Source organism: Salvelinus namaycush, unplaced genomic scaffold (genome assembly GCF_016432855.1).
Source record: "Salvelinus namaycush isolate Seneca unplaced genomic scaffold, SaNama_1.0 Scaffold39, whole genome shotgun sequence".
In the NCBI taxonomy this organism is placed as follows: domain Eukaryota; kingdom Metazoa; phylum Chordata; class Actinopteri; order Salmoniformes; family Salmonidae; genus Salvelinus; species Salvelinus namaycush.
In genome coordinates, this window is record NW_024060896.1 from 474 (window position 1) to 72,070 (window position 71,597).

Sequence of the window (71,597 nt, forward strand, 5' to 3'; positions counted from 1 at the left end):
ATATGGACTCATACTAAACAGGGGATAGATATGGACTCATACTAAACAGGTAAACATGGGATAGATATGGACTCATACTAAACAGGGGATAGATATGGACTCATACTAAACAGGGGATAGATATAGACTCATACTAAACAGGGGATAGATATGGACTCATACTAAACAGGGGATAGATATGGACTCATACTAAACAGGGGATAGATATAGACTCATACTAAACAGGGGATAGATATGGACTCATACTAAACATGTAAACAGGGGATAGATATGGACTCATACTAAACATGTAAACAGGGGATAGATATAGACTCATACTAAACAGGGGATAGATATGGACTCATACTAAACAGGGGATAGATATGGACTCATACTAAACAGGGGATAGATATGGACTCATACTAAACAGGGGATAGATATGGACTCATACTAAACAGGGGATAGATATGGACTCATACTAAACATGTAAACAGGGGATAGATATGGACTCATACTAAACAGGGGATAGATATGGACTCATACTAAACAGAGGATAGATATGGACTCATACTAAACAGGGGATAGATATGGACTCATACTAAACAGAGGATAGATATGGACTCATACTAAACAGGGGATAGATATGGACTCATACTAAACAGGGGATAGATATGGACTCATACTAAACAGGGGATAGATATGGACTCATACTAAACATGGGATAGATATGGACTCATACTAAACAGGGGATAGATATGGACTCATACTAAACAGGGGATAGATATGGACTCATACTAAACAGGGGATAGATATGGACTCATACTAAACAGGGGATAGATATGGACTCATACTAAACAGGGGATAGATATGGACTCATACTAAACAGGGGATAGATATGGACTCATACTAAACATGTAAACAGGGGATAGATATGGACTCATACTAAACATGTAAACAGGGGATAGATATGGACTCATACTAAACAGGGGATAGATATGGACTCATACTAAACAGGGGATAGATATGGACTCATACTAAACAGGGGATAGATATGGACTCATACTAAACAGGGGATAGATATGGACTCATACTAAACATGTAAACAGGGGATAGATATGGACTCATACTAAACAGGGGATAGATATGGACTCATACTAAACAGGGATAGATATGGACTCATACTAAACATGGGATAGATATGGACTCATACTAAACAGGGGATAGATATGGACTCATACTAAACAGGGGATAGATATGGACTCATACTAAACAGGGGATAGATATGGACTCATACTAAACATGGGATAGATATGGACTCATACTAAACATGGGATAGATATGGACTCATACTAAACAGGGGATAGATATGGACTCATACTAAACAGGGGATAGATATGGACTCATACTAAACAGGGGATAGATATGGACTCATACTAAACATGGGATAGATATGGACTCATACTAAACAGGGGATAGATATGGACTCATACTAAACAGGGGATAGATATGGACTCATACTAAACATGTAAACAGGGGATAGATATAGACTCATACTAAACAGGGGATAGATATGGACTCATACTAAACAGGGGATGGATATGGACTCATACTAAACAGGGGATAGATATGGACTCATACTAAACAGGGGATAGATATGGACTCATACTAAACAGGGGATAGATATGGACTCATACTAAACAGGGGATAGATATGGACTCATACTAAACAGGGGATAGATATGGACTCATACTAAACAGGGGATAGATATGGACTCATACTAAACAGGGGATAGATATGGACTCATACTAAACAGGGGATAGATATGGACTCATACTAAACAGGGGATAGATATGGACTCATACTAAACATGTAAACAGGGGATAGATATGGACTCATACTAAACATGTAAACAGGGGATAGATATGGACTCATACTAAACAGGGGATAGATATGGACTCATACTAAACAGAGGATAGATATGGACTCATACTAAACAGGGGATAGATATGGACTCATACTAAACAGGGGATAGATATGGACTCATACTAAACAGGGGATAGATATGGACTCATACTAAACAGGGGATAGATATGGACTCATACTAAACAGGGGATAGATATGGACTCATACTAAACAGGGGATAGATATGGACTCATACTAAACAGGGGATAGATATGGACTCATACTAAACAGGGGATAGATATGGACTCATACTAAACATGGGATAGATATGGACTCATACTAAACATGGGATAGATATGGACTCATACTAAACATGGGATAGATATGGACTCATACTAAACAGGGGATAGATATAGACTCATACTAAACAGAGGATAGATATGGACTCATACTAAACAGGGGATAGATATGGACTCATACTAAACAGGGGATAGATATGGACTCATACTAAACAGGGGATAGATATGGACTCATACTAAACATGGGATAGATATGGACTCATACTAAACAGGGGATAGATATGGACTCATACTAAACATGGGATAGATATGGACTCATACTAAACAGGGGATAGATATGGACTCATACTAAACAGGGGATAGATATGGACTCATACTAAACAGGGGATAGATATGGACTCATACTAAACAGGGGATAGATATGGACTCATACTAAACAGGGGATAGATATGGACTCATACTAAACAGGGGATAGATATGGACTCATACTAAACATGTAAACAGGGGATAGATATGGACTCATACTAAACAGGGGATAGATATGGACTCATACTAAACATGGGATAGATATGGACTCATACTAAACAGGGGATAGATATGGACTCATACTAAACAGGGGATAGATATGGACTCATACTAAACAGGGGATAGATATGGACTCATACTAAACAGGGGATAGATATGGACTCATACTAAACATGGGATAGATATGGACTCATACTAAACAGGGGATAGATATGGACTCATACTAAACAGGGGATAGATATGGACTCATACTAAACAGGGGATAGATATGGACTCATACTAAACATGTAAACAGGGGATAGATATAGACTCATACTAAACAGAGGATAGATATGGACTCATACTAAACAGGGGATAGATATGGACTCATACTAAACAGGGGATAGATATAGACTCATACTAAACAGGGGATAGATATGGACTCATACTAAACAGGGGATAGATATGGACTCATACTAAACAGGGGATAGATATGGACTCATACTAAACATGTAAACAGGGGATAGATATGGACTCATACTAAACAGGGGATAGATATGGACTCATACTAAACAGGGGATAGATATGGACTCATACTAAACAGGTAAACAGGGGATAGATATGGACTCATACTAAACATGTAAACAGGGGATAGATATGGACTCATACTAAACATGTAAACAGGGGATAGATATAGACTCATACTAAACATGGGATAGATATGGACTCATACTAAACATGTAAACAGGGGATAGATATGGACTCATACTGAACATGTAAACAGGGGATAGATATGGACTCATACTAAACATGTAAACAGGGGATAGATATAGACTCATACTAAACAGACCTTTCATTTAACAGAGTAACACAACATCTCCTTACATAGGTCTGGAATTAAAGCATGACTGAAGCATAGAAACTGACTGTGTGTGTGTACATGCAGAGGGTGGGTGTGTGTGTGTGTGTGATAGTGATTGTGGGTGAAGCATGTACTGTACACCCCTGTGCTGTTTGACCAAGTCATCTGTCAGGATTCCATGTTGGTCCAGTACTACGAATATAAACAGTACAGTCTGTTCAATAACTATTAATGAAGAAGAACTATGTCCAATGTTAAAACTATTCCATGATCACAACACTCCCAGCTTCTAGAATTCACTTGTTGTTCTGATGGTTCTGTGTGAGTCCACAGTGTTCTATATTAATGATTGTCAGACCACATCAGCTTCTAGAATTCACTTGTTGTCCTGATGGTTCTGTGTGAGTCCACAGTGTTCTATATTAATGATTGTCAGACCACATCAGCTTCTAGAATTCACTTGTTGTTCTGATGGTTCTGTGTGAGTCCACAGTGTTCTATATTAACGATTGTTCTGATGGTTCTGTGTGAGTCGTCTACAGTGTTCTATATGAATGATTGGAATGTTGGTCTGGCATAGCCTGGTGATGTGCAGGGAGGGGTTAGCTCCATAGCCTGGTGATGTGCAGGGAGGGGTTAGCTCCATAGCCTGGTGATGTGCAGGGAGGGGTTAGCTCCATAGCCTGGTGATGTGCAGGGAGGGGTTAGCTCCATAGCCTGGTGATGTGCAGGGAGGGGTTAGCTCCATAGCCTGGTGATGTGCAGGGAGGGGTTAGCTCCATAGCCTGGTGATGTGCAGGGAGGGGTTAGCTCCATAGCCTGGTGATGTGCAGGGAGGGGTTAGCTCCATAGCCTGGTGATGTGCAGGGAGGGGTTAGCTCCATAGCCTGGTGATGTGCAGGGAGGGGTTAGCTCCATAGCCTGGTGATGTGCAGGGAGGGGTTAGCTCCATAGCCTGGTGATGTGCAGGGAGGGGTTAGCTCCATAGCCTGGTGATGTGCAGGGAGGGGTTAGCTCCATAGCCTGGTGATGTGCAGGGAGGGGTTAGCTCCATAGCCTGGTGATGTGCAGGGAGGGGTTAGCTCCATAGCCTGGATGTGCAGGGAGGGGTTAGCTCCATAGCCTGGTGATGTGCAGGGAGGGGTTAGCTCCATAGCCTGGTGATGTGCAGGGAGGGGTTAGCTCCATAGCCTGGTGATGTGCAGGGAGGGGTTAGCTCCATAGCCTGGTGATGTGCAGGGAGGGGTTAGCTCCATAGCCTGGTGATGTGCAGGGAGGGGTTAGCTCCATAGCCTGGTGATGTGCAGGGAGGGGTTAGCTCCATAGCCTGGTGATGTGCAGGGAGGGGTTAGCTCCATAGCCTGGTGATGTGCAGGGAGGGGTTAGCTCCATAGCCTGGTGATGTGCAGGGAGGGGTTAGCTCCATTGTAAAAGCTGTTTTCTCCTCTCAGCCACATCCTGCTGCTGCAGTTTATTTTATACACAGCCTGTGGTTGTCTCAAAGGGCTCCCTATTTCCTATGGGTCCTGGTCAAAAGTAGTGCACTACTGTATGTAGGGAATAGGGTGCCAAGCATGCTGTGTCTTCGAGCTACCAGGGCTTACCACCAAGCATGCTGTGTCTTCGTCTTCGAGCTACCAGGGCTTACCACCAGTATGCTGTGTCTTTGAGCTACCAGGGCTTACCACCAAGCATGCTGTGTCTTTGAGCTACCAGGGCTTACCACCAAGCATGCTGTGTCTTCCAGCTACCAGGGCTTACCACCAAGCATGCTGTGTCTTTGAGCTACCAGGGCTTACCACCAAACATGCTGTGTCTTCCAGCTACCAGGGCTTACCACCAAACATGCTGTGTCTTCGAGCTACCAGGGCTTACCACCAAGCATGCTGTGTCTTCCAGCTACCAGGGTTTACCACCAAGCATGCTGTGTCTTTGAGCTACCAGGGCTTACCACCAAGCATGCTGTGTCTTCGGGTTACCAGGGCTTACCACCAAGCATGCTGTGTCTTCGGGTTACCAGGGCTTACCACCAAGCATGCTGGGTCTTCCAGCTACCAGGGCTTACCACCAAGCATGCTGGGTCTTCCAGCTACCAGGGCTTACCACCAAGCATGCTGTGTCTTCCAGCTACCAGAGCTTACCACCAAGCATGCTGTGTCTTCCGGCTACCAGGGCTTACCACCAAGCATCCTGTGTCTTCCAGCTACCAGGGCTTACCACCAAGCATGCTGTGTCTTCGAGCTACCAGGGCTTACCACCAAGCATGCTGTGTCTTCAAGCTACCAGGGCTTACCACCAAGCATGCTGTGTCTTCAAGCTACCAGGGCTTACCACCAAGCATGCTGTGTCTTCCAGCTACCAGGGCTTACCACCAAGCATGCTGTGTCTTCGAGCTACCAGGGCTTACCACCAAGCATTCTGTGTCTTCGAGCTACCAGGGTTTACCACCAAGCATGCTGTGTCTTCGAGCTACCAGGGCTTACCACCAAGCATGCTGTGTCTTTGAGCTACCAGGGCTTACCACCAAGCATGCTGTGTCTTCCAGCTACCAGGGCTTACCACCAAGCATGCTGTGTCTTCGAGCTACCAGGGCTTACCACCAAGCATGCTGTGTCTTCCAGCTACCAGGGCTTACCACCAAGCATGCTGTGTCTTCCAGCTACCAGGGCTTACCACCAAGCATGCTGTGTCTTCCAGCTACCAGGGCTTACCACCAAGCATGCTGTGTCTTCGAGCTACCAGGGCTTACCACCAAGCATGCTGTGTCTTCCAGCTACCAGGGCTTACCACCAAGCATGCTGTGTCTTCGAGCTACCAGGGCTTACCACCAAGCATGCTGTGTCTTCGAGCTACCAGGGCTTACCACCAAGCATGCTGTGTCTTCCAGCTACCAGGGTTTACCACCAAGCATGCTGTGTCTTCAAGCTACCAGGGCTTACCACCAAGCATGCTGTGTCTTCCAGCTACCAGGGCTTACCACCAAGCATGCTGTGTCTTCCAGCTACCAGGGCTTACCACCAAGCATGCTGTGTCTTCCAGCTACCAGGGCTTACCACCAAGCATGCTGTGTCTTCGGGTTACCAGGGTTTACCACCAAGCATGCTGTGTCTTCCAGCTACCAGGGCTTACCACCAAGCATGCTGTGTCTTCGAGCTACCAGGGCTTACCACCAAGCATGCTGTGTCTTCGAGCTACCAGGGCTTACCACCAAGCATGCTGTGTCTTCGAGCTACCAGGGCTTACCACCAAGCATGCTGTGTCTTCGAGCTACCAGGGCTTACCACCAAGCATGCTGTGTCTTCGAGCTACCAGGGCTTACCACCAAGCATGCTGTGTCTTCGAGCTACCAGGGTTTACCACCAAGCATGCGGTGTCTTCGAGCTACCAGGGCTTACCACCAAGCATGCTGTGTCTTCTAGCTACCAGGGCTTACCACCAAGCATGCTGTGTCTTCCAGCTACCAGGGCTTACCACCAAGCATGCTGTGTCTTCCAGCTACCAGGGCTTACCACCAAGCATGCTGTGTCTTCGAGCTACCAGGGCTTACCACCAAGCATGCTGTGTCTTCGAGCTACCAGGGTTTACCACCAAGCATGCTGTGTCTTCCAGCTACCAGGGCTTACCACCAAGCATGCTGTGTCTTCCAGCTACCAGGGCTTACCACCAAGCATGCTGTGTCTTCCAGCTACCAGGGCTTACCACCAAGTATGCTGTGTCTTCCAGCTACCAGGGCTTACCACCAAGCATGCTGTGTCTTCCAGCTACCAGGGCTTACCACCAAGCATGTTGTGTCTTCAAGCTACCAGGGCTTACCACCAAGCATGCTGTGTCTTCCAGCTACCAGGGCTTACCACCAAGCATGCTGTGTCTTCCAGCTACCAGGGTTTACCACCAAGCATGCTGGGGCCGACCTGGATATTTGCAGGCATATTTCTCCACATTCTTTAGCTGCTTGTCAAGCAGAAACATCTCATTCGTCCTTCCAGCACCACCGCTCCCTGAGGAACGTATTTGACATTGTAACTCTGTACAGCATTGGCTGGTTGGTTGAGTCTCCTATTAATAGAGAGAGAGACCACGATGACACGGTCACATTTACACAAACACACACACACACACACACATTGTCCAGTCCTACATTAGCAGGAGATGGCTGCTACTGTGTGTTTATTCTATGTCTGCCAGCCTGTCTCCTCTGTGTTTTACTGTCTGTCTGCCAGCCTGCCAGCCAGCCTGTCTCCTCTGTGTTTTAGTGTCTGTCTGCCAGCCTGTCTCCTCTGTGATTTACTGTCTGTCTGTCTGCCAGCCTGTCTGCTCTGTGATTTACTGTCTGTCTGTCTGCCAGCCTGTCTCCTCTGTGTTTTACTGTCTGTCTGCCAGCCTGCCAGCCTGTCTCCACTGTGTTTTACTGTCTGTCTGCCAGCCTGCCAGCCTGTCTCCACTGTGTTTTACTGTCTGCCTGCCAGCCTGTCTCCACTGTGTTTTACTGTCTGTCTGTCTGCCAGCCTGTCTCCTCTGTGTTTTACTGTCTGCCTGCCAGCCTGTCTCCACTGTGTTTTACTGTCTGTGTGCCAGCCTGTCTCCTCTGTGATTTACTGTCTGTCTGCCAGCCTGTCTCCTCTGTGTTTTACTGTCTGTCTGCCAGCCTGTCTCCTCTGTGTTTTACTGTCTGCCTGCCAGCCTGTCTCCACTGTGTTTTACTGTCTGTGTGCCAGCCTGTCTCCTCTGTGATTTACTGTCTGTCTGCCAGCCTGTCTCCTCTGTGTTTTACTGTCTGTCTGCCAGCCTGCCAGCCTGTCTCCACTGTGTTTTACTGTCTGTCTGCCAGCCTGTCTCCTCTGTGTTTTACTGTCTGTCTGCCAGCCTGCCTCCTCTGTGTTTTACTGTCTGTCTGTCTGCCTGTCTGGAGAACTGTAAGACTCTAGTCAACTATTGTTGTTACAGGTCCTCCTGGAATATACATACCTCACTTATACAGGTCCTCCTGGAATATACATACCTCACTGATACAGGTCCTCCTGGAATATACATACCTCACTGATACAGGTCCTCCTGGAATATACATACCTCACTTATACAGGTCCTCCTGGAATATACATACCCCACTGATACAGGTCCTCCTGGAATATACATACCTCACTGATACAGGTCCTCCTGGAATATACATACCTCACTGATACAGGTCCTCCTGGAATATACATACCTCACTGATACAGGTCCTCCTGGAATATACATACCTCGCTGATACAGGTCCTCCTGGAATATACATACCTCACTGATACAGGTCCTCCTGGAATATACATACCTCACTGATACAGGTCCTCCTGGAATACACATACCTCACTGATACAGGTCCTCCTGGAATGCACATACCTCACTGATACAGGTCCTCCTGGAATATACATACCTCACTGATACAGGTCCTCCTGGAATATACATACCTCACTGATACAGGTCTTCCTGGAATATACATACCTCACTGATACAGGTCCTCCTGGAATATACATACCTCACTGATACAGGTCCTCCTGGAATATACATACCTCACTGATACAGGTCCTCCTGGAATATACATACCTCACTGATACAGGTCCTCCTGGAATATACATACCTCACTGCCAAGAAGAGCATCACCCTCCGTCTCAGTTTAACCTGTGAGTTACAGCAGTAGCCGTCTCTGTGTGTGTTCCTGTTCATGTTTGGTATGGAATAAACCGGACGGCTCCGGTCCATCCTGCCACTGCAATTACACAGAGCGTTCAAAGACCGCAGACAGACAGAGGATGCTTCCCAAATGGGACACTAGTCCCTATATGGTGCACTATGGGCCCTGGTCAAAAGTAGTGCACTATATCGGGAATAGGATGCTATTTAGCACACGGCCAGAGGGACCAGAGAGACAGGGAGAAACAGTGTTCTCTTCGTACTCCATAACATCGTGACCCTTAGTTACGGGACCACCAGTACTCTATTTAGGACACGGCCAGAGGGACCAGAGAGACAGGGAGAAACAGTGTTCCCTTCGTACTCCATAACATCGTGACCCTTAGTTACGGGACCACCAGTACTCTATAGGACACGGCCAGAGGGACCAGAGAGACAGGGAGAAACAGTGTTCTCTTCGTACTCCATAACATCGTGACCCTTAGTTACGGGACCACCAGTACTCTATAACTTCACGGCCCTTAGTTACGGGACCACCAGTACTCTGTAACTTCATGGCCCTTAGTTACGGCTCTACTAGTTACGGTTCTACTCCGCTAGCCAGCACCTCACCTAAATAGGTGTGCGTTTCTTTTTCTTCTAGATTCCTTAGTTACGGCCCACCAGTTCTTCATGGCCCTTAGCTACGGGACCACCAGTTCTTCATGGCCCTTAGTTACGGCCCACCAGTTCTTCATGGCCCTTAGTTACGGCCCACCAGTTCTTCATGGCCCTTAGTTACGGCCCACCAGTTCTTCATGGCCCTTAGTTACGGCCCACCAGTACTTCATGGCCCTTAGCTACGGGACCACCAGTTCTTCATGGCCCTTAGTTACGGCCCACCAGTTCTTCATGGCCCTTAGTTACGGCCCACCAGTTCTTCATGGCCCTTAGTTACGGCCCACCAGTTCTTCATGGCCCTTAGTTACGGCCCACCAGTTCTTCATGGCCCTTAGTTACGGCCCACCAGTTCTTCATGGCCCTTAGTTACGGCCCACCAGTTCTTCATGGCCCTTAGTTACGGCCCACCAGTTCTTCATGGCCCTTAGTTACGGCCCACCAGTTCTTCATGGCCCTTAGTTACGGCCCACCAGTTCTTCATGGCCCTTAGTTACGGCCCAACAGTTCTTCATGGCCCAATGTGGCCCTGGTCAAAAGTAGTTAACTTTATAGGTAATAGGATGCCATTTTGGATGCAAGTCTGTGTCTACTTACTACAGAGAGAAGCATTGTCCTGGTCTCATTGCAGCTCCACAGCCAGAATAGTTTCTCTAAGGGCTATATTGACCACACAGAGAAAGAGAGGACTGATTCCCTTAACGCTGCCCTTCTTAACCCAAACCACTCACAGCCAACAGAACTAAAGATCACTTCATGTGTTAGTATCCAAATACAAGATTTCCTGAATTGGCCTAAACAGCAGATGTTTGTGTCTGATTTATGGACACTAGGCAGGGTAGCCTAGTGGTTAGAGCGTTGGACTAGTAACCGAAAGGTTGGTAGATCATATCCCCGAACTGACAAGATAAAAATCTGTCGTTCTACTCCTGAACAAGGCAGTTAACCCACTGTTCCCCGGTAGGCCGTCATTATAAATAATAATTTGTTCTTAACTGACTTTCCTAGTTAAATAAAGTTAAAAAAAAAATGTATTCCCCTTTTCAACAACTACTCTGTAGATACGTCCAGAGACAGGGAGATAGCTGTAGATAGGTCCAGAGACAGGGAGATAGCTGCAGATAGGTCCAGAGACAGGGAGATAGCTGTACTGTGATAGGTCCAGAGACAGGGAGATAGCTGTACTGTGATAGGTCCAGAGACAGACAGTGAGTTAGCTGTACTGTAGATAGGTCCAGAGACAGGGAGATAGCTGCAGATGGGTCCAGAGACAGGGAGATAGCTGTACTGTGATAGGTCCAGAGACAGGGAGATAGCTGCAGATGGGTCCAGAGACAGGGAGATAGCTGTACTGTGATAGGTCCAGAGACAGGGAGATAGCTGCAGATAGGTCCAGAGACAGACAGGGAGATAGCTGTACTGTAGATGGGTCCAGAGACAGGGAGATAGCTGCACTGTAGATAGGTCCAGAGACAGACAGGGAGATAGCTGTAGAGGGAGATAGCTGTAGATAGGTCCAGAGACAGACAGGGAGATAGCTGCAGATGGGTCCAGAGAGAGACAGGGAGACAGGACCACGTACAGGAAAGGAACTATGTAGAGGCAGCTGTGATATCCTGTCAGATGATCAGAGGGAGGAGAGGGAGGAGAGGTTGACCATAAACTCCTTTGAGTTATGATCTTTTAATCCCTTCCATCCGTTCTCTGAATTCTCCCTTTCCTCTCCTCCCTCTGGTCCTTCTCTCCCTCCACCCCTCTTCCTGACACTCCCTGACATTCTCTCCCACCTAATTCTCTTGCCTGCCGTCTCTCCCTGCTTGCCTCTCTCTCTACTCCCCTTTCTCCATCTCCCTCTCTCCCTGCCTGCCTCTCGCTCTACTCCTCCTTCTCCATCTCTCTCTCTCCCTGCTTGCCTCTCGCTCTACTCCTCCTTCTCCATCTCCCTCTCTCCCTGCCTCTCTCTCTACTCCCCCTTCTCCATCTCTCTCTCCCTGCCTGCCTCTCGCTCTACTCCCCCTTCTCCATCTCCCTCTCTCCCTGCCTGCCTCTCTCTCTACTCCCCTTTCTCCATCTCCCTCTCTCCCTGCCTGCCTCTCGCTCTACTCCCCCTTCTCCATCTCCCTCTCTCTCTCCCTGCCTCTCTCTCTCTACTCCCCCTGCCTGCCTCTCGCTCTACTCCTCCTTCTCCATCTCCCTCTCTCTCTCCCTGCCTCTCTCTACTCCCCCTTCTCCATCTCTCTCTCTCCCTGCCTGCCTCTCTCTCTCTCTACTCCCCCTTCTCCATCTCCCTCTCTCCCTGCCTGCCTCTCTCTCTACTCCCCCTTCTCCATCTCTCTCTCTCCCTGTCTGCCTCTCTCTCTCTACTCCCCCTTCTCCATCTCTCTCTCTCCCTGCCTGCCTGCCTCTCTCTCTCTACTCCCCCTTCTCCATCTCTCTCTCTCCCTCCCTGACTCTCTCTCTACTCCCCCTTCTCCATCTCTCTCTCTCCCTGCCTGCCTGCCTCTCTCTCTCTACTCCCCCTTCTCCATCTCCCCCTCTATCTCGCTCTTCCTGTCCAGTTGGAGGCTAGAGGAGGTCCTGTCGTTGAGGTGGGGCTGAAAACTCAGAGTCCAGAGCCCAGGGAGAGTACTCTACAGCAGGGGGACAGAGAGCAGCAGAGGAGGCTGCTGGTTGACACCCACACGGCCGCCATGGACATGCGCTGCCGGCTGGAGCTCAGCGAGAAGGGCTGGGTCCGAGAGAAGTCTGAACTGCTGGAGAGATTCAACTCTGAGAGGAAGGAGTGGGAGAGCCAGCTGGGAGACATGCAGAGGAAGATAGAGGAGGTGAGATGGGTGGGAGGAGGTGAGAGGGGAGAGGAGGTGAGATGGAGGGGAGGTGAGAGGAAGATAGAGGAGGGGAGAGGAGGAGGTGAGCGGAGGTGAGAGGAGGGGGAGGTAGTGGGAAGCTAGTGAATGGAGGAGCCCCAGGGGACATCCAAAACAAAAGGCTCTAATCTGACACACTCAGGCTAGGAGAGGCTAGGAGATTAGCTTCCTAATGAGAAGAACAATAGGCTCTAATCTGACACACTCAGGCTAGGAGAGGCTAGGAGATTAGCTTCCTAATGAGAAGAACAAAAGGCTCTAATCTGACACACTCAGGCTAGGAGAGGCTAGGAGATTAGCTTCCTAATGAGAAGAACAAAAGGCTCTAATCTGACACACTCAGGCTAGGAGAGGCTAGGAGATTAGCTTCCTAATGAGAAGAACAAAAGGAACGATCTGCTTTGAACCAACATGTGGCTCTCATTTGGCCTCCCGAGAAACACAGAGGAAAAACAGAGAGACAGAGAGACATGTTTACCAAAGCATAGTCCTAACCTTACTACAGAGAGACAGAGAGACATGTTTACCAAAGCATAGTCCTAACCTTACTACAGAGAGACAGAGAGACATGTTTACCAAAGCATAGTCCTAACCTTACTACAGAGAGACAGAGAGACATGTTTACCAAAGCATAGTCCTAACCTTACTACAGAGAGACAGAGAGACATGTTTACCAAAGCATAGTCCTAACCTTACTACAGAGAGACAGAGACATGTTTACCAAAGCATAGTCCTAACCTTACTACAGAGAGACAGAGAGACATGTTTACCAAAGCATAGTCCTAACCTTACTACAGAGAGACAGAGAGACATGTTTACCAAAGCATAGTCCTAACCTTACTACAGAGAGACAGAGAGACAGAGAGACATGTTTACCAAAGCATAGTCCTAACCTTACTACAGAGAGGCAGAGAGACATGTTTACCACAGCATAGTCCTAACCTTACTACAGAGAGACAGAGACATGTTTACCAAAGCATAGTCCTAACCTTACTACAGAGAGACAGAGAGACAGAGAGACATGTTTACCAAAGCATAGTCCTAACCTTACTACAGAGAGGCAGAGAGACATGTTTACCAAAGCATAGTCCTAACCTTACTACAGAGAGACAGAGAGACATGTTTACCAAAGCATAGTCCTAACCTTACTACAGAGAGACAGAGAGACATGTTTACCAAAGCATAGTCCTAACCTTACTACAGAGAGACAGAGAGACATGTTTACCAAAGCATAGTCCTAACCTTACTACAGAGAGACAGAGAGACATGTTTACCAAAGCATAGTCCTAACCTTACTACAGAGAGGCAGAGAGACATGTTTACCAAAGCATAGTCCTAACCTTACTACAGAGAGGCAGAGAGACATGTTTACCAAAGCATAGTCCTAACCTTACTACAGAGAGACAGAGAGACATGTTTACCAAAGCATAGTCCTAACCTTACTACAGAGAGACAGAGAGACATGTTTACCAAAGCATAGTCCTGACCTTACTACAGAGAGACAGAGAGACATGTTTACCAAAGCATAGTCCTAACCTTACTACAGAGAGACAGAGAGACATGTTTACCAAAGCATAGTCCTAACCTTACTACAGAGAGACAGAGAGACATGTTTACCAAAGCATAGTCCTAACCTTACTACAGAGAGACAGAGAGACATGTTTACCAAAGCATAGTCCTAACCTTACTACAGAGAGACAGAGAGACAGAGAGACATGTTTACCAAAGCATAGTCCTAACCTTACTACAGAGAGACAGAGAGACAGAGAGACATGTTTACCAAAGCATAGTCCTAACCTTACTACAGAGAGACAGAGAGACATGTTTACCAAAGCATAGTCCTAACCTTACTACAGAGAGACAGAGAGACATGTTTACCAAAGCATAGTCCTAACCTTACTACAGAGAGGCAGAGAGACATGTTTACCAAAGCATAGTCCTAACCTTACTACAGAGAGACAGAGAGACATGTTTACCAAAGCATAGTCCTAACCTTACTACAGAGAGACAGAGAGACATGTTTACCAAAGCATAGTCCTAACCTTACTACAGAGAGACAGAGAGACATGTTTACCAAAGCATAGTCCTAACCTTACTACAGAGAGACAGAGAGACATGTTTACCAAAGCATAGTCCTAACCTTACTACAGAGAGGCAGAGAGACATGTTTACCAAAGCATAGTCCTAACCTTACTACAGAGAGACAGAGAGACATGTTTACCAAAGCATAGTCCTAACCTTACTACAGAGAGACAGAGACATGTTTACCAAAGCATAGTCCTAACCTTACTACAGAGAGACAGAGAGACATGTTTACCAAAGCATAGTCCTAACCTTACTACAGAGAGACATGTTTACCAAAGCATAGTCCTAACCTTACTACAGAGAGACAGAGAGACAGAGAGACATGTTTACCAAAGCATAGTCCTAACCTTACTACAGAGAGACAGAGAGACATGTTTACCAAAGCATAGTCCTAACCTTACTACAGAGAGACAGAGAGACATGTTTACCAAAGCATAGTCCTAACCTTACTACAGAGAGACAGAGAGACATGTTTACCAAAGCATAGTCCTAACCTTACTACAGAGAGACAGAGAGACATGTTTACCAAAGCATAGTCCTAACCTTACTACAGAGAGACAGAGAGACATGTTTACCAAAGCATAGTCCTAACCTTACTACAGAGAGACAGAGAGACATGTTTACCAAAGCATAGTCCTAACCTTACTACAGAGAGACAGAGAGACATGTTTACCAAAGCATAGTCCTAACCTTACTACAGAGAGACAGAGAGACATGTTTACCAAAGCATAGTCCTGACCTTACTACAGAGAGACAGAGAGACATGTTTACCAAAGCATAGTCCTAACCTTACTACAGAGAGACAGAGAGACATGTTTACCAAAGCATAGTCCTAACCTTACTACAGAGAGACAGAGAGACATGTTTACCAAAGCATAGTCCTAACCTTACTACAGAGAGACAGAGAGACATGTTTACCAAAGCATAGTCCTGACCTTACTAAAGAGAGACAGAGAGACATGTTTACCAAAGCATAGTCCTAACCTTACTACAGAGAGACAGAGAGACATGTTTACCAAAGCATAGTCCTAACCTTACTACAGAGAGACAGAGAGACATGTTTACCAAAGCATAGTCCTAACCTTACTACAGAGAGACAGAGAGACATGTCTACCAAAGCATAGTCCTAACCTTACTACAGAGAGGCAGAGAGACATGTTTACCAAAGCATAGTCCTAACCTTACTACAGAGAGACAGAGAGACATGTTTACCAAAGCATAGTCCTAACCTTACTACAGAGAGACAGAGAGACATGTTTACCAAAGCATAGTCCTAACCTTACTACAGAGAGACAGAGACATGTTTACCAAAGCATAGTCCTAACCTTACTACAGAGAGACAGAGAGACAGAGAGACATGTTTACCAAAGCATAGTCCTAACCTTACTACAGAGAGGCAGAGAGACATGTTTACCACAGCATAGTCCTAACCTTACTACAGAGAGACAGAGAGACATGTTTACCAAAGCATAGTCCTAACCTTACTACAGAGAGACAGAGACATGTTTGCCAAAGCATAGTCCTAACCTTACTACAGAGAGACAGAGAGACATGTTTACCAAAGCATAGTCCTAACCTTACTACAGAGAGACAGAGAGACATGTTTACCAAAGCATAGTCCTAACCTTACTACAGAGAGACAGAGAGACAGAGAGACAGAGAGACATGTTTACCAAAGCATAGTCCTAACCTTACTACAGAGAGACGGAGAGACAGAGAGACATGTTTACCAAAGCATAGTCCTAACCTTACTACAGAGAGACAGAGAGACATGTTTACCAAAGCATAGTCCTAACCTTACTACAGAGAGACGGAGAGACAGAGAGACATGTTTACCAAAGCATAGTCCTAACCTTACTACAGAGAGACAGAGAGACATGTTTACCAAAGCATAGTCCTAACCTTACTACAGAGAGACAGAGAGACATGTTTACCAAAGCATAGTCCTAACCTTACTACAGAGAGACAGAGAGACATGTTTACCAAAGCATAGTCCTAACCTTACTACAGAGAGACAGAGAGACATGTTTACCAAAGCATAGTCCTAACCTTACTACAGAGAGACAGAGAGACATGTTTACCAAAGCATAGTCCTAACCTTACTACAGAGAGACAGAGAGACATGTTTACCAAAGCATAGTCCTAACCTTACTACAGAGAGACATGTTTACCAAAGCATAGTCCTAACCTTACTACAGAGAGACAGAGAGACATGTTTACCAAAGCATAGTCCTAACCTTACTACAGAGAGACAGAGAGACATGTTTACCAAAGCATAGTCCTAACCTTACTACAGAGAGACAGAGAGACATGTTTACCACAGCATAGTCCTAACCTTACTACAGAGAGACAGAGAGACATGTTTACCACAGCATAGTCCTAACCTTACTACAGAGAGACAGAGACATGTTTGCCAAAGCATAGTCCTAACCTTACTACAGAGAGACAGAGAGACATGTTTACCAAAGCATAGTCCTAACCTTACTACAGAGAGACAGAGAGACATGTTTACCAAAGCATAGTCCTAACCTTACTACAGAGAGACAGAGAGACATGTTTACCAAAGCATAGTCCTAACCTTACTACAGAGAGACAGAGAGACATGTTTACCAAAGCATAGTCCTAACCTTACTACAGAGAGACAGAGAGACAGAGAGACATGTTTACCAAAGCATAGTCCTAACCTTACTACAGAGAGACGGAGAGACAGAGAGACATGTTTACCAAAGCATAGTCCTAACCTTACTACAGAGAGACAGAGAGACATGTTTACCAAAGCATAGTCCTAACCTTACTACAGAGAGGCAGAGAGGCAGAGAGGCAGAGAGGCAGAGAGGCAGAGAGACAGAGAGACAGAGAGACAGAGAGGCAGAGAGGCAGAGAGGCAGAGAGGCAGAGAGACAGAGAGACAGAGAGACAGAGAGGCAGAGAGGCGGAGAGGCAGAGAGGCAGAGAGGCAGAGAGGCAGAGAGGCAGAGAGGCAGAGAGACAGAGAGCGACAGAGAGACGCAGAGACGCAGAGAGGCAGAGAGGCAGAGAGACAGAGAGACAGAGAGACAGAGAGGCAGAGAGACACAGAGAGACACAGAGAGACACAGAGAGGCACAGAGAGGCAGAGAGAGGCAGAGAGAGGCAGAGAGAGGCAGACAGAGAGAGAGAGACAGAGAGGCAGAGAGGCAGAGAGACAGAGAGGCAGAGAGACACAGAGAGACAGAGAGACAGAGAGAGGCAGAGAGACAGAGAGGCAGAGAGGCAGAGAGAGAGAGACGGAGAGGCAGAGAGACAGAGAGGCAGAGAGGCAGAGAGAGAGAGACGGAGAGGCAGAGAGACACAGAGACAGAGTGAGACAGAGAGAGGCAGAGAGACAGAGAGAGGCAGAGAGACAGAGAGAGAGACAGAGAGACCTATATAGGGAACAGAGAGACGTTAGGGAGACATCCATTATGAAATAGTTCTCCAGTTCGGAGTCGTAGGAGGGGAAAGGTCATTCGTTCAGTTTAGCACTCGGAGTCTGTGGTCAGTTGTTTTTCTCTGGGTCCGTAGCTTAAGCAGTGAGTTGTGTTTTTCACTGAGTACCGTAGTGGGTTCCAGATGTGTTTTACGTATGGGATCAATGCCTTTATGACTATGGCTGTGTACGCCATACTTCTGTAACGTAAATGTCATTGAAAATGTGATCTACGTTAGCCCCAAAAGTCATTATATCACGAGAAGGCCAATAAACAGTAACTAGTAATGCTGTGTAACCCAAGAAAGGTAAAAACCGGTATACATTTCTGAGGTCTTGTAATTTTTTGAGGACACAAACTCAAGTAGACAGTACAAATATAATACAGTATTTTATACGACATATTTTCTATTCAACAAAACTGTATATGAATAAAGGCTTTAAATGACTTATATTTATTTTCAAAATATACTAGAATGGAGTTTATAAAATGACTAAGTGTATATAAGATTTTTAAATCCTGTAGAGTACATATTTGTATGTTTCGTTGTAGAGAAAATGAATTTTCTAAAGGTCTCTCTTGATGGAAACGTCTTCCCCCCCGTCGCTGTCAGCGTCTCACAGAGCGCTCGCTCGGCTTCCTGAACTCGTTAGGAAGTCGCCTTTTCATCTCATATTGATCTTGTCCGTCTACGACAAACAGAAGGTGAATTTTGTTTAAAAATCTATGAATTCTTTTATGTTACTGGCTACTGGCGGCAGGTAGCCTAGTGGTTAGAGCTTCTACACCTGCATTGCTTTGCTGTTTGGGGGTTTTAGGCTGAGTTTCTGTACAGCACTTTGAGATATCAGCTGATGTAAGAAGGGCTTTATAAATACATTTGATTGAAATTTGACTGATAGAGCGTTGGGCCAGTTCACCGAAAGGTTGCTAGATCGAATCCCCGAGCTGACAAGGTAAAAATCTGTCGTTCTGCCCCTGAACAAGGCAGTTAACCCACTGTTCCCCAGAACAAGGCAGTTAACCCCCTGTTCCCCTGAACAAGGCAGTTAACCCACTGTTCCCCGGTAGGCCGTCATTGAAAATAAGAATGTGTTCTTAACTGACTTGCCTGGTTAAATAAAGGTTAAATAAAAAATGACTAAATCTCTGAATGTGCTACAACGATGTAAGGATTCCAGGCATGTGCTTTGTTAGTGTCTCAGCCAATAAGGTTCAGCCGGGACTTGATGGACAGTCGGAAGACCATATGGAATGGTAGGAGGGACATTCAAGCTTCATACAGGCGGAAGAGACGTACTCCTGTGTTCGTGGTAACCACGGCTACCACTCCATCGCAAGTCTTTTTCATCTACGGTGTCCACAGATGGATTTTATACGTGAAAATGTCAGTCGGGACCCGGTACCAGAACTACGCAGGACTTTACATCGAAGAGTTTAAAACGTAAACATAACGTTAACACTCACAGACCTAGAATGAGATTATATTTCTGTCGTAACACTTTACTTCACGCCGACAGATATGAAACATTGTGATTCGGCCCTAATGCATCGTGGGCAAGACCTGTGAAAGCATTTCCCACTGGCCCACACACTGGTTGAATGGACGTTGAATCCACGTTGTTTAAATGATATGATATGACTCTCTCTCTTCCTAGATGTACAACGAGGTGAAGGTGAGGCGTGAGGTATCTGGGGAGGTGAGAGAACCTGTCGGAGAGATTACAGAGGAAGTTACCCTGAGTGTCAGCGTACATTCCACCAGCACAGGATCCAGCATGCTTAGCGACAACTCGACCTCCGACCCCCAAAGCAGCAGCAGCCAATCAGAGCCCGCCAACCAACACTGCTCCTACCCCCGTCGTCACGGCAACGATGACTTCGCCGCCCACAGAAACCGGGCGGATCACCGTGGCAACAGAGGAATCCCCCGTAACTATGACGACTGTGTTGGTAACCAGGAAGTGGACATGGCGGAACTGGAGGCCATCCTGCGAGGGGTGATGGGGCGAGGGGTTGACAGAGACTCTCCCTCTAAAGGGGGTATGGTTAATGTCCACCGCGCCTCCCACGGTGGACCTAGCGTAGGAGTAGCCCACAACACAGAGGTGAGCTCTGGGACATGGAGTGACAAGAAGGAGAACACTACAGCCCTCAATGCCGTGAGTCACCACAGCGTTCCGTCGTCTCCACCCTCTGAAGTCTATTTTTGTCTTTAGTAATGTACATCTCTCCTTCTCTCTCCCTCCCTCCTCTACTCCCTTCTCTCTCTCTCCTCTCCTCCCTCCTCTCTCTCTCCCTCCCTCCTCTACTCCCTCCTCTCTCTCTCTCCTCTCCTCCCTCCTCTCTCTCTCCCTCCCTCCTCTACTCCCTTCTCTCTCTCTCTCCTCTCCTCCCTCCTCTCTCTCTCTCTCCCTCCCTCCTCTACCCCCTCCTCTTCTCTCTCCCTCCCTCCTCTCTCTCTCTCCTCTCTCTCTCGCCCTCCCTCCTCTCTCTCTCCTCTCTCTCTCCCTCCCTCCTCTCTCTCTCGCCCTCCCTCCTCTACTGTCTCCTTCTCTCTCCCTCCCTCCTCTCTCTCTCCCTCCTCTCCTCCCTCCTCTCTCTCTCCCTCCCTCCTCTACTGTCTCCTTCTCTCTCCCTCCCTCCTCTACTCCCTCCTCTTCTCTCTCCCTCCCTTCTCTCTCCTCTCTCTCTCTCCCTCCCTCCTCTCTCTCTCCCTCCCTCATCTCTCTCTCTCCCTCCCTCCTCTACTGTCTCCTTCTCTCTCCCTCCCTCTTCTACTCCCCCTCCTCTCTCTCCTCTCTCTCTCTCTCTCTCTTCCTCTCCCTCTCTCCTTCTCTCTCTCTCCCTCCCTTCTCTCTCCTCTCTCTCTCTCCCTCCCTCCTCTCTCTCTCCCTCACTCCTCTCTCTCTCTCCCTCCCTCCTCTACTGTCTCCTTCTCTCTCCCTCCCTCCTCTACTCCCCCTCCTCTCTCTCTCTCTCTCTCTCTTCCTCTCCCTCTCTCCTTCTCTCTCTCTCCCTCCCTCCTCTCTCCCTCCCTCCCTCCCTCCTTCTCCCTCCTCTCTCTCCTCTCTCTCTCCCTTCCTCCCTCCTTCTCCCTCCTCTCTCTCTCCCTCAACCTCTCCTCCCTCCCTCCTCCTCCCTCTCCCTCCCTCTCCCTCCCTCCCTCCCTTCTCTCTCCTTCTCTCTCCTCTCTCTAGGCCCTGAAGGAGATAGCCCGTGTGAGTGAAGAGCTGTGTAGCTACCAGGATGAGATCGGGAGGAAGTCCGGAGGGGACAAGAGGTAAGACTATATCAACAAACTATTTCCCTGTATAGTGCACTACTTTTGACCATGGCCCATAGGGCTCTGTATAGGGAATAGGGTTCCGTTTGGGATACAGTCAATGTCTACTGATGGCTGGATCTAACCAGTACTCGGCTGGGAACACCCTGGCACTTGGTTGGATCTAACCAGTACTCGACTGGGAACACCCTGGAACTTGGTTGGATCTAACCAGTACTCGACTGGGAACACCCTGGCACTTGGTTGAATCTAACCAGTACTCGACTGGGAACACCCTGGCACTTGGTTGGATCTAACCAGTACTCGACTGGGAACACCCTGGAACTTGGTTGGATCTAACCAGTACTCGACTGGGAACACCCTGGCACTTGGCTGGATCTAACCCCTTCTCTGTGTTAAATACCTGGGATACTCACTGTGCTCTTTAAACTCTGCATCCAGAACTAAATGCTGTATTACGAACCACTGGTTCAAATACCAGGCATGCTTGGTCTGCTCCATTTGCCTTAGCAGCCACCAGTCATTATATGAAATACCTAGGAATCCTGGGATGCTGGCTATGCTATATAACGGTATGGACTTCCTCTCTCTGTGTTCCGTCCTCTGCCCTAGGAGTCACTGTTTCAAATACCTGGGATGTTTTCTGTGCTTTGTGAGCTTTCCCATTCTGCTTGATCTCTCCTAGAGTTGATTGTTTGAAATAGTTTAGATGCTTGCTGTACTTTGTAATGTAATGACCTTTTTGCTTTCCTTCTGTGTTTGATTCCCTCTGCCCTAAGGGGTCGAACCGAGTCCGTGTATTTCCCCGAGGTGGACCATGTTACGACCAGAGAGAGAATGGAGGAACCTGTCTTCAACCTGACGCAGCTGGTAGCTGACCTCCGGGCCCTGGAAGAGGAGAACTGGCTGTCCATCAGGAAGGACCCCACCAGGGGCCCCAGTCACCTCAAGGACCCCACATCCAAGCCCTCTGAAAGGGAGAGAGAAGCACCTCCGCTCCCCCCTCTGCTGGTTCCTCCTCCTATCCCTCCTCGGACAACATCGTGGTACCTCGCCAGCCCCTCCCCTGAACTACAACTACATGTCCCAGAATCCCTCAGTGGCTCAGGCAGGAAGTGCCACAGCCCCTGTCTCCTGTTAGACAGGAAGTGCAGCAGCAGCCCATCGATAGTGAGGAAGTTCGAGGCGATGCTGCAGGAGAACGAGGGCAAAGTTCTGACGGAGGCGGGGTTTACCACCTGCGCTGTTCCCGCTAACTCCCACTGCAACGTGGGCTGCTGCCACAACCGCTGGTCCTGCGACGGGAGCCGCTTCGGCAGCAGCAAGTCGTCCACCTACGTACCTGTCCAGAAGAGCCTGTCTGAAGTCAACATAGTGAGTGCTGCTGGGAGAGAGTTGATGCACGACTACAGGCCCGTTGAGAACCCAAGAAGAGACTTGATGCACGACTACAGGCCCGTTGAGAACCCAAGAAGCCCTGAGAGAGAGAGTCATATACAACCTGGAAACAAAGACCTAGCAGTTTCACACACCTTTCTTGACCTTACCTTAGAGTTACCCCCTCCAGGATCCAACCCTCCAGGCTCCAACCCTCCAGGCTCCAACCCTCCAGGCTCCAACCCTCCAGGCTCCAACCCTCTAGGCTCCAACCCTCCAGGCTCCAACCTTCCAGGCTCCAACCCTCCAGGCTCCAACCCTCCAGGCTCCAACCCTCCAGGCTCCAACCTTCCAGGCTCCAACCCTCCAGGCTCCAACCCTCCAGGCTCCAACCCTCCAGGCTCCAACCTTCCAGGCTCCAACCCTCCAGGCCACAGTAGGAATAAGATGCTGGAACAGGCCACTGCTGAGTTTAACAGGACTCTCTTCCAGGCTGAGATGGGTCGAGGGATGGAGGACGATGAGGTGGAGGACAGTTTTACCTCAGCGGGTGTCTCTAAGGGGGGCATAACAGACGGTACGACGGTATGTGGCGAGGTCACACACGGGGTCACCAGGGAGACGAACTTTGACCTCCCGCCACGGCACACCACAGAGGTCAGACAAAAGAAGGTGATCTGTGACATCACAGCTCAGAAGCTGAGTTCAGGGATCAAACTGAGCCAGGCTCTGCCCCCATCTGACCCTCATCCAGGGGTCACCGTCAGGACCTTTGACCCCCCTGCCATCTCTGACCTTTCACCCCAACGCCCAGAAGTTACGTTTAGGAACATGCCTTCTAACCCGGCAACACGCTGCCCTGAGGTCAAGCAGCCTACCCAGGCTACACATCCAGCTCCAGGACCAGAGGTGAGTGCCAGTCCTAAGAGGGACAACAAGGCCCAAGGAGAGAGGCCTCATTCAGTTAAGTCATGGCCAGCACCCCAGCCTCCTACAAACCCTAGGCCAAGGCAGGTTGGGCAACCTGGGGGTCGCCCAACCACAACGCAGGACACCCCTAAACCTGGATCTGTGGGCCCAGGACTCCGTGTGCCAGGTGTAATGAGCGACCAGCCCTGGAAGCCCCTGACCCTGGCTGCTTTGCGTCCGTCTGAGTCCAGGTCTAATTACGGCGCTGTGGAGAGGATCCTGAAGAGCTATGAGAACACTGCCTGGAGCCAGCGGTACCAGAACCATACCCAACCCGCTGAGTCCAGCCCTAACCCTGGCTTCAGGCCCAGTCCTAACCCTGGCTTCAGGCCCAGTCTCAGCCCCAGCCCCAGTCCTAACCCTGGCTTCAGCCCCAGTCTCAGCCCCAGCCCTAACCCTGGCTTCAGCACCAGTCCTAACCCTGGCTTCAGCCCCAGTCTCAGCCCCAGTCCTAACCCTGGCTTCAGCCCCAGTCTCAGCCCCAGTCCTAACCCTGGCTTCAGCCCCAGTCCTAACCCTGGACCCAGCCCCAGTACTAACCCTTGCTTCAGCCCCAGTCCTAACCCTGGACTCAGCCCCAGTACTAACCCTGGCTTCAGCCCCAGACTCAGCCCCAGTCCTAACCCTGGCTTCAGCCCCAGTCTCAGCCCCAGCCCTAACCCTGGACCCAGCCCCAGTCCTAACCCTGGACTCAGCCCCAGTCTCAGCCCTGGTCCTAGCCCCAGACAGGAAGAGGAACTCATGGATCTTCTGGCGGAGATGATGGACAAGGATTACTGGGATCAGCCAGGCCCTGCCTCTGGACACTCCTCCCACACACACTCTCACCACAGCCAGCTGTCCAGCTCCCACAGAGGGACAAGGCTAACCATGCAGGTGAGTACGCAAACGCATGAATACACACACACACACACACACACACACACACACACACACACACACACACACACACACATACCCCATTGTGTTCATTCTGTGGTTTAACTTGTTGATCAAACTACTTCAGGCTCTCTAACAAATTTAAGTGGCAAAATCTGCATTCCATTAGTGGTCCCCTAGTCCCTATGGGTCCTGGTTGAAGGTAGTACACTCCAAGGTTCCATTAGTGGTCCCCTAGTTCCTATGGGGCCTGGTTGAAGGTAGTACACTCCAAGGTTCCATTAGTGGTCCCCTAGTTCCTATGGGTCCTGGTTGAAGGTAGTACACTCCAAGGTTACATTAGTGGTCCCCTAGTCCCTATGGGTCCTGGTTGAAGGTAGTACACTCCAAGGTTACATTAGTGGTCCCCTAGTCCCTATGGGTCCTGGTTGAAGGTAGTACACTCCAAGGTTCCATTAGTGGTCCCCTAGTCCCTATGGGTCCTGGTTGAAGGTAGTACACTCCAAGGTTCCATTAGTGGTCCCCTAGTCCCTATGGGTCCTGGTTGAAGGTAGTACACTCCAAGGTTCCATTAGTGGTCCCCTAGTTCCTATGGGTTCTGGTTGAAGGTAGTACACTCCAAGGTTCCATTAGTGGTCCCCTAGTTCCTATAGGACCTGGTTGAAGGTAGTACACTCCAAGGTTCCATTAGTGGTCCCCTAGTCCCTATGGGTCCTGGTTGAAGGTAGTACACTCCAAGGTTCCATTAGTGGTCCCCTAGTTCCTATAGGACCTGGTTGAAGGTAGTACACTCCAAGGTTCCATTAGTGGTCCCCTAGTTCCTATAGGACCTGGTTGAAGGTAGTACACTCCAAGGTTCCATTAGTGGTCCCCTAGTTCCTATAGGACCTGGTTGAAGGTAGTACACTCCAAGGTTCCATTAGTGGTCCCCTAGTTCCTATGGGTCCTGGTTGAAGGTAGTACACTCCAAGGTTCCATTAGTGGTCCCCTAGTTCCTATAGGACCTGGTTGAAGGTAGTACACTCCAAGGTTCCATTAGTGGTCCCCTAGTCCCTATGGGTCCTGGTTGAAGGTCGTACACTCCAAGGTTCCATTAGTGGTCCCCTAGTCCCTATGGGTCCTGGTTGAAGGTAGTACACTCCAAGGTTCCATTAGTGGTCCCCTAGTCCCTATGGGTCCTGGTTGAAGGTAGTACACTCCAAGGTTCCATTAGTGGTCCCCTAGTTCCTATGGGTCCTGGTTGAAGGTAGTACACTCCAAGGTTACATTAGTGGTCCCCTAGTCCCTATGGGTCCTGGTTGAAGGTAGTACACTCCAAGGTTCCATTAGTGGTCCCCTAGTTCCTATGGGTCCTGGTTGAAGGTAGTACACTCCAAGGTTCCATTAGTGGTCCCCTAGTCCCTATGGGTCCTGGTTGAAGGTCGTACACTCCAAGGTTCCATTAGTGTTCCCCTAGTCCCTATGGGTCCTGGTTGAAGGTAGTACACTCCAAGGTTCCATTAGTGGTCCCCTAGTCCCTATGTGTCCTGGTTGAAGGTAATACACTCCAAGGTTACATTTGGGACAGACAAAGTGAAAGGGGACCTCACACACATTCCGTTGTGAAATCCTTCCTGATTGTCCGAGGCTGAGGACAACACCACTGGGAATGGTGTTTATTTCTGCTATGTGCAGAAAGAAAGAGGCCAAAGCCTCCTGGTTAGCTGCAATGTGGCCCATTTCACTTTTAACAGCCTTGTAACAAAGGAACCAAGAAGTTAACTTGGCAGGAAGAGACTCTACTCTAACCTCCAAATCCAACCCTTTTATCTTAAGTCTCTCGCTCGCTCTCTCTCTCTCTCGCTCGCTCACTCTCACCCCCTCTCTCGCTCTCTCTCTCGCTCCCCTCTCTCTATCTCTCTCTCTCCCCCCTCTTTCGCTCCCCCCCCCTCTCTCTCTCCCCACTCTTTCGCTCCCCCCCCTCTCTCTCTCTCTCTCTCTCTCTCTCTCTCTCTCTCTCTCACCCCCTCCTCTCTCTCTTGCTCCCCCCCCTCTCTCTCTCTCTCTCTCCCCCTCTCTCTCTCTGTTGCTCCCCCCTCTCTCTTTCTCTCTCTCTCACCCCCCCCCCCCCTCTCCCCCCCTCTCCCTCACCCTCACTCTCAGTTGGAAGCGGTAGGTTTCTGGTCCTATGCTGTGTGTTGTGAAATATCTCTAGTCAGCCAGCTGCCTCTGAGCCCCCCCCCCACAGACCACAGGAATGAAACCTCATTTTAGATTAAACTGCTTTAATGTCATGCAAATGTTTCTGGAAGCGTGAGAGTCAATCAGTGATTATCAGACCTGTTAGATTGGCCATCAGAGAGAGAGAGAGAATGATTCTGAAAGCGTGAGAGTCAATCAGTGATTATCAGACCTGTTAGATTGGCCATCAGAGAGAGAGAGAGAATGATTCTGGAAGCGTGAGAGTCAATCAGTGATTATCAGACCTGTTAGATTGGCCATCAGAGAGAGAGAGAGAATGATTCTGGAAGCGTGAGAGTCAATCAGTGATTATCAGACCTGTTAGATTGGCCATCAGAGAGAGAGAGAGAATGATTCTGAAAGCGTGAGAGTCAATCAGTGATTATCAGACCTGTTAGATTGGCCATCAGAGAGAGAGAGAGAATGATTCTGAAAGCGTGAGAGTCAATCAGTGATTATCAGACCTGTTAGATTGGCCATCAGAGAGAGAGAGAGAGAGAGAGAGAGAGAGAGAGAGAGAGAGAGAGAGAGAGAGAGAGAGAGGTGGGTCACGATCAGATGAGCTCCTGCATTTTTCAGCATTTTCTTTAAAAAAGATAAATTTAGAGTTAGATAAACTTGGATTTTTTGTCAGGAACCCATACAGGATGCTACCCTCTACAACATAACCTTCACTTCAAATCAAAACTCAAAACCTACAACCTGATTTTGGACGGATTTACGGAATCACCTGGAAGGTTCACATCTACCAAGGATTAATTATTATATTCAGCAAATCCTCTGGAAAACAACAGAAACCTGAGAACACCACCCAACCTGCAACTGAGTGAGTAATGTTTAGTCTGAAACTATATTTGATTTCCAAAAGCCAAGAAGAAAAATACATGACACTACTTTATAAGGACTGAATAGTAATATAATTCTGCCAAGCTTGATACAGCTTCAACTAGCACTTAAGTGTCAAGTGAGAGGTGTCAAAGCCCATTAGCCCAACAATGGCAGGAGAGTCGAATAGTCTACCCCAACCAAATGGAGAGGCCTTAGAAGCTCCCTCCTGCTGTTCAGAGGTAATTAAAATACAGTACCCTGTGCATGTAAAAAATGACAAGACAAGAAAAGATCACAAAATGAAGCTCCTTATGGAAAATCAAGAGACACTTTTTGCTGACTATTACAAAAATGGGAACATCAGCAACCTTATCTTCCACACAAACCATCCCCAGGCATGGCACAGTGCTATATTAGCACACTACCCCTCTGTTAAGAGAGGGGGGGTTAACGAGGGGTGGAAACTCAGGATTCTTGACAATGAGGATGAGGAGTCAGCTAATATAAATCTCTATAAGTCTGGAACAGTATTGGTACAGGGCAACCACAAACAGTTTCAGCTGGACTTTCACCTAATCAAAGAATTAGCCCAGCAGGAGAAGCTCTCCCTTGATAAAGATACCCCCACCCCAAGTGGGTCAGACCAAACCTCTTCACCATATAACCCCACAGACGAGCAACCCTCAGCAGACAGTCAACCTCCCAGTACAGAGTACTTCTCCCTCATTGAAATGAAGGATAAATTCACCCAGCTGGAGGTAAGGCAGGTGGAGCTGGAACAGCAGGTGATCACACTCCAGTCAGCACAGACCCAGACAACAGTCCAGCACAACAACACCCCCTTAACCAGACCTGGAGAGCTGGAGGTGGGGAAAGACATATCTGCACTATGGACAGTGGTGAGACAACATCAACAGGAGAAAGAGCAGGAGCAGGAGAAGAACAGAGCACTAGAGGAGAGGATCAGACTACAGGAGGAGAGGGAGAGGGGGATGGAGGAGAGGATCAGACTACAGGAGGAGAGGGAGAAGGGGATGGAGGAGAGGATCAGACTACAGGAGGAGAGGGAGAAGGGGATGGAGGAGAGGATCAGACTGCTGGAGGAGAGGTTGAGGGGGATGGCATGTGACAGAGAACAACCCACTAGGGAGGTGGCCATCCCCACAGAGACGCCAGCAGAACAGCCCACCTCAGCACCCGACAAAAGTCTCGACACCACAGCAGAACAGTCCACACCAGACCCTGACCATAGAAACGACATCACAACAGAACAGACAAAAGAAAAACCCCAAGCCCAGCAGCTCTCACCCCCTCTGAGCACCCCCCCTGTCAGCCACCCTGATAGCCCTCCTGACAACCCCCCCACACCCACTGAGGACAAACACAAGACACAGATTGTCCTTCTTATGGACTCGAATGGGAAATATATAGAAGAAAAAAAACTTTTTCCCAAACACAGTGTGTCTAAACTCTGGTGTCCAAACACCCAGCGCGCCCTAGACCTTCTGTCTGAGGACAAACTAGGCTCACCTAGCCACATAATAATACACACAGGCACAAACGACCTGAGAGCACAGCAGGAAAGGGTGGCCACAGCACTGAAGGGAGTGATTGAAAAAGCTTCTTCTACTTTCCCCAACGCACAAGTGGTCATCTCCACCCTGCTACCACGAAAAGACTTCCACCCTGCTACAATACAGCGGGTAAACGCAAGCATTTCCCGTGACTGTGCCTCAAAACCAAATGTTTTTCTGGCCCACCACTCCACCCTGGACTTGAACAGCCTCTATGACCAGGTCCACCTCTACAAGGCAGCAGTGCCCACCTTTGCCCGGACTCTAAAGGACATCGCTCTCAAACGAAGCCCCAACACTTCACACAGGAGCAACAGATCAATAGACACCCCACCCAGACCAGCGAGACACCCTCCAAGACCTCCAGGACCCCCCCCTGGACCTACACACCCCCCCCACATCAACCATGCCCACACCCAATTTAGGCCCCCTCAGATCAGACCCATGCCACTCCTGCCCACCCCATGCACCCCACCCCCGCAAAGAGGGCATCAACATGGAAGTCACACATACGCCCAGGTAGTGAGCGGGCAAACAGGCCCAACCCCCACTCTTACACTCGCCCAAGCCAACGGCATGTACCAGATGCTCAGCAGGCTCTGCTCACACTTACTGGCCTGAGGCCAAACCCCGACCAACAACATTGGACACTTTATGGAACAAAAAGCCTTCACTATATCATCCTGGAATATCCAAGGTCTGAGGTCATCTGCCTTTGGCCTAAAGAGCAGGAACCCGGACTTCACCAAAGAAATCGGTAATGCAGACATTGTCATCCTGCAAGAAACATGGTATAGAGGAGACGGACCCACTGGTTGCCCTCTAGGTTACAGAGAGCTGGTAGTCCCATCCACCAAACTACCAGGTGTGAAACAGGGAAGGGACTCAGGGGGAATGCTAATTTGGTATAGAGCAGACCTAACTCACTCCATTAAATTAATCAAAACAGGAACATTTTACATTTGGCTAGAAATTCAAAAGGAAATTATCTTAACAGAGAAAAATGTCCTCCTGTGTGCTACCTATATCCCCCCACTAGAATCCCCATACTTTAATGAAGACAGCTTCTCCATCCTGGAGGGGGAAATCAATCATTTCCAGGCCCAGGGACATGTATTAGTCTGTGGCGACCTAAATGCCAGAACTGGACAGGAACCTGACACCCTCAGCACACAGGGGGACAAACACCTACCTGGAGGTGACAGCATTCCCTCCCCCATATGCCCACCTAGGCACAACTATGACAACATAACCAACAAAAACGGGTCACAACTCCTGCAGCTCTGTCGCACGCTGGGTATGTACATAGTCAATGGTAGGCTTCGAGGGGACTCCTATGGTAGGTACACCTATAGCTCATCTCTTGGCAGTAGCACTGTAGACTACTTTATCACTGACCTCAACCCAGAGTCTCTCAGAGCGTTCACAGTCAGCCCACTGACACCCCTATCAGACCACAGCAAAATCACAGTCTACTTGAACAGAGCAATACTCAATCATGAGGCATCAAAGCCAAAGGAACTGAGTAACATTAAGAAATGCTATAGATGGAAGGAATGCAGTTTGGAAACCTACCAAAAAACAATTAGGCAACAGCAAATTCAATCCCTTTTAGACAACTTCCTGGGTAAAACGTTCCACTGCAATAGTGAAGGTGTAAACTTGGCAGTAGAAAATCTTAACAGTATTTTTGACCTCTCAGCTTCCCTATCAAATCTAAAAATCTCAAATAGAAAACCGAAGAAAATGAACAACAATGACAAATGGTTTGATAAAGAATGCAAAAATCTAAGAAATAAATTGAGAAACCTGTCCAACCAAAAACATAGAGACCCGGAAAACCTGAGTCTACGCCTTCACTATGGTGAATCACTAAAACAATACAGAAATACACTACGGAAAAAGAAGGAACAGCACGTCAGAAATCAGCTCAATGTAATTGAAGAATCCATAGACTCCAACCAATTCTGGGAAAATTGGAAAACACTAAACAAACAACAACACGAAGAATTATCTATCCAAAATGGAGATGTATGGGTAAACCACTTCTCCAATCTTTTTGGCTCTATAACAAAGAATAAAGAGCAAAAACATATACATGATCAAATACAAATCCTAGAATCAACTATTAAAGACTACCAGAACCCACTGGATTCTCCAATTACCTTGAATGAGTTACAGGACAAAATAAAAACCCTCCAACCCAAAAAGGCCTGTGGTGTTGATGGTATCCTTAATGAAATGATCAAATATACAGACAACAAATTCCAATTGGCTATATTAAAACTCTTTAACATCGTCCTTAGCTCTGGCATCTTCCCCAATATTTGGAACCAAGGACTGATCACCCCAATCCACAAAAGTGGAGACAAATTTGACCCCAATAACTACCGTGGAATATGCGTCAACAGTAACCTTGGGAAAATACTCTGCATTATCATTAACAGCAGACTCGTACATTTCCTCAATGAAAACAATGTACTGAGCAAATGTCAAATTGGCTTTTTACCAAATTACCGTACAACAGACCATGTATTCACCCTACACACCCTAATTGACAACCAAACAAACCAAAACAAAGGCAAAGTCTTCTCATGCTTTGTTGATTTCAAAAAAGCCTTCGACTCAATTTGGCATGAGGGTCTGCTATACAAATTGATGGAAAGTGGTGTTGGGGGTAAAACATACGACATTATAAAATCCATGTACACAAACAACAAGTGTGCGGTTAAAATTGGCAAAAGACACACACATTTCTTCTCACAGGGTCGTGGGGTGAGACAGGGATGCAGCTTAAGCCCCACCCTCTTCAACATATATATCAATGAATTGGCGCGAGCATTAGAACAGTCTGCAGCACCCGGTCTCACCCTACTAGAATCCGAAGTCAAATGTCTACTGTTTGCTGATGATCTGGTGCTTCTGTCACCAACCAAGGAGGGCCTACAACAGCACCTAGATCTTCTGCACAGATTCTGTCAGACCTGGGCCCTGACAGTAAATCTCAGTAAGACCAAAATAATGGTGTTCCAAAAAAGGTCCAGTCGCCAGGACCACAAATTCCATCTAGACACCGTTGCCCTAGAGCACACAAAAAACTATACATACCTCGGCCTAAACATCAGCACCACAGGTAGCTTCCACAGAGCTGTGAACGATCTGAGAGACAAGGCAAGAAGGGCATTCTATGCCATCAAAAGGAACATAAATTTCAACATACCAATTAGGATCTGGCTAAAAATACTTGAATCAGTCATAGAGCCCATTGCCCTTTATGGTTGTGAGGTCTGGGGTCCGCTCACCAACCAAGATTTCACAAAATGGGACAAACACCAAATTGAGACTCTGCATGCAGAATTCTGCAAAAATATCCTCCGTGTACAACGTAGAACACCAAATAATGCATGCAGAGCAGAATTAGGCCGATACCCACTAATTATCAAAATCCAGAAAAGAGCCGTTAAATTCTACAACCACCTAAAAGGAAGCGATTCCCAAACCTTCCATAACAAAGCCATCACCTACAGAGAGATGAACCTGGAGAAGAGTCCCCTAAGCAAGCTGGTCCTAGGGCTCTGTTCACAAACACAAACACACCCCACAGAGCCACAGGACAACAGCACAATTAGACCCAACCAAATCATGAGAAAACAAAAAGATAATTACTTGACACATTGGAAAGAATTAACAAAAAAACAGAGCAAACTAGAATGCTATTTGGCCCTAAACAGAGAGTACACAGTGGCAGAATACCTGACCACTGTGACTGACCCAAACTTAAGGAAAGCTTTGACTATGTACAGACTCAGTGAGCATAGCCTTGCTATTGAGAAAGGCCGCCGTAGGCAGACATGGCTCTCAAGAGAAGACAGGCTATGTGCTCACTGCCCACAAAATGAGGTGGAAACTGAGCTGCACTTCCTAACCTCCTGCCCAATGTATGACCATATTAGAGAGACATATTTCCCTCAGATTACACAGATCCACAAAGAATTTGAAAACAAATCCAATTTTGATAAACTCCCATATCTACTGGGTGAAATTCCACAGTGTGCCATCACAGCAGCAAGATTTGTGACCTGTTGCCACAAGAAAAGGGCAACCAGTGAAGAACAAACACCATTGTAAATACAACCCATATTTATGCTTATTTATTTTAACTTGTGTGCTTTAACCATTTGTACATTGTTACAACACTGTATATATATAATATGACATTTGTAATGTCTTTCTTGTTTTGAAACTTCTGTATGTGTAATGTTTACTGTTAATTTGTATTGTTTATTTCACTTTTGTGTATTATCTACCTCACTTGCTTTGGCAATGTTAACACATGTTTCCCATGCCAATAAAGCCCCTTGAATTGAATTGAATTGAATTGAATTGAATTGAATTGAATTGAATTGAATTGAATTGAATTGAGAGACTGTTAATTTGTATTGTTTGTTTCACTTTTGTGTATTGCTACCTCACTTGCTTTGGCAACGTTAACACATGTTTCCCATGCCAATAAAGCCCCTTGAATTGAATTGAATTGAATTGAGAGAGAGAGAGAGAGAGAGAGAGAGAGAGAGAGAGAGAGAGAGAGAGAGAGAGAGAGAGAGAGAGAGAGAGAGAGAGAGAGAGAGAGAGAGAGAGAGAGAGAGAGAGAGAGAGAGAGAGAGAGAGAGAGAGAGAGAGAGAGAGAGAGGAGAGAGAGAGAGAGAGAGAGAGAGAGAGAGAGAGAGAGAGAGAGAGAGAGAGAGAGAGAGAGAGAGAGAGAGAAAATGCAGTGGAACTAGAAGCTCAGAATGAGACGGTCATCGCTCTGACTGGAATATTTGTTCATGTCATCTTGATCGAGGACAGATTATCTTTGGGGCTGTTTGAGGCGCTGTCCTGCAGTCAAAGACCAAAAGCCTCATGGGTAGAATGTTATTCATATTTTTCATAATTTCATAGACGTTATATCAGAAAATCAGGTGTTTCTATGTCAAACAGTTTAGTTATATTTCAGTCTTCTGTGATGTATAAACTACATTGCTGCCTGCCATACGATGAGGGACCGTGTCTGACAGACCAATCAACCTGCACATGGCCTCTATAATTCTTGTTATTGTTGAATGTTATTTTGACCCTTGGTTATTGTTGTTTACTGTTGTCCCGTGTGACAATATTGATTATTATTATCTTAATATTGTAAATATCCAAAGTAAGCTTTGACAATATGTACTTTGTTACGTCATGTCTATAAAGCAAATTTAGATTTAATTTAATTTTATAAAGTGTAATATTGGGATGCAAACGGACACGGTACAGGCGTCTTCGTTTTGTCACGTCCTGACCGTAGATTGCTTTGTATGTTTCTATTTTTAGTTTGGTTTAGTTTAGTTTAGTTTGATGTGGGTGGATATTCTACGTTTGTAGGTCTAGGTTTTCTGTTTCTGTGTGTTTGGCCTGGTGTGGTTCCCAATCAGAGGCAGCTGTCTATCGTTGTCTCTGATTGGGAGCCATATTTAGTTAGCTTGTTTTCCCACTCTTGTTTGTGGGTGGTTGTTTCCTGTTTCCTGTTTAGTTTCACCTTTCAGGACTGTTCGTTTGTCGTTTTTGTTGTTTGTTTGTCAAGTGTTTTTGAATTTTATTTAAAAATATGACCACTTACCACGCTGCACCTTGGTCCTCCTCTCCTTCAGCCCGCGACGATCGTTACACTTTTGTTAAATCCATAACCGTGTGTGTGTGTGGTGGATACTTTTGTTTCAAAGTAGATTTGTTTTCAGACGACCAAGAATCTCTCTGTCACCCTGATTCAGCCCCCTGCACTTAAAGGTTAACTATCTTAGGCCGGGATTCAATACCAGGGTGCACTATAGTGCGGTGCACTATAACAGACTTTTGAAGGTCATTTACGCTTGAATCGACATGCGCAGTGTTGACCATGTGTGTGATCTCCCTGCGAACATCTGGGAAAAGGTCTTTCAAAGACACATTAAACGCTCCCGGAGTGGCGCAGCGGTCTAAGGCACTGCATCTCAGTGCTAAAGGTGTCACTACAGATCCTGGTTCGAAATCCAGGCTGTATCACAACCGGCCGCGATTGGGAGTCACGTAGGGCGGAGCACAATTGGCCCCAGCGTCGGTCCGGGTTCGACCGGTGTAGGCCGTCATTGTAAATAAGAATTTGTTCTTAACTGACTTGCCCTAGTTAAATAAAGGTTACATAATTATTATTTATTTTTGAAGTATCACTTTCTCAGTATCCCGTCTCTATCCAACAGACTGACACTAGCCAAGAAGTAGAGTAGGTGCTCAAGAGGGCTACAGAGGACGAAGGTAGGAGATCATATGGAAAGTATTCCAACTCAAATGTTATTCTGAAGTGAAATAGAGTCGATGGGCTGCAGATGACCTGGAGAAATGTAGCCTGCTGTTCCTGCTCAAATAATGTTCTATGGCTGATTGGAGTGAGGAATCGGAATGTTTGTTAATTCTCTCTTTCTCTGTCTCTCCCCCTCTCTCGTTCTCTCTCCCCCTTCTCTCTCTCTCTCCCCCCCTCTCTCTTTTTGTCTCTCCCCTTCTGTCTGTCTCTCTCTCTGTCTCTCTCTCTCTCCCCTCCCCCCTCTCTCTCTCCCCTCTCCCCCGCTCTGTCTCTCTCTCTTTCTCTGTCTCTCTCCCCCTCTCTCTTTTTGTCTCTCCCCTTCTGTCTGTCTCTCCCTCTCTCTCTCCCCTCTCTCTCGCTCTGTCTCCCCCTCTCTCTCTCCCCTCTCCCCCGCTCTGTCTCTCTCTCTTCTCTCTCTCTCTTTTCTCTGTCTCTCTCCCCCTCTCTCTTTTTGTCTCTCCCCTTCTGTCTCTCTCTCGCTCTGTCTCTCTCTCTCTCTCTCTCAATCGCTCTCTGTCTCTCCCCTCTCCCCCTCTCTCCCCCGCTCTCTCTCTCTCTGTCTCTCCCCTCTCCCCCTCTCTCTCGCTCTCTCTCCCTCTCTATCGCTCTCTGTCTCTCCCCCTCTCTTTCTCTCTCTCTGTGTCTCTGTCTCTTTCTCTCTTCCCTCAGGAGTGTAAAGTGTCTTCCAGCTCCTCATCAGTCCAGAAGAATTTCTCTCGTCCGGCCTGTCCAGCCAACCGCCGCCCTCCGTCACGCTGGGCTAGTTGCTCCACCTCTTCCTCCTCCTCCTCTTCCTCCACCCCTATCAACCAGCCTTCATCCGGCTCCGCCCACAAACACACCTCATTCTCCTACTCAGCCTATCACACGGAGACAGTCATCATCTGACCCCCAGCTGACCCTGTGTCTAAACCAATAAGATGCCTTTCGTTACTTTACGTACTCTTTTCTCAATTCATCCTTCGTTGATTCCTTCACATCGAAGGCCCGAGTCCGGGTGGGGTGGGGGTGACCTTAGACCTTCTCCTCCAATATGGCTGTGAAGAAGGTGACGATGAACTGAGATAGAACCTGGCTCAAACCTGCCTCTTCCTCCATCACCTCTGTACCAACAACCAAGACTGTTATTACTACGACCAACCAGACGATCAGGAGCTTTAGCTTGTGGACCAATGGAGAGTTAGTTCACCGATCATCTTTAGAATGTAATCTCATCGACCATGTGGGAGGAGACGTTTCATCTGTTCTACTAGAGGAACTCCAGGATCCCCAATGCTGACTGTACCTCTGTGGCTTAGGCTGCATCCCCAATGCTGACTGGTACCTCTGTGGCTTAGGCTGCATCCCCAATGCTGACTGTACCTCTGTGGCTTAGGCTGCATCCCCAATGCTGACTGTACCTCTGTGGCTTAGGCTGCATCCCCAATGCTGACTGTACCTCTGTGGCTTAGGCTGCATCCCCAATGCTGACTGTACCTCTGTGGCTTAGGCTGCATCCCCAATGCTGACTGTACCTCTGTGGCTTAGGCTGCATCCCCAATGCTGACTGGTACCTCTGTGGCTTAGGCTGCATCCCCAATGCTGACTGTACCTCTGTGGCTTAGGCTGCATCCCCAATGCTGACTGGTACCTCTGTGGCTTAGGCTTGCCTCCTAAATGGCACCCTATTCCCTATATAGTGCGCACTACTTTAGACCAGCACCCATAGTGCCATAGGGTGCTTTCGGGTCAAAAGTAGTGCACTAAATAGGGAATAGAGTGCCATTTAGGAGGCAAATATATTCAACGCCATTCACTTTACGTACTCTTTAACTTTACATGTTGCATAATAATTACAGTATTACAGAATAAATGTTTGTTATTTTTTACTTTATAATATCAGATGGATTACATTAAAACAGTCCTGTTTCTTCATATTTACCAAAAGGTGTCTACAACTTCTCTTAAAGAAAAAAAAGGACTGACGAGTTTCGATGCTTTTTATTTTGATTGGACATCGCTGGCTGTTGTCGGGCAAGATAGCTGACTAGCTCCTTGTGTGTTTGTTGGGGGGGAGGGGCCATGCTTAAAGGGGCAATCTGCAGTTCAAACAAAAACATTTTACTAATAGCAGAATTACCCTTTTTATTTGATTGGACATCGCTGGCTGTTGTTGGGCAAGATAGCTGACTAGCTCCTTGTGTGTTTGTTGGGGGGGGAGGGGCCATGCTTAAAGGGGCAATCTGCAGTTCAAACAAAAACACTTTACTAATAGCAGAATGACCCTTTTTTTTTTGTAAGTATTTGTTTTTGTTTTGTTTTAACATGATGAAATGGACAACGAGCCCTTTTCTACTGGTGGTCACTGTAACCGATGGTTACCTACCCGGTCCCTATTGAGTAATACTACAGTCTGTTGAATCAACGAGGTGGTGACCTCATCACACATGACTATATCATGAACGTGATGCCTTTGCTGTTCTTAATTTGTGTAATAAATGTAGCTACATATTTACCGTCTACTTCTTTAATATGTCTGGATTACAATTTATAGTATAATAATAATGTGTATTCTTCTCATATTCAAAATCCCGTTTTTTAAACGTTTTTGGGGGATTTATGCGTGTTTTGTATTGTCAGGTATTAGGCTACTGAGCTGTTAGAGCTGGGAACATAAGCACTTCACTACACCCACCATAACATCTGATAAATATGTTGTGTATTAGACTACTGAGCTGCTAGAGCTGGGAACATAAGCACTTCACTACACCCACCATAACATCTGATAAATATGTTTTGTATTAGGCTACTGAGCTGCTAGAGCTGGGAACATAAGCACTTCACTACACCCACCATAACATCTGATAAATATGTTTTGTATTAGGCTACTGAGCTGTTAGAGCTGGGAACATAAGCACTTCACTACACCCACCATAACATCTGATAAATATGTGACCAATAACATTTGATTTGATCCACTTTGACACCCACCCAACCATCTGCTTCCTTCCTGTTTGAGCGATTACCGCGGCGATGACAACTATCCCTCAGTTGACTGGGCTGATCCATCATTCTGAAGGGGAGGGGGGTGGTTGATTTCATGGATCAGCCCAGGGACTCAGGAGTTGACTGGGCTGATCCATCATTCTGAAGGGGAGGGGGGGGGGGGGTGGTTGATTTCATCCGTCTTCTCCAGGGACTCAGGAGTTGACTGGGCTGATCCATCATTCTGAAGGGGGGGGGGGGGGGGGGTGGTTGATTTCATCCGTCTTCTCCATGGACTCAGGAGTTGACTGGGCTGATCCATCATTCTGAAGGGGGGGGTTGATTTCATCCGTCTTCTCCAGGAACTCAGGAGTTGACTGGGCTGATCCATCATTCTGAAGGGGGGGTTTGATTTCATCCCGTCTTCTCCAGGAACTCAGGAGTTGACTGGGCTGATCCATCATTCTGAAGGGGGAGGGGGGTTTGATTTCATCCGTCTTCTCCAGGGACTCAGGAGTTGACTGGGCTGATCCATCATTCTGAAGGGGAGGGGGGGTTTGATTTCATCCGTCTTCTCCAGGAACTCAGGAGTTGACTGGGCTGATCCATCATTCTAAAGGGGGGAGGGGGGTTTGATTTCATCCGTCTTCTCCAGGGACTCAGGAGTTGACTGGGCTGATCCATCATTCTGAAGGGGGGGGGTTTGATTTCATCCGTCTTCTCCAGGGACTCAGGAGTTGACTGGGCTGATCCATCATTCTGAAGGGGGGGGTTTGATTTCATCTGTCTTCTCCAGGGACTCAGGAGTTGACTGGGCTGATTTACGTCCCAAATAGCACCTTAGTCCCTATGAAGTGCACTACTTTGGAACAAGACTTTTGGATTCCAGGGCCCTGGTCAAAAGTAGTGCACTATATAGGAAGTAGGGAGCCGTTTGGGAGGCAGCACTAGATTCCCTATTCCCTCCCCCCTCCTCCTCCAACCAGTTTATCAGCCTGTCACATTATAATACATCTCCCAGGAAGTTTTAGTATCCACGGCAGCAAGCCCGGTCGGCTGTCGGGCCAGACCCGGCTCCCTGGGGGGGGGGGACACCAGACCTGGGTTCAAATACTACTTAAAATATTTCAAATACTTTTTAAGTGTTTTCTCTAGCCTTCCTAGAGTGCCTGCTGTGTGGGGTTTATCGTTTTGGGACCTTTCCCCATCGGTCCGTTAAGCCAGGCAAGATTAATGAAATGAATTCAAATAGTATTTGAACCCAGGTGGTGGACTGACACCTGAGCCCTGGCTGTCTAAACCTGGCACCCTGCGCTGATAGAAATAGCATGCGTTTAACCACGATGTCTTGGCGCCTGAAATCCTACCCCTCCACTGGGTCTGGTGATAGAAGCCCTGACCTCTCCTTCCCTGGTTCCTGTTTCTGGGTCTGGTGATAGAAGCCCTGACCTCTCCTTCCCTGGTTCCTGTTTCTGGGTCTGGTGATAGAAGCTCTGACCTCTCCTTCCCTGGTTCCTGTTTCTGGGTCAGGTGATAGAAGCCCTGACCTCTCCTTCCCTGGTTCCTGTTTCTGGGTCTGGTGATAGAAGCCCTGACCTCTCCTTCCCTGGTTCCTGTTTCTGGGTCTGGTGATAGAAGCCCTGACCTCTCCTTCCCTGGTTCCTGTTTCTGGGTCTGGTGATAGAATCCCTGACCTCTCCTTCCCTGGTTCCTGTTTCTGGGTCTGGTGATAGAAGCCCTGACCTCTCCTTCCCTGGTTCCTGTTTCTGGGTCTGGTGATAGAAGCCCTGACCTATCCTTCCCTGGTTCCTGTTTCTGGGTCTGGTGATAGAAGCCCTGACCTCTCCTTCCCTGGTTCCTGTTTCTGGGTCAGGTGATAGAAGCCCTGGCCTCTACTTCCCTGGTTCCTGTTTCTGGGTCTGGTGATAGAAGCCCTGACCTCTCCTTCCCTGGTTCCTGTTTCTGGGTCTGGTGATAGAAGCCCTGACCTCTCCTTCCCTGGTTCCTGTTTCTGGGTCTGGTGATAGAAGCCCTGACCTCTCCTTCCCTGGGTTCCTGTTTCTGGGTCAGGTGATAGAAGCCCTGACCTCTCCTTCCCTGGTTCCTGTTTCTGGGTCTGGTGATAGAAGCCCGGACCTCTCCTTCCCTGGGTTCCTGTTTCTGGGTCAGGTGATAGAAGCCCTGACCTCTCCTTCCCTGGTTCCTGTTTCTGGGTCTGGTGATAGAAGCCCTGACCTCTCCTTCCCTGGTTCCTGTTTCTGGGTCTGGTGATAGAAGCCCTGATCTCTCCTTCCCTGGTTCCTGTTTCTGGGTCTGGTGATAGAAGCCCTGACCTCTCCTTCCCTGGTTCCTGTTTCTGGGTCTGGTGATAGAAGCCCTGACCTCTCCTTCCCTGGTTCCTGTTTCTGGGTCTGGTGATAGAAGCCCTGACCTCTCCTTCCCTGGTTCCTGTTTCTGGGTCTGGTGATAGAAGCCCAGCCCTGAGCTCCACCAGGCAGACAGACATGGACCCAGAGGAGAGCTCCACCAGGCAGACAGACATGGACCCAGGGGAGAGCTCCACCAGGCAGACAGACATGGACCCAGGGGAGAGCTCCACCAGGCAGACAGACATGGACCCAGGGGAGAGCTCCACCAGGCAGACAGACATGGACCCAGAGGAGAGCTCCACCAGGCAGACAGACATGGACCCAGGGGAGAGCTACACCAGGCAGACAGACATGGACCCAGGGGAGAGCTCCACCAGGCAGACAGACATGGACCCAGGGGAGAGCTCCACCAGGCAGACAGACATGGACCCAGGGGAGAGCTCCACCAGGCAGACAGACATGGACCCAGAGGAGAGCTCCACCAGGCAGACAGACATGGACCCAGGGGAGAGCTCCACCAGGCAGACAGACATGGGCTGTCTATCATCATTCTGCATAGTGACAGTCACAGATAGATAGACATGGTAGAGAAATGGTAGGGCAGGTACACTTAGCTCCATACACTACCAGTCAGACAACAGTCAGTCTCCTGAAAACACAGAGCGGACACACACACACACACACACACACACACACACACACACACACACACACACACACACACACACACACACACACACACACACACACACACACACACACACACACACACACACACACACACACACACACACACACAGACACACACCTTGTACTGTAGCAGCTGTGATAGCATCTTTATGTTGTTTAGTCCACTCCCTTCCTCTCAAACAGCTGTTCTCTGTGTGTGTGTGTCCCACCGCCCTCCGACCCCTGACATCCGAACCCTGACCTCCGACCCCTCAGGGCTGTGGCATCTGCCAACCAGCCATCCATCCTGCCCTGAAATAGACATTCTACTGAACAGACACTTAGACATTCCAACTCAACTGCAGGAGTGTGTGTGTGTGTGTGTGTGTGTGTGTGTGTGTGTGTGTGTGTGTGTGTGTGTGTGTGTGTGTGTGTGTGTGTGTGTGTGTGTGTGTGTGTGTGTGTGTGTGTGTGTGTGTGTGTGTGTGTGTGTGTGTGTGTGTGTGTTTCCTGGTTCTTATCTCAGGAAGGTTTTAGCACCATGCTGACTCCAGCACGTTCCCAGACTTCCTGTGTTGCTGCAGACAGCTGAGTATCAACCTGGTGATGCGTCACTTAGTGGTCTGTCCTCTTCCTTCCTTCCTTCCCTCCCTCCCTCACTCTCTGTTTCTCTCTCTCAGCCTCTCAGAGCCACACGCTACTCCCTCCTCCCTCTCTCTCTGTGTTTCTCTCAGCCTCTCAGAGCCACGCTCTCCCTCTCTCCCTCTCTCTCTCTCCCTCCCTCTCTCTCTCTCTGTTTCTCTCTCTCAGCCTCTCAGAGCCACGCGCTCCTCTCTCCATTAGCCTGACTGTAATTTCAGACGGGCTCCATTATCTAACGTAAACTGCATGGTAACATCCTCTTCAGATGATCAAGCGGAACTAAATTGCCACTGCCTGCCTGAGGAGACCACAAGGCTGTCCTGTCACTCAGTGTCCAGGTGGTTGTTGACCCTGGTGACTTCCTGTACCATACAGCAGGAGATAGAGCAGAGACCCAGCGTCTGGAATGACTGGGATAGAGCAGAGTCCCAGAGTCTGGAATGACTGGGATAGGGCAGAGTCTCAGAGTCTGGAATGACTGGGATAGGGCAGAGTCCCAGAGTCTAGAATGACTGGGATAGGGCAGAGTCCCAGAGTCTGGAATGACTGGGATAGGGCAGAGTCTCAGAGTCTGGAATGACTGGGATAGGGCAGAGTCCCAGAGTCTGGAATGACTGGGATAGGGCAGAGTCCCAGAGTCTGGAATGACTGGGATAGAGCAGAGTCCCAGAGTCTGGAATGACTGGGATAGGGCAGAGTCTCAGAGTCTGGAATGACTGGGATAGGGCAGAGTCCCAGAGTCTGGAATGACTGGGATAGGGCAGAGTCCCAGAGTCTGGAATGACTGGGATAGAGCAGAGTCCCAGAGTCTGGAATGACTGGGATAGGGCAGAGTCTCAGAGTCTGGAATGACTGGGATAGGGCAGAGTCTCAGAGTCTGGAATGACTGGGATAGGGCAGAGTCTCAGAGTCTGGAATTACTGGGGTAGAGCAGAGTCTGGAATGACTGGGATAGGGCAGAGTCCCAGAGTCTGGAATGACTGGGGTAGGGCAGAGTCCCAGAGTCTGGAATGACTGGGGTAGGGCAGAGTCCCAGAGTCTGGAATGACTGGGGTAGGGCAGAGTCTGGAATGACTGAGATAGCGCAGAGTCCCAGAGTCTGGAATGACTGGGGTAGGGCAGAGTCCCAGAGTCTGGAATTATTGAGGTAGGGCAGAGTCCCAGAGTCTGGAATGACTGGGATAGGGCAGAGTCCCAGAGTCTGGAATGACTGGGATAGGGCAGAGTCCCAGAGTCTGGAATGACTGGGATAGCGCAAAGTCCCAGAGTCTGGAATGACTGGGATAGGGCAGAGTCCCAGAGTCTGGAATGACTGGGATAGGGCAGAGTCCCAGAGTCTGGAATGACTGGGATAGGGCAGAGTCCCAGAGTCTGGAATGACTGGGGTAGGGTAGAGTCCCAGAGTCTGGAATGACTGGGATAGGGCAGAGTCCCAGAGTCTGGAATGACTGGGGTAGGGCAGAGTCCCAGAGTCTGGAATGACTGGGATAGGGCAGAGTCTGGAATGACTGGGATAGGGCAGAGTCCCAGAGTCTGGAATGACTGGGGTAGGGCAGAGTCCCAGAGTCTGGAAAGACTGGGATAGGGCAGAGTCTCAGAGTCTGGAATGACTGGGATCGGGCAGAGTCCCAGAGTCTGGAATGACTGGGATAGGGCAGAGTCCCAGAGTCTGGAATGACTGGGATAGGGCAGAGTCCCAGAGTCTGGAATGACTGGGATAGGGCAGAGTCTCAGAGTCTGGAATGACTGGGATAGGGCAGAGTCCCAGAGTCTGGAATGACTGGGATAGGGCAGAGTCTCAGAGTCTGGAATGACTGGGGTAGGGCAGAGTCCCAGAGTCTGGAATGACTGGGATAGGGCAGAGTCCCAGAGTCTGGAATGACTGGGATAGGGCAGAGTCTCAGAGTCTGGAAGAACTGGGACATTTTCAGTTTCAAGGAATTGTGTACAGATCATTGCGACATGGGGCAGTGCATTATCACGCTGAAACATGAGACGATGGCGGCGGATGAATGGCACGACAATGGCCCTCGGGATCTCGTCACGATATATCTGTGCATTCAAATTGCCCTCAATAAAATGCAATTGTCTTCATTGTCCGTAGCTTATGCCTGCCCATACCATAACCCCACCGCCACCATGGGGCACACGTTGACATCAGCTAATTGCTAGCCCACACAACGCAATACACGTCCCAGGGAAGCTCATCTCCAGGCTCGTCGTCCTCACCAGGGTCTTGACCTGACTGCAGTTTGGCGTCGTAACCGACTTCAGTGGGAAAATGCTCACCTTCGATGGCCACTGGCACGCTGGAGAAATGTGCTCTTCATGGATTAATCCCAGTTTCAACTGTACCAGGCAGATGGCAGACGCTGAGATATACTGATATACATATTCACAGGACTGCTATTCACAGGTCTGGTATTCACAGGTCTGGTATTCACGGGACTGGTATTCACAGGTCTGGTATTCACGGGACTGGTATTCACAGGACTGCTATTCACAGGTCTGGTATTTACGGGACTGGTATTTACGGGACTGGTATTCACGGGACTGGTATTCACAGGACTGCTATTCACAGGTCTGGTATTCACGGGTCTGGTATTCACGGGACTGGTATTCACAGGTCTGGTCTGGGATTCACAAGTCTGGTATTCACAGGACTGCTATTCACAGGTCTGGTATTCACGGGTCTGGTATTCACGGGACTGGTATTCACAGGTCTGGTCTGGGATTCACAAGTCTGGTATTCACAGGTCTGGTATTCACTGGTCTGGTATTCATGGGACTGGTATTCACAGGTCTGGACTGGTATTCACAGGTCTGGTATTCACAGGTCTGGTATTCACAGGTCTGGTATTCACGGCATTGGTATTCACAGGCATGGTATTCACAGGACTGGTATTCACAGGTCTGGTATTCACAGGTCTGGTATTCACAGGACTGGTATTCATGGGACTGATATTCACAGGTCTGGTCTGGTATTCACAGGTCTGGTATTCACGGCATTGGTATTAACAGGTCTGGTATTCACAGGTTTGGTATTCACTGCATTGGTATTCACAGGACTGGTATTCACAGGACTGGTATTCACGGCATTGGTATTCACAGGACTGGTCTGGTATTCATTGCATTGGTATTCACAGGTCTGGTATTCACAGGTCTGGTATTCACGGCATTGGTATTCACAGGTCTGGTATTCACAGGACTGGTATTCATTGCACTGGTATTCACAGGTCTGGTATTCACAGGTCTGGTATTCACTCTCAATGGCGCATCTGTAGAAGGTTGTGAGGGTCTTAGGGACCAAGACAAATTTCTTCAGCCTCTTGAGGTTGAAGAGGCGCTGTTGTGACTTCTTCACCACAGTGTCTGTGTGGGTGAACCATTTCAGGTTGTCTGTGATGTGGACGGGGGCGTGCTCTCTCTGCTGCATCCTGTATTCCACGATCAGATCCTTCGTTGTGTTGACGTTGAGGGAGAGGTTATTTTTCCTGGCACCACTCCGCCAGGGCCTTCACCTCCTCCCTGTAGGCTGTCTCGTCATTGTTGGTAATCAGCCCTACTACTGTTGTGTCATCTACAAACCAGTCATGGGTGAACAGAGAGTACAGGAGTGGGCTGGGCACGCACCCTTGTGGGACCCCCGTGTTGAGGATCAGCGTAGTGGAGGTGTTGTTGCCTACCTTCACCACCTGGGGGCAGCCCGTCTCCCGTCTCCCTCTCTCCCTATCAGTCTATGGAATAACTTGCTGTCTCCATGACGATACTATCCTACCAGTAGAGACAGTCATCCCTTATGTGACCAGACTCATCTAGAACGTGTCTGTATGTTTGTCTTGCTATTCTTACCTTCTTACCGTTACAGGGTTGCTATTGGCTATCAGGTCGTTCAGCTCAGTGGCTCCTTACCGTTACAGGGCTGTTATTGGCTATCAGGTCGTTCAGCTCAGTGGCTCCTTACCGTTACAGGGCTGCTATTGGCTATCAGGTCGTTCAGCTCAGTGGCTCCTTACCGTTACAGGGCTGCTATTGGCTATCAGGTCGTTCAGCTCAGTGGCTCCTTACCGTTACAGGGCTGCTATTGGCTATCAGGTCGTTCAGCTCAGTGGCTCCTTACCGTTACAGGGCTGCTATTGGCTATCAGGTCGTTCAGCTCAGTGGCTCCTTACCGTTACAGGGTTGCTATTGGCTATCAGGTCGTTCAGCTCAGTGGCTCCTTACCGTTACAGGGCTGCTATTGGCTGTCAGGTCGTTCAGCTCAGTGGCTCCTTACCGTTACAGGGCTGCTATTGGCTGTCAGGTCGTTCAGCTCAGTGGCTCCTTACCGTTACAGGGTTGCTATTGCCTATCAGGCCGTTCAGCTCAGTGGCTCCTTACCGTTACAGGGCTGCTATTGGCTGTCAGGTCGTTCAGCTCAGTGGCTCCTTACCGTTACAGGGCTGCTATTGGCTATCAGGTCGTTCAGCTCAGTGGCTCCTTACCGTTACAGGGCTGCTATTGGCTATCACCTTAGTTAGACACAGTGTAAACATCACCTGAGTTAGACACAGTGTAAACATCACCTGAGTTAGACACAGTGTAAACATCACCTGAGTTAGACACAGTGTAAACATCACCTGAGTTAGACACAGTGTAAACATCACCTGAGTTAGACACAGTGTAAACATCACCTGAGTTAGACACAGTGTAAACATCACCTGAGTTAGATACAGTGTAAACATCACCTGAGTTAGACACAGTGTAAACATCACCTGAGTTAGACACAGTATAAACATCACCTGAGTTAGACACAGTGTAAACATCACCTGAGTTAGACACAGTGTAAACATCACCTGAGTTAGACACAGTGTAAACATCACCTGAGTTAGACACAGTGTAAACATCACCTGAGTTAGACACAGTGTAAACATCACCTGAGTTAGACACAGTGTAAACATCACCTGAGTTAGACACAGTATAAACATCACCTGAGTTAGACACAGTGTAAACATCACCTGAGTTAGATACATTTAACTACCCTGGAGAAGTGACATCACACATTTAACTACCCTGGAGAGGTGACATCACACATTTAACTACCCTGAAGAGTGGACATCAGACATTTAACTACCCCGGAGAGGTGACATCACACATTTAACTACCCTGGAGAGGTGACATCACACATTTAACTACCCTGAAGAGGTGACATCACACATTTAACTACCCCGGAGAGGTGACATCACACATTTAACTACCCTGGAGAGGTGACATCACACATTTAACTACCCTGGAGAGGTGACATCACACATTAGTATGTCCTATTTAATACACTACCTTTGACCAGGGCCCATTGGGACCCAGTATGTCCTATTTAATACACTACCTTTGACCAGGGCCCATTGAGACCCAGTATGTCCTATTTAATACACTACCTTTGACCAGGGCCCATTGGGACCCAGTATGTCCTATTTAATACAATACCTTTGACCAGGGCCCATTGAGACCCAGTATGTCCTATTTAATACACTCCCTTTGACCAGGGCCCATTGGTACACAGTATGTCCTATTTAATACACTACCTTTGACCAGGGCCCATTGAGACCCAGTATGTCCTATTTAATACACTACCTTTGACCAGGACCCATTGGGACCCAGTATGTCCTATTTAATACACTACCTTTGACCAGGGCCCATTGAGACCCAGTATGTCCTATTTAATACACTCCCTTTGACCAGGGCCCATTGGTACACAGTATGTCCTATTTAATACACTACCTTTGACCAGGACCCATTGGGACCCAGTATGTCCTATTTAATACACTACCTTTGACCAGGGCCCATTGGGACCCGGTATGCCAGAGTCATGAAACATCCAACAGGGCATTCACCAGATATATATGGCCGACCCTCCATCTTCGGATGGGGCCACAGTGTCTCCTGACCGCTCCTGTCTCAGCCTCCAGTATTTATGCTGCAGTAGTTTATGTGTCGGGGGGCTAGGGTCAGTTGGTTATACCTGGAGTACTTCTCCTGTCTTATCCAGTGTCCTGTGTGAATTTAAGTATGCTCTCTCTAATTCTCTCGTTCTCTCTTTCTTTCTCTCTCTCGGAGGACCTGAGCCCTAGGACCATACGTCAGGACTACCGGGCATGATGACTCCTTGCTGTCCCCAGTCCGCCTGGCCTTGCTGCTATTCCAGTTTCAACTGTTCTGCCTGCAGTTATGGAACCGCCACCTGTCCCAGACCTGTTGTTTTTCAACTCTTAATGATCGGCTATGAAAAGCCAACTGAAAATTATTCATGATTATTATTTGACCATGCTTGTCACTTATGAACATTTTTGAACATCTTGGCATAGTTCTGTTATAATCTCCACCCGGCACAGCCAGAAGAGGACTGGCCACCCCTCATAGCCTGGTTCCTCTCTAGGTTTCTTCCTAGGTTTTGGCCTTTCTAGGGAGTTTTTCCTAGCCACCGTGCTTCTACACCTGCATTGCTTGCTGTTTGGGGTTTTAGGCTGGGTTTCTGTACAGCACTTCGAGATATTAGCTGATGTACGAAGGGCTATATAAAATAAACTTGATTGATTGATTGACCCATAGATGAAAGAGCTGTACTGGGGCGGCAGGGTAGCCTAGTGGTTAGAGTGTTGGACTAGTAACCGAAAGGTTGCAAGATCGAATCCCCCGAGCTGACAAGGTACAAATCTGTCGTTCTGCCCCTGAACAAGGCAGTTAACCCACTGTTCCCCGGTAGGCCGTCATTGTAAATAAGAATTTGTTCTTAACTGACTTGCCTAGTTAAATAAAGGTCAAATAAAAAACTTCAGAAGTACTATCAGTATTGTGGGTGATTGTAGAATAAGCCTGACCTTCTCTACGGATCAGTCAGATTGGGTGACCAAATCCTAAATCAATTGAGAGAAGTTGATTTACTCCTAAGCTGAGTTCTGAATCCAACCTCTCTGCATGGGGGGGATGTAACCACCATGCAGTTATGTTATTATAAAAGCCTTCTCTCCTGACTGAATATGGACCTGCTAGCTGAATGTCTTCCTCACACAGAATGCTTTGTTTATATAAAAACACAGGGGGGATTGAATGGAGGCAGGCAGGAAGCAGATCTGTTCATGTGATCTTACACACTTACTGTGTGGAGACGCTAGAGCAGAATTATGGTTTGGTGTGTGTTTTATATCAAACATCCAATCTGGTAAACTAAGGAGACAACCCTTAGATGAATATCAAGTGAACCCACAAAGAAATGAATATCAGGAGCACTGGGAGAGGAAAGGTGGTGATATCAGGAGCACTGGGAGAGGAAAGGTGGAGATATCAGGAGCACTGGGAGAGGAAAGGTGGTGATATCAGGAGCACTGGGAGAGGAAAGGTGGTGATATCAGGAGCACTGGGAGAGGAAAGGTGATGATATCAGGAGCACTGGGAGAGGAAAGGTGATGATATCAGGAGCACTGGGAGAGGAAAGGTGATGATATCAGGAGCACTGGGAGAGGAAAGGTGATGATATCAGGAGCACTGGGAGAGGAAAGGTGATGATATCAGGAGCACTGGGAGAGGAAAGGTGATGATATCAGGAGCACTGGGAGAGGAAAGGTGGTGATATCAGGAGCACTGGGAGAGGAAAGGTGGTGATATCAGGAGCACTGGGAGAGGAAAGGTGATGATATCAGGAGCACTGGGAGAGGAAAGGTGATGATATCAGGAGCACTGGGAGAGGAAAGGTGGTGATATCAGGAGCACTGGGAGAGGAAAGGTGGTGATATCAGGAGCACTGGGAGAGGAAAGGTGGTGATATCAGGAGCACTGGGAGAGGAAAGGTGGTGATATCAGGAGCACTGGGAGAGGAAAGGTGGTGATATCAGGAGCACTGGGAGAGGAAAGGTGGTGATATCAGGAGCACTGGGAGAGGAAAGGTGGTGATATCAGGAGCACTGGGAGAGGAAAGGTGGTGATATCAGGAGCACTGGGAGAGGAAAGGTGATGATATCAGGAGCACTGGGAGAGGAAAGGTGATGATATCAGGAGCACTGGGAGAGGAAAGGTGGTGATATCAGGAGCACTGGGAGAGGAAAGGTGATGATATCAGGAGCACTGGGAGAGGAAAGGTGATGATATCAGGAGCACTGGGAGAGGAAAGGTGATGATATCAGGAGCACTGGGAGAGGAAAGGTGGTGATATCAGGAGCACTGGGAGAGGAAAGGTGGTGATATCAGGAGCACTGGGAGAGGAAAGGTGATGATATCAGGAGCACTGGGAGAGGAAAGGTGATGATATCAGGAGCACTGGGAGAGGAAAGGTGGTGATATCAGGAGCACTGGGAGAGGAAAGGTGGTGATATCAGGAGCACTGGGAGAGGAAAGGTGGTGATATCAGGAGCACTGGGAGAGGAAAGGTGGTGATATCAGGAGCACTGGGAGAGGAAAGGTGGTGATATCAGGAGCACTGGGAGAGGAAAGGTGGTGATATCAGGAGCACTGGGAGAGGAAAGGTGGTGATATCAGGAGCACTGGGAGAGGAAAGGTGGTGATATCAGGAGCACTGGGAGAGGAAAGGTGATGATATCAGGAGCACTGGGAGAGGAAAGGTGATGATATCAGGAGCACTGGGAGAGGAAAGGTGGTGATATCAGGAGCACTGGGAGAGGAAAGGTGATGATATCAGGAGCACTGGGAGAGGAAAGGTGATGATATCAGGAGCACTGGGAGAGGAAAGGTGATGATATCAGGAGCACTGGGAGAGGAAAGGTGATGATATCAGGAGCACTGGGAGAGGAAAGGTGATGATATCAGGAGCACTGGGAGAGGAAAGGTGGTGATATCAGGAGCACTGGGAGAGGAAAGGTGATGATATCAGGAGCACTGGGAGAGGAAAGGTGGTGATATCAGGAGCACTGGGAGAGGAAAGGTGATGATATCAGGAGCACTGGGAGAGGAAAGGTGGTGATATCAGGAGCACTGGGAGAGGAAAGGTGATGATATCAGGAGCACTGGGAGAGGAAAGGTGGTGATATCAGGAGCACTGGGAGAGGAAAGGTGGTGATATCAGGAGCACTGGGAGAGGAAAGGTGATGATATCAGGAGCACTGGGAGAGGAAAGGTGGTGATATCAGGAGCACTGGGAGAGGAAAGGTGGTGATATCAGGAGCACTGGGAGAGGAAAGGTGATGATATCAGGAGCACTGGGAGAGGAAAGGTGGTGATATCAGGAGCACTGGGAGAGGAAAGGTGGTGATATCAGGAGCACTGGGAGAGGAAAGGTGGTGATATCAGGAGCACTGGGAGAGGAAAGGTGGTGATATCAGGAGCACTGGGAGAGGAAAGGTGATGATATCAGGAGCACTGGGAGAGGAAAGGTGGTGATATCAGGACTGGGAGAGGAAACGTGGTGATATCAGGAGCACTGGGAGAGGAAAGGTGATGATATCAGGAGCACTGGGAGAGGAAATGTGATGATATCAGGAGCACTGGGAGAGGAAAGGTGGTGATATCAGGAGCACTTAAAAAAAAAAATGATTCTGTTTTTTAAAATATTATTTTTTTGTCCCCGTCCCCGCAGGAGGCGTTTTGCCTTTTGGTAGGCCGTCATTGTAAATAAAATGTTGTTCTTAACTGTCTAGTTAAATAAAGGTTAAATAAAAATAAATAAATGTCGAGAGGACAGGCAGTGAACTGATAGCACGGCATGCTTGAATCATATTTGAACGACCTATATAATTACTAGCCAGTACGGTGAACCTAAAAATGAGTGTATACCACCATTCTCTTTGGTAATACTACATAGAATCAATCTTTCTGAAAGATGGGAGTGTTAGCTTGCCCTCGTGTGGCGGTTACAGTGAAGTACAGCTGGCCAAGTTCCTTGTCCAATGGTTCATGTTTCCGGGGGGGGAAGTTTCAATGTAACACCACAACATTGAGCTTTCAGACAGCACAGGTTTGTGAATGATTTTAAGATGTAGCTTCTTATGTTATATCACCTAATTATCAGCTTGTTAGGGACGTTTTTCCACAGTACTTTTGGGGATGTTAAAGTCTAGGCTTTTAGAAATCCACATTTTTATAAAGGGGATATAACTGTGAAGGACATGGCTAGTCAGCTAGCTCTTGCTCATCGCATGAAGGCAACAACAATAAGATGCCTCTGCATGGGTCAGATGCGCATGTGTAGATCTCTTAGTTGGGACCGGACGCATGCGCTTGGACCAGAACTAGTGTCTATCTGCCTTAGTTAGCACAGACAGAGGACTATTATGGACTGGTAGCTGCACACATACGACCTAGCAACCAACTCTGGCCAACTGTTTTACAGTTCAATAACAGTGCTGATACCTCTCTGTTTCCCTCCCTCTGTTTCCTTCCCTCTGTTCCTCTCTCTGTTTCCCTCCCTCTGTTACTCTCTCCGTTTCCCTCCCTCTGTTCCTCTCTCTGTTTCCCTCCCTCTGTTCCTCTCTCTGTTCCTCTCTCTGTTTCCCTCCCTCTGTCCCTCTCTCCGTTTCCCTCCCTCTGTTCCTCTCTCTGTTTCCCTCCCTCTGTTCCTCTCTCTGTTTCCCTCCCTCTGTTCCTCTCTCTGTTTCCCTCCCTCTGTTCCTCTCTCTGTTTCCTTCCCTCTGTTCCTCTCTCCGTTTCCCTCCCTCTGTTCCTCTCTCTGTTTCCCTCCCTCTGTTCCTCTCTCCGTTTCCCTCCTTCTGTTCCTCTCTCTGTTTCCCTCCCTCTGTTCCTCTCTCCGTTTCCCTCCCTCTGTTCCTCTCTCTGTTTCCCTCCCTCTGTTCCTCTCTCCGTTTCCCTCCCTCTGTTCCTCTCTCTGTTTCCCTCCCTCTGTTCCTCTCTCTGTTTCCCTCCCTCTGTTCCTCTCTCTGTTTCCCTCCCTCTGTTCCTCTCTCCGTTTCCCTCCCTCTGTTCCTCTCTCTGTTTCCCTCCCTCTGTTCCTCTCTCCGTTTCCCTCCTTCTGTTCCTCTCTCTGTTCCTCTCTCCGTTTCCCTCCCTCTGTTCCTCTCTCTGTTTCCCTCCCTCTGTTCCTCTCCCCGTTTCCCTCCCTCTGTTCCTCTCTCCGTTTCCCTCCCTCTGTTCCTCTCTCTGTTTCCCTCCCTCTGTTCCTCTCTCTGTTTCCCTCCCTCTGTTCCTCTCTGTTTCCCTCCCTTGCTCTTCCTCTCTCTGTTCCTCTTTCTGTTTCCCGCCATTGCTCTTCCTCTTTCTGTTTCCCTCCCTCTGTTCCACTCTCTGTTTCCCTCCCTCTGTTCCTCTCTCTGTTTCCCTCCCTCTGTTCCTCTCTCTCTCTCCTCTCTTTCCCTTCCTCAGTCCCTCTCTCCTATCTGTTTCTCTCCCTCCATCCTTCTCTCCTACCTTTCCCTGGTAGCAGCAGCATGGTTCTGTCTGCAGCCAGTCAGCACCTCCTCAGGGTCAGTCGGCCTGGTGCCTGGGGGCAGCACCTCCTCAAGGTCAGTCGGCCTGGTGCCTGGGGGCAGCACCTCCTCAGGAGGATTGGATCTGTTTACACCACTGCCAAGGGGTTCCAGGAGAAGGAGATCCGAGAGAAACTCCAAGCTCTCCCTGGGGGATCTATAGACCTTGTCAAACAAGAGTCGGGCATCGCGGTACTGACCGTCAACAACCCTGCTCGCATGAACGCGTTCTCTGGTATGGAAGCGCTGTCCAGTGTTATAGTTTATTCATTGATCTGAGTGTTGCTCTTTGCTAACCTGCAATTCAGACTAAATATCACTCCGATTCTCTTTGGTTTTCTCTTCACCAAACGCAGCGAAATATATTTCAGTTTGTATTCCAACTCTTTGCTTCTCCTGAGAATGACAGTGGGACTAAGGGGGCTGGTGCTCAGTGAACTGGGTTGTGTTGAGTAGGGCACACTGTAGCAAAACGTTTAGCAACAGATGACAAAAAAAATATGTTTATTTGGATCCCCATTAGCTTTTGCAGAAGCAGCAGCTGCTAATTGACGGGGGTCCACAAAAAAAACACAAAACGTGACAAGTAACAAAACACTGATACACTGATGGACAAGGACTAACAATACAACATATACAAACAATACAAACAATACAACAAAACATTTAACAATACAAAATATTTAACAATACAACAAAACATTTAACAATACAACAAAATATTTAACAATACAACATATAGAAACAATACAACATATAGAAACAATACAACATATAGAAACAATACAACATATAGAAACAATACAACAAATAGAAACAATACAACATATAGAAACAATACAACATATAGAAACAATACAAAATATAGAAACAATACAACATATAGAAACAATGCAACATATAGAAACAATACAACGAAACATTTAACAATACAACATATAGAAACAATACAACGAAACAGTGTGTGTGTGTTTGTGTCCCCTCACAGTCTCCGTCGTTCCATGAGATGTTATTTAATCCATTTTTTTAAAAGGTAATTTTTACTGTTCGCTTGAGTAATTGGGAGATGGGAGCTCCATGCGATCATGGCTCTGTATAATACTGTGCATTACCGTGAATTCATTTTGGACTTGGGGACTGTGAAGGGACCCCTGGGTATCTGAGCTGAATGTTATTTGATTATGCAGACTATCTAGAATTCTCATCACAGTAATATTTCTCATGAAAGCTAGAAGAAAACAGTACATCTCTCGTCAATCCTCAACCTCATATTGAACATGTTCAGGTTGTACCTCCCTGTTTCACGCAGGTTCAAAACGTTTTATCCCTACTGAACACTACCCTGTTTTCTCCAGGTTCTATGATGGTGGAGCTGGAAGAGAGGGTGTCCCAGCTAGAGGAGTGGACGGAGGGGAAAGGTCTCATCATCCAGGGGGCTGCCGGGACATTCTGCTCTGGGTCAGACCTCAACGCGGTCAGGGCTATATCCAACCCTCAGGTTAGTCCTCAATGTTGTCAGAGATATATCCAACCCTCAGGTCAGTCCTCAATGTTGTCAGAGATATATCCAACCCTCAGGTCAGTCCTCAATGTTGTCAGAGATATATCCAACCCTCAGGTTAGTCCTCAATGTTGTCAGAGATATATCCAACCCTCAGGTCAGTCCTCAATGTTGTCAGAGATATATCCAACCCTCAGGTTAGTCCTCAATGTTGTCAGAGATATATCCAACCCTCAATGTTGTCAGAGATATATCCAACCCTCAGGTCAGTCCTCAATGTTGTCAGAGATATATCCAACCCTCAGGTCAGTCCTCAATGTTGTCAGATATATCCAACCCTCAGGTTAGTCCTCAATGTTGTCAGAGATATATCCAACCCTCAGGTTACTCCTCAGTGTTGTCAGAGATATATCCAACCCTCAGGTCAGTCAATGTTGTCAGAGACATATCCAACCCTCAGGTTAGTCCTCAATGTTGTCAGAGACATATCCAACCCTCAGGTTAGTCCTCAATGTTGTCAGAGATATATCCAACCCTCAGGTTACTCCTCAGTGTTGTCAGAGATATATCCAACCCTCAGGTTAGTCCTCAATGTCCCCAAAACCAGCAGACACTGCCAGGCCGTCCATGGAATGAGTTGGACCTCCTGGTCTAAAACGATGCGTCTTGTCTTTCAGGATGGGAAGCAGATGTGAATGAGTTGGACCTCCTGGTCTAAAACGATGCGTCTTGTCTTTCAGGATGGGAAGCAGATGTGAATGAGTTGGACCTCCTGGTCTAAAACGATGCGTCTTGTCTTTCAGGATGGGAAGCAGATGTGAATGAGTTGGACCTCCTGGTCTAAAACGATACGTCTTGTCTTTCAGGATGGGAAGCAGATGTGAATGAGTTGGACCTCCTGGTCTAAAACGATGCGTCTTGTCTTTCAGGATGGGAAGCAGATGTGAATGAGTTGGGCCTCCTGGTCTAAAACGATGCGTCTTGTCTTTCAGGATGAGAAGCAGATGTGAATGAGTTGGACCTCCTGGTCTAAAACGATGCGTCTTGTCTTTCAGGATGGGAAGCAGATGTGAATGAGTTGGACCTCCTGGTCTAAAACGATGCGTCTTGTCTTTCAGGATGGGAAGCAGATGTGAATGAGTTGGACCTCCTGGTCTAAAACGATGCGTCTTGTCTTTCAGGATGGGAAGCAGATGTGAATGAGTTGGACCTCCTGGTCTAAAACGATGCGTCTTGTCTTTCAGGATGGGAAGCAGATGTGAATGAGTTGGACCTCCTGGTCTAAAACGATACGTCTTGTCTTTCAGGATGGGATGATGATGTGAATGAGTTGGACCTCCTGGTCTAAAACGATGCGTCTTGTCTTTCAGGATGGGATGATGATGTGTATGTTCATGCAGAATGCCCTGACCAGGCTACTGAGGTAGGACACTACCCCTCTGTGGTAGGACACTAACCCTCTGAGGTAGGACACTAACCCTCTGAGGTAGGACACTAACCCTCTGTGGTAGGACACTACCCCTCTGAGGTAGGACACTACCCCTCTGAGGTAGGACACTACCCCTCTGAGGTAGGACACTACCCCTCTGAGGTAGGACACTAACCCTCTGTGGTAGGACACTAACCCTCTGAGGTAGGACACTACCCCTCTGTGGTAGGACACTAACCCTCTGTGGTAGGACACTCTGTGGTAGGACACTAACCCTCTGAGGTAGGACACTAACCCTCTGTGGTAGGACACTAACCCTCTGTGGTAGGACACTAACCCTCTGTGGTAGGACACTACCCCTCTGAGGTAGGACACTACCCCTCTGAGGTAGGACACTACCCCTCTGTGGTAGGACACTACCCCTCTGTGGTAGGACACTACCCCTCCGTGGTAGGACACTACCCCTCCGTGGTAGGACACTACCCCTCTGAGGTAGGACACTACCCCTCTGTGGTAGGACACTACCCCTCCGTGGTAGGACACTAACCCTCTGTGGTAGGACACTAACCCTCTGAGGTAGGACACTACCCCTCTGTGGTAGGACACTAACCCTCTGAGGTAGAACGATCTAGATCAGTGTGTCATACCAGATGCTCTGGGCCACACTAACCCCATGTTTTAGAAAGATCTAGATCAGTGTGTCATACCAGATGCTCTGGGCCACACTAACCCTCTGAGGTAGAACGATCTAGATCATACCAGATGCTCTGGGCCACACTAACCCATGTGTTCTCTGTTGAAGGCTGCCTCTGTTGTCTGTAGCTCTGGTGGAAGGGAGCGCACTGGGAGGAGGAGCTGAGCTCACTACTGCCTGTGACTTCAGGTACAGTAACGTGACTCATTGTCCATAGATGGCACCGTTTGTGTTTATTAAAACTTTAGGCCTACATCTAGATAGTGGAGTAAAGTAGGGTGGGTGCACATAAAAAGGCCTTTTTCAAGGAATTTAAAAAACAAATCCACCAAGTTTCCAATCTCTAAACCAACGTCACGGTCTCTCCCTGCTAGGTTGATGGCGCCAGGCGGTGTGATCCAGTTTGTCCATAAACACATGGGTCTGGTCCCTGGTTGGGGCGGTGCAGCTAGATTGGTACGCATCGTAGGCGGCCAGAACGCCCTGAAGATGCTGGGTGGCGCTTTGAAAGTAGACCCAGAGATGGGGCTTCAGATTGGGCTTGCGGACGGGGTCCTGGAGGGTTCCCTGGATGGGTCTGGAGCCAACGCCCTCCTGGAGGCAGAGCAGTGGTTGGGACGCTACACCACGGGTCCAGCCCCGGTCATCAGAGCCATAAAGAACGTGGTGGTGTCTGGGAGAGAGCTCCCCCTGGAGGTGGCTCTGAGCACTGAGAGGGACGTGTTCGGGACCGTGTGGGGAGGACCGGCTAACCTACAGGCTCTGGCCAGTAAGGCCAAACACAAGTGAATTAACTAGTCTTGCGATTTACATTGTATTCTCGTCCTAATATTCTGGAGAAACCGAGAACGTCTGGAGTGGAAACCGTCCACCAGAAGACTGAACTGGAACACTAGGACGGGATGTAGAGGGTCTGAACTCAACCAGAACACACTGAACTAGTGTATTCATTCTGACAATTCTGTTGCTTAAAAAAAAAGGGTCTCTTAAAACAGAAGCAAACGAATCCTACCTGTATTTGTCCAATAGCAACTCTAGTTTTAGTTGGGAAACGTTTTGGCAGAATGAATACATCCCTGAACTGTGCTCTGGGAGTTTGTCAGTATCCAATGGCAGATGTATATTGCTGTGAGTGACCACTAACAATCAATTATTTTTTGTGAAGGAATTGTTGCCGACTGTTGGTACAATTATATGGACCCCATCTAAAAGTGCTAATGTAATATTCATCAGTGGAGAGTCAGATGAGACACTAGTTGTGACATGTGAAGATGGTATTGTGCCTTTTGGCTTGTGTGGCTCTACTACAGTCCATTAACGCCGGGGTGACTGAACGCCAGGGGCGACCCAACGCTAGGGGCGACCCCCAACGCCGGGGGCGACCCAACGCCGGGGGCGACCCCCAACGCCGGGGGCGACCCCCAACGCCGGGGGCGACCCAACGCCGGGGGCGACCCCCAACGCCGGGGGCGACCCAACGCCGGGGGCGACCCAACGCCGGGGGCGACCCCCAACGCCGGGGGCGACCCAACGCCGGGGGCGACCCCCAACGCCGGGGGTGACCCCCAACGCCGGGGGCGACCCCCAACGCCGGGGGCGACCCCCAACGCCGGGGGCGACCCTCTTCATTACAATGCAAGCTTGATGTAGAAAAAAAACAAGTGCCCGCATTTCTTAAGTCTCTTCCACAATTTCTTCCATTGTACTACAATTACATGGCAATGATTAAACATGACAAAACAACTCAGTCATCTTGAAGTCCATTTATTTAACAAAATACATCTACAGAGAGAGACAGAAGAGAAACAACTAGACTACTTCTCCCCCTGTGGCTGATCAGGCATACTCCTGATGATGTCTGAATCACCTGTGGATGATTAGAAAATAAATGACAAGTTACATTCTATAAAACCAGTCGTGAAAGAATAACAGTTTACACACACGACATGTGACAACGTTGTCATATTTGTCCCCGTTTTAAAAACCCCTCACCTGGGTCAATGATGGCCAGTGTACAGACTCTGAAGTACTTCCCACAGGCCGTGCCAAGCTCTATGTTGTTCCCACTGTAGTGGTGGACCCCAGTCTTAGCCAGCATAGCATAGTACTCTATCTCGGATTTCCTACAGGGAGAAGAGTTCAAATCACTTTTTAGGATGGGTTCACTGCAGTACAATATCGGTTTTGAGCAGGACGGCATAATCTTCCATGGGGGAAAGAGGCTTCCGCGCCAGCCAAGTAGTAGCACACCCGATTCAAATAATAAATGTAAGTAAATTCATTAGGCTCTAATCTATGGATTTCACACAACTGTGAATACAGAGATATGAATCTGTTGGTCACAGACACCTTATCGAAAAAGGTAAGAGTGTGGATCAGAAAACCAGTCAGTATCAGGTGTGACCACCATTTACCTGATGCAGTGTTACATCTCCTTCACATAGAGTTCATCAGGCTGTTGATTTGTGGCCTGTGGAATGTTGTCCCACTCCTCTTCAAAGGCTGTGCGAAGTAGCTGGATATTGGCGGGAACTGGAACACGCTGTCGTACACGTCGATCCAGAGCATCCCAAACATGCTCAATGGGTGACGTGTCTGGAGAGTATGCCGACCATGGAAGAACTGGGACATTTCCAGCCTTCCAGGAATTGTGTACAGATTTCTTTCGACATGTGGCCATTCATCATCATGCTGAAACAATTGGGGCCCTCAGGATCACAGTATCCCTGTGTATTCAGATTGCCATCGTGTGTTGTCGTCCGTAGCTTATGCCTACCCATACTATAACCCCCACCTCCACCATGAGGCACTCTGTTCACAACGTTGAAATCAGCAAACCGCTTGACCACACAACGGGGATTCTGGGAAGAGTACACTTCTAAAGCGTGTCATTGGCCATTGAAGCATTCAGGTAAAGACCCTGGTGAGGACGACGAGCCTGGAGATGAGCTTCCCTGAGACGGTTTGTGTAGAAATTCTTCATTTGTACAAAACCCACAGTTTTAATCAGCTGTCCGGGTGATTGGTCTCAGACGACCCCACGCAGGTGAAGAAGCCTGGGCTGGCGTGGTTACACGTGGTCGGTTGGACGCCCTGGGCTGGCGTGGTTACACGTGGTCGGTTGGACGCCCTGGGCTGGCGTGGTTACACGTGGTCGGTTGGACGCCCTGGGCTGGCGTGGTTACACGTGGTCGGTTGGACGCCCTGGGCTGGCGTGGTTACACGTGGTCGGTTGGACGCCCTGGGCTGGCGTGGTTACACGTGGTCGGTTGGACGCCCTGGGCTGGCGTGGTTACACGTGATCGGTTGGACGCCCTGGGCTGGCGTGGTTACACGTGGTCGGTTGGACGCCCTGGGCTGGCGTGGTTACACGTGGTCGGTTGGACGCCCTGGGCTGGCGTGGTTACACGTGGTCGGTTGGACGCCCTGGGCTGGCGTGGTTACACGTGGTCGGTTGGACGCCCTGGGCTGGCGTGGTTACACGTGGTCGGTTGGACGCCCTGGGCTGGCGTGGTTACACGTGGTCGGTTGGACGCCCTGGGCTGGCGTGGTTACACGTGGTCGGTTGGACGCCCTGGGCTGGCGTGGTTACACGTGGTCGGTTGGACGCCCTGGGCTGGCGTGGTTACACGTGGTCGGTTGGACGCCCTGGGCTGGCGTGGTTACACGTGGTCGGTTGGACGCCCTGGGCTGGCGTGGTTACACGTGGTCGGTTGGACGCCCTGGGCTGGCGTGGTTACACGTGGTCGGTTGGACGCCCTGGGCTGGCGTGGTTACACGTGGTCGGTTGGACGCCCTGGGCTGGCGTGGTTACACGTGGTCGGTTGGACGCCCTGGGCTGGCGTGGTTACACGTGGTCGGTTGGACGCCCTGGGCTGGCGTGGTTACACGTGGTCGGTTGGACGCCCTGGGCTGGCGTGGTTACACGTGGTCGGTTGGACGCCCTGGGCTGGCGTGGTTACACGTGGTCGGTTGGACGCCCTGGGCTGGCGTGGTTACACGTGGTCGGTTGGACGCCCTGGGCTGGCGTGGTTACACGTGGTCGGTTGGACGCCCTGGGCTGGCGTGGTTACACGTGGTCGGTTGGACGCCCTGGGCTGGCGTGGTTACACGTGGTCGGTTGGACGCCCTGGGCTGGCGTGGTTACACGTGGTCGGTTGGACGCCCTGGGCTGGCGTGGTTACACGTGGTCGGTTGGACGCCCTGGGCTGGCGTGGTTACACGTGGTCGGTTGGACGCCCTGGGCTGGCGTGGTTACACGTGGTCGGTTGGACGCCCTGGGCTGGCGTGGTTACACGTGGTCGGTTGGACGCCCTGGGCTGGCGTGGTTACACGTGGTCGGTTGGACGCCCTGGGCTGGCGTGGTTACACGTGGTCGGTTGGACGCCCTGGGCTGGCGTGGTTACACGTGGTCGGTTGGACGCCCTGGGCTGGCGTGGTTACACGTGGTCGGTTGGACGCCCTGGGCTGGCGTGGTTACACGTGGTCGGTTGGACGCCCTGGGCTGGCGTGGTTACACGTGGTCGGTTGGACGCCCTGGGCTGGCGTGGTTACACGTGGTCGGTTGGACGCCCTGGGCTGGCGTGGTTACACGTGGTCGGTTGGACGCCCTGGGCTGGCGTGGTTACACGTGGTCGGTTGGACGCCCTGGGCTGGCGTGGTTACACGTGGTCGGTTGGACGCCCTGGGCTGGCGTGGTTACACGTGGTCGGTTGGACGCCCTGGGCTGGCGTGGTTACACGTGGTCGGTTGGACGCCCTGGGCTGGCGTGGTTACACGTGGTCGGTTGGACGCCCTGGGCTGGCGTGGTTACACGTGGTCGGTTGGACGCCCTGGGCTGGCGTGGTTACACGTGGTCGGTTGGACGCCCTGGGCTGGCGTGGTTACACGTGGTCGGTTGGACGCCCTGGGCTGGCGTGGTTACACGTGGTCGGTTGGACGCCCTGGGCTGGCGTGGTTACACGTGGTCGGTTGGACGCCCTGGGCTGGCGTGGTTACACGTGGTCGGTTGGACGCCCTGGGCTGGCGTGGTTACACGTGGTCGGTTGGACGCCCTGGGCTGGCGTGGTTACACGTGGTCGGTTGGACGCCCTGGGCTGGCGTGGTTACACGTGGTCGGTTGGACGCCCTGGGCTGGCGTGGTTACACGTGGTCGGTTGGACGCCCTGGGCTGGCGTGGTTACACGTGGTCGGTTGGACGCCCTGGGCTGGCGTGGTTACACGTGGTCGGTTGGACGCCCTGGGCTGGCGTGGTTACACGTGGTCGGTTGGACGCCCTGGGCTGGCGTGGTTACACGTGGTCGGTTGGACGCCCTGGGCTGGCGTGGTTACACGTGGTCGGTTGGACGCCCTGGGCTGGCGTGGTTACACGTGGTCGGTTGGACGCCCTGGGCTGGCGTGGTTACACGTGGTCGGTTGGACGCCCTGGGCTGGCGTGGTTACACGTGGTCGGTTGGACGCCCTGGGCTGGCGTGGTTACACGTGGTCGGTTGGACGCCCTGGGCTGGCGTGGTTACACGTGGTCGGTTGGACGCCCTGGGCTGGCGTGGTTACACGTGGTCGGTTGGACGCCCTGGGCTGGCGTGGTTACACGTGGTCGGTTGGACGCCCTGGGCTGGCGTGGTTACACGTGGTCGGTTGGACGCCCTGGGCTGGCGTGGTTACACGTGGTCGGTTGGACGCCCTGGGCTGGCGTGGTTACACGTGGTCGGTTGGACGCCCTGGGCTGGCGTGGTTACACGTGGTCGGTTGGACGCCCTTCTCTACGGCAACAGCTCTGTGGACATTCCTGCAGTCAGCATGCTCCAATCAAAACATCTATGGCATTGTGTTCTGTGACAAAACTGCACATTTTAGAGTGTCCTTTTATTGTCCCCCCAGCACAAGGTGCACCTATACAATGATCATGCTGTTTAATCCGCTTCTTGATATGCCACACCTGTCAGGTGAATATAGATTATCTTAGCAAAGGTCAAATGTTCACAACAGGGTTTTAAAAAATAAATAAAAAGTGAACACAATGTGAAAAAAAGCTTTTTGTTCATATGGACACTATCTGGGAGGTCTCTTATTTCAGTTCACATCATGAGACTAACACTTCACATGTTTATATGTTTTGTTCAGTGTAGTTACCTGAGGGCAGGTGTGTTGTTGGCCAGGATGACCAGCTTGGCTTTGCCCTGACGGATCATCCTCTGAGTCTGCTTGTAGCCCAGTACATATTTACCGCTCTTCATCACCAGCTGAAGCCGAGAGTTGATGGACTCCAGGGACTTTTTCTGGGGAGAGAAACTGATTAGAGACCAACTGTTCGGGGAAGTTGGCCTTCCGACAGTCAGGCTGCTTTTAGCCCAAGACTGCATAAATAGGCTCCCGAGTGGCGCAGCATCTGTGCTAGAGGTGTCACTACAGACCCTGGTTCGATTCCAGGCTGTATCACACAACCTGCCGAGATTGGGAGTCCCATAGGGCTGCGCACAATTGGCCCAACTTCGTTCGGGTTATGCCGTCATTGTAAATAAGAATTTGTTCTTAATTGACGTAGTTAAATAAAGGTTAAATAAATACCCCCCAAAAATGCCAGAACACAAGGCAGTCCATGCATCATGGCATGTCAATATGAAACATACCAGGCGAGGGCCCGGTTTCACAAAAGCATCGTACGACTAAGTTCATCGTTAGATCCTTCGTAGGAGCAATGTTAAAACTCCGATCCGTTTCCCAAAACCAGCACTACTAAAGTTGTACTTAAACGACAGTTATTTATCGACTGCTGCAGAACACTCGTAGAACAGCTAAGTGCGTCGTTACATGCGTTTTTTCCAACCCTACTGCGTCACTTTATACACAGAAGATCTCGCTAAACATAGAATCAAGATGTGTATCTGTCTCTGTGTGACCGCCGATAACTTCACAACGAAGTTGACTACAAATACAAAGTTGCCAATGTCTTTATAATTGTTACAAACAAGGGAAGAAAATATGCGTTAAATGAAAACCGCGATGACTGCATTAAGGTGAATAGCCTGCATACGGTATATGCTACACAGGCCTACATATTTCAATGATATCCAAGTCAATTTAATGTTAATTCGATGGGGTTTCATTTGACTATTTGGTCAAATGTATTTGAATGGAGGAAGTACCCGAGATCAGCGCTGCCTTTATTAAGTTTAAGGATGTGCACAAACATTTCTAGAAATGAACGATTTTTTTCCAATCTCAAACTCACAGTTTTCTTAGTGGCCACCATGTCTGCAGTTTAGATGTTACTAGCCCACCTAAACGAGGGTATCACATGCAAGAATGAGTGATTACAATCTTCTGACGACATCAACCGGAGAGTTTCGCTAAACGCACAGCAATCTACACTATCGGGTAGTTGAATGAAAGAAGGGAGAATTACCTCCCAGACTACAGTGCGTGTGTTTGGCAAAACAAGTCATCGCGATAAGTGGAGTGAGATGTGCAGCAGACTGGCACCAAATTTTGAAAACATCTCAGTCCTAAACACACACAGTTCAATAGGAGGACGAGAAGACGGTCAGTTGTAGTCTGTATACGGTACAACAGGATATACCTCTTTGGAATGTCCGACATTTCTAGCTACATTTTAGCTTAGCCTTTTGGCTAGAAGTAAGTAAACAACACTTCGACACTAACTTTCTGAAACAATAGCTAGGTAAGTAACGTTAACTAGTTTGCTACGTAACGTTAACGTTTGTCTCAGGCTTGTAACGTTATATATGCATTACATTTTAGTATGTATTTCAAGGTGAATTGCTAACATTAGTATATTAATTTTCAGCTAATAATCCAATTGTTTAACAAGCAAAGCTAACTAGTAATAATAAAACAAACCATGCACGCACATTCTGAAATTGCAGCTGCTTTTTAACATTTTTGTTTTCACGCTAGCTTGCTAGCCAGCGGGCTAATGAGTCTCTCCAGGGAGAGAGGGAACCAAACAGTGTACCCAGCCTCAGTCGAGGTTTTTGGCGGTCGCTGTGCAGTTTTGAGCGGGCGAATGGGAGCCATGGAGATATTTAGACGGAACATTTAAAAACCCAAGCGAGGGGATTTAAATGCCGTTTATCAACGGCACACGACAGCATAGCAACTATGGAATTGTTGTCACTATCGTCGACAGTTAGTTTCTGGTTGTTTGTTTCACCCACTTGGAAGGTTAAAGTAACTACTCTCATAACCTGTTAGCTATTTACCACCTTTTAATTATTTTTTTTTAGCTGAAGTCAGCTAGATATATTTGTATTTTCCAAAATTGAGTACAGGTTACATGTTTGTCCAATTGTCTAATTTTAGCTAACTAGCTAGCTACATGAATTAACTTAGAGCTAACGTTAGCAAACTAGCTAACTAGCGTACAACAAAAGTGGCTTAACGCTTTTTGTCTAACGCCATTGTTTTTCAATGTCTTCTCACAGATCATTTTGAAACACCAGACCCGTCACCTGGTGAATATTTGTGTTTCTACATCTTAAAGGGAGTATGGATCACTGTCTCAGACCAGATGTCAATTTCCACAGCCTCAAAGACCTGCAATATGGAGCTTGTCATGACAGTGGATACCTGGACAGTGGTTACAGCTCTAAAATTGAGAGTGGAGATGATTTTAACCTCTCAAAGTGTTTTTCTTCAGATGGTTTTCATGAAACGCCTAAAGAGAACGTTTCACAGAAATGCGAACCTCTGTCACCCAGAAAGAACAGACAAAAAGAGGCCGTCAGAAGTCCACAGAAAGACATTCTGAAGGAGCAGCCTTTACAGAACGGCTGGTGTGAAACTCCTAAAGTATCCAGGAGAGATCCGTTCCCGAGACGACGTCTCCTCATGTCTAAATCTGCCCCAGAGGGTAAAACTGCAGACGATACAGAAACACCATGCACTAAAAGGTCTGACTCGTCAGCGAATGGGAGAACTGAACACGGCTCAAATGGGGTCTTTGACTCACCAGATGCCTTTACTGTTGGCGCTTTGGCTACGAGCACTTTAAAACCAGAAGATGTGCTTCTCTCCGGCAGGAAACTGCGCCTCCTCTTCTCTCTTGTAAAAACCTCAACACTTGAAGATGGTAAATGCAACACGAACAACGTCGCTCTCTTTGAGAGAAAGGCGTCCGATACGTCGCTCTCGGATGCAGACCTGGAAGAGAGCATCGTCCCCTCAGACCTCCTTACCACTGAGATGCTGGAGACCCCACGCTATAGCAGATTAACACCCTCGGTGAAAGATAATTTCCAAACTCCAATCGACAACGACGTAGCAGCTAACCTCTCGGACAGCCCGAGTGTCCTGAGCACCCCTACTCCTAAACACCACTTTGACACCCCGTCCTCCACCCCTACTCATAAACACTATGACCGCTTTGTGTCTGACGACAGCGGCTTCAGCTCCTTGGCTCTGGATAAATCCCAGGACTCCACGGTAGACAATGATGGTTCCTTCCAGGAGCTGCTGCTGTTGTCATCGGGTAGCTCCAGGTGCAAGGAGACCCCCAGCAGGCTGGCTGAGATGAAGAGGAGGTATAGGCTTTTTTTGACTTCCGTTGAACGCCCTAGAACGGTGTTTCTCATCGCCAATCCTTGAGTACCCTCAACAGTATGTACAAATGTGTGCTGTTGGGGGGGTACTCAAGGACCGGAGTTGAGAAACATTTCCTTAGAACGTTTCAGTGTTGTGTGTGTGTATATATATGGTGTTTTGTAGCTAATTATTGTAATATTTAATAATTTAGTTGTACTTGGTGTAATTCAGTTTGTTGCTTGCTTCCGTTTTTGTTGTTGTTGTAAAGTTATTTATGAAGTTTAAAAAAATAAATATGATCAGGTCCAGACTGGAGCGCCAGCGTCGCCTGTCCACTCTCCGAGAGGGCGGTTCCCAGTCTGAGGGGGACCGGGACGTGAGGAACCTGGCAGCCCACAGAACTCATCGCAGAGAGAAGAACCTGATATCCCAGGGACATCTGGAGCGCAGCATCTTCAACGAGGATGACGACAGTGACGTCTTCCCGGATGTGACGCCGCCGAAAACAACCACCGCTAAACTAGAGGACCTGTCCTTCACGCCGGCCCTGCAGATGGTCCAGGCCCTGTCCCAGAGGACATCCAGGATGTTGCTGGAGCACACCAGTCTGGAGGAACTGCTGAGGGTCTCTGAGAAGGAGGCCTTCAGGACCACCATGCCTCTGGCTGGGCTGATCGGCAGGAAGATGGGCCTGGGGAAGATAGACATCTTTACTGAGCTGAAGAAGAAGAATCTCAGACACATCCTGGCTAAGATCCTCAATCAGCTGTCCTCTGAAGATGTCTATAGGTGAGGATGTTATACTCTACCCCCAGAAAGTCTTCATACCCCTTGACTTATTCCACATTTTGTTGTGTTACAGCCTGAATTCAAAATGGATTAAATGTATGTTTTTGTTCTTTCACAATACACCATAATGACAGTGAAAACGTGTTTTTTTTTTTTATAGAAATTGTAGCAAATGTATTGAAAATGTAAATACAGTTCTCATTTACATAGGTATTCACACTCCTCAGAGTCGGTACTTTGTAGAAGCACCTTTGGCGGCGGATACAGCTTTGAGTCTCGTCTTGGGTATGTCTGTCAGCTTTGCATATTTGGATTTTTATTCCTTGTTTCCATCTGGCCATTCTCTCCTATAAAGGCTAGATTGGTGAAGTACTGTAGAGACTGTTGTCCTTCTAGCAGGTTCTCTTCCATCTCAGCCAAGGAACTCTGTAGTTCTGTCAGAGTGGTCATTGAGTTCGTGGTGACTTCTTGTCCGGTTGTTCAGTTTGGTCGGACGGCCAGCTCTAGGCAGGGTCTAGGTTAATCAGTTTGGACGGACGGCCAGCTCTAGACAGAGTCTAGGTAGTTTGGTCGGACGGCCAGCTCTAGACAGAGTCTAGGTTAATCAGTTTGGTCGGACGGCCAGCTCTAGACAGAGTCTAGGTAGTTTGGTCGGACGGCCAGCTCTAGACAGAGTCTAGGTTAATCAGTTTGGTCGGACGGCCAGCTCTAGACAGAGTCTAGGTTAATCAGTTTGGTCGGACGGCCAGCTCTAGACAGAGTCTAGGTTAATCAGTTTGGTCGGACGGCCAGCTCTAGACAGAGTCTAGGTAGTTTGGTCGGACGGCCAGCTCTAGACAGAGTCTAGGTTGCTCGGTTTGGTCGGACGGCCAGCTCTAGACAGAGTCTAGGTTGATCGGTTTGGTCGGACGGCCAGCTCTAGACAGAGTCTAGGTTGATCCGTTTGGTCGGACGGCCAGCTCTAGACAGAGTCTAGGTTGATCCGTTTGGTCGGACGGCCAGCTCTAGACAGAGTCTAGGTTGATCGGTTTGGTCGGACGGCCAGCTCTAGACAGAGTCTAGGTTGATCGGTTTGGTCGGACGGCCAGCTCTAGACAGTCTAGTTGATCGGTTTGGTCGGACGGCCAGCTCTAGACAGAGTCTAGGTAGTTTGGTCGGACGGCCAGCTCTAGACAGAGTCTAGGTAGTTTGGTCGGACGGCCAGCTCTAGACAGAGTCTAGGTTGATCGGTTTGGTCGGACGGCCAGCTCTAGACAGAGTCTAGGTTGATCGGTTTGGTCGGACGGCCAGCTCTAGACAGTCTAGTTGATCGGTTTGGTCGGACGGCCAGCTCTAGACAGAGTCTAGGTAGTTTGGACGGACGGCCAGCTCTAGACAGAGTCTAGGTAGTTTGGTCGGACGGCCAGCTCTAGACAGAGTCTAGGTAGTTCCATATTTTTCAATTTCCTAATGATGGAGACCACTGTACTCTTGTAAACTTTAAACACTCAAAATTGTTTTATACCCTTCCCCCCCAGATATATGCCTCACCACGTCGCTCTCTACAGCCAGTTCCTTGGACTTCATGGTATAGTTCCTGCTCTGATATAACCTGTCAACTCTGGGATCTTATATAGACAGGTGTGTTTCTCTCTAAATCATGTCCAAACCATTGAATTGGATACAGGTGGACTCCAAGTTGTAGCGACGTCTCACGGATGATCAAAGGGAATCGGATGCACCTGAGCTCAATTTGGAGTGTCGTAACAAAGGGGTCTGAATACTTATCTAAATAAGATTTCTGTATTTCATTTTTATAAACATGTGGACCGATTCTAAACATGTTTTCACTTTGTCATTTTGTTTGGGGGTATTGTGTGCAAATGGGCGAGAAACAATACATTTTGAAATCACGCTGTAACACAACAAAAATGTGGATTAAGTCAAGGCTATATGAATACTCTCTGAAGGCAGTGTGTTACAGATTTACTGACGTGTGTGTGTGTGTGTGTGTGTGTGTACAAACCTATGTAATCAAAACGCTTGCTAGAACATTCTATACCACAGCATTGTCATGACATTGTTGCGTGTGTTCTGCTGGTCTACAGGGTTGGTCAGGTGTCCCGTAGCTGGAATGAGGTCATAGTTCAGGACAAGGTGTCCAGCCGCAGGAGGAGACACTACCTGATGGACGTCAAGGCAGCTCTGGAGGTGAGGCTGTCGCCTGTAACCGTGTTTCAGCATTGATGTAGAAAAGCACTATGTCTGGGCCCGTATTATTAGTGTCACAGAAGGAGTGCCTGATCTAGGATCAGGTCCCGTCTGTCCGTGTAGTCTTACTCATTATGATCTAGGATCAGGTCCCGTCTGTCCATGTAGTCTTATTCAGTAGGATCAGGTCCCATCTGTCCACGTAGTCTTATTCATTAGGATCTAGGATCAGGTCCCGTCTGACCACGTAGTCTTATTCATTAGGATCTAGGATCAGGTCCCATCTGTCCGTGTAGTCTTACTCATTATGATCTAGGATCAGGTCCCGTCTGTCCATGTAGTCTTATTCAGTAGGATCAGGTCCCATCTGTCCACGTAGTCTTATTCATTAGGATCTAGGATCAGGTCCCGTCTGACCACGTAGTCTTATTCATTAGGATCAAGGATCAGGTCCCATCTGTCCATGTAGTCTTATTCATTAGGATCTAGGATCAGGTCCCATCTGTCCGTGTAGTCTTACTCATTATGATCTAGGATCAGGTCCCGTCTGTCCATGTAGTCTTATTCAGTAGGATCAGGTCCCATCTGTCCATGTAGTCTTATTCATTAGGATCTAGGATCAGGTCCCATCTGTCCATGTAGTCTTATTCATTAGGATCTAGGATCAGGTCCCATCTGTCCATGTAGTCTTATTCATTAGGATCTAGGATCAGGTCCCATCTGTCCATGTAGTCTTAGTCAGTAGGGTCTAGGATCAGGTCCCATCTGTCCACGTAGTCTTATTCATTAGGATCTAGGATAAGGTCCCATCTGTCCATGTAGTCTTATTCATTAGGATCTAGGATCAGGTCCCGTCTATCCATGTAGTCTTATTCCTTATGATCTAGGATCAGGTCCCGTCTGTCCATGTAGTCTTATTCATTAGGATCTAGGATCAGGTCCCATCTGTCCATGTAGTCTTATTCCTTATGATCTAGGATCAGGTCCCATCTGTCCATGTAGTTTTATTAATTAGGATCAGGTCCCATCTGTCCATGTAGTCTTATTCATTAGGATCAGGTCCCATCTGTCCATGTAGTCTTATTCATTAGGATCTAGGATCAGGTCCCATCTGTCCATGTAGTCTTATTCCTTATGATCTAGGTTCAGGTCCCATCTGTCCATGTAGTCGTATTCATTAGGGTCAGGTCCCATCTGTCCATGTAGTCTTATTCATTAGGATCTAGGGTCAGGTCCCATCTGTCCATGTAGTCTTATTCATTAGGATCTAGGATCAGGTCCCATCTGTCCATGTAGTCTTATTCATTAGGATCAGGTCCCGTCTGTCCATGTAGTCTTATTCATTAAGATCTAGGATCAGGTCCCATCTGTCCATGTAGTCTTATTTCTTATGATCTAGGATCAGGTCCCGTCTGTCCATGTAGTCTTATTCCTTATGATCTAGGATCAGGTCCCATCTGTCCATGTAGTCTTATTCATTAGGATCTAGGATCAGGTCCCATCTGTCCATGTAGTCTTGTTCATTAGGATATAGGATCAGGTCCCATCTGTCCATGTAGTCTTGTTCATTAGGATATAGGATCAGGTCCCATCTGTCCATGTAGTCTTATTCATTAGGATCAGGTCCCATCTGTCCATGTAGTCTT

General features: G+C 48.5%; 4 protein-coding genes across 4 annotated transcripts in view; 3 read left to right on the plus strand and 1 right to left on the minus strand.

Moving 5' to 3' along the window:
- Positions 1–12,386: 12,386 nt before the first annotated feature.
- On the plus strand, positions 12,387–38,251 carry soga3a (SOGA family member 3a; the record flags this gene model as incomplete). Its single annotated transcript, XM_038985882.1, has 5 exons — positions 12,387–12,692; positions 19,927–20,430; positions 21,469–21,551; positions 22,334–24,776; positions 36,429–38,251. Coding segments are annotated over 5 exons (3,555 nt in total), but the record flags the coding sequence as incomplete, so codon positions are not given.
- Positions 38,252–52,275: 14,024 nt separating this feature from the next.
- On the plus strand, positions 52,276–59,180 carry echdc1 (enoyl CoA hydratase domain containing 1). The gene is made up of 6 exons (XM_038985885.1): positions 52,276–52,340; positions 53,702–54,040; positions 55,161–55,303; positions 56,677–56,729; positions 57,538–57,618; positions 57,804–59,180. Exons 2-6 carry the CDS (start codon positions 53,767–53,769, stop codon positions 58,216–58,218), a joined length of 966 nt encoding a protein of 321 aa, XP_038841813.1. The 5' UTR covers positions 52,276–52,340; positions 53,702–53,766; the 3' UTR covers positions 58,219–59,180.
- LOC120040891 (60S ribosomal protein L30-like) lies at positions 59,176–64,828 on the minus strand. The gene is made up of 4 exons (XM_038985886.1): positions 64,661–64,828; positions 63,562–63,707; positions 59,422–59,552; positions 59,176–59,296 (listed from the first exon to the last, which is right to left on the minus strand). Exons 1-4 carry the CDS (start codon positions 64,679–64,681, stop codon positions 59,244–59,246), a joined length of 351 nt encoding a protein of 116 aa, XP_038841814.1. The 5' UTR covers positions 64,682–64,828; the 3' UTR covers positions 59,176–59,243.
- A 124-nt stretch (positions 64,829–64,952) lies between these two features.
- fbxo43 (F-box protein 43) overlaps positions 64,953–71,597 on the plus strand; it is a 12,108-nt gene continuing 5,463 nt past the window's right edge. The window contains exons 1-4 of the mRNA XM_038985884.1: positions 64,953–65,110; positions 65,874–66,971; positions 67,276–67,761; positions 69,849–69,951. Of these exons, the coding sequence (XP_038841812.1) occupies positions 65,938–66,971; positions 67,276–67,761; positions 69,849–69,951 (1,623 nt within the window). The 5' untranslated portion in view covers positions 64,953–65,110; positions 65,874–65,937. The remainder of the gene's footprint in view (positions 65,111–65,873; positions 66,972–67,275; positions 67,762–69,848; positions 69,952–71,597) is intronic.

Bases quoted from the DNA above. Each gene is read 5' to 3' on its own strand.
- LOC120040891 (XM_038985886.1), bottom strand. From the start codon at position 64,681: ATGGTGGCCACTAAGAAAACT. The intron at 63,708-64,660 runs GTGAGTTTGAGA...TTCTCTCCCCAG, and splicing joins TGGTGGCCACTAAGAAAACT to AAAAAGTCCCTGGAGTCCAT. The intron at 59,553-63,561 runs GTAACTACACTG...TTCTCCCTGTAG, and splicing joins AACAACACACCTGCCCTCAG to GAAATCCGAGATAGAGTACT.
- echdc1 (XM_038985885.1), top strand. From the start codon at position 53,767: ATGGTTCTGTCTGCAGCCAGTCAGCACCTCCTCAGGGTCAGTCGGCCT. The intron at 54,041-55,160 runs GTATGGAAGCGC...TGTTTTCTCCAG, and splicing joins TCGCATGAACGCGTTCTCTG to GTTCTATGATGGTGGAGCTG. The intron at 57,619-57,803 runs GTACAGTAACGT...TCTCCCTGCTAG, and splicing joins ACTACTGCCTGTGACTTCAG to GTTGATGGCGCCAGGCGGTG.